A 72,089-nucleotide genomic window follows, 5' to 3' on the forward strand; every position below is an offset into this window, starting at 1 on the left:
GTCCTTTCCACATACCACTCAATCTCCTATCTCCATCGATTTTCATAGGCTAGCCCACAATCTGGGAATGAAATCCCTCCCTACCAGCCATTCCCTGATCTTGCACATTCACTCAGGCTGTTCCCCAGAGTTAGAATATAGTACTTCCTTAACTTTGACTCTTCCTTTAAGACTAGTTCAAGTACCAGCTTTTCAGTGATGATTTATTTCTTTGATGTCCAGATCTAAAAGTGGTCTCTCCTCCCAAAAATTTCCTAGGGGACTTCTTATTTCTCCTTTGTCATTGTACTACTTCACCTCATACATATTATATTTGTCTGTGCATATTATGTAGTAGGAGTTCTTTATAGGGGCTACTTTCTATCTCCATTTTCTGGTGAAGAAATAGAGGTATTGTGAACTGCAGTGACATTTACATGGCTCTATAACATTAGAACAAGGCTGGGGCTTAAGATTATAGGATCACAGATTCAAAGTTGAAAGGAAACTCAAATGTCATTTAGGTCAATCCCTCTATTTTATTGAGAGGGATTGTGAGATTCAGTGAGACTAAGGGAATTGCTCTCTATCTAGGGACCATACACATCATGTGATCCAATCCCTTTATTTTTTGGATGAAGAAAGTGAGGCCCAGGAATCCTAAGAGGCTTGTACAAAGTTGTACAGTAAGCATACAAAGGTAGCACTAAGAGAAGTCTAACTACTAGTGGAATAAGGACATGAGCAAGCACATATGTAGAGTGACTAAAAGTTTATTATTTTCCTTCTGTGTTTGTCTGATTGGAAATCATAAAAATTGATCTACAGGCACCTATACAAATGGTACCCCCTGATCAATGATCCAAGGTGCTCTGGATCATACATTGATATTTTCTTGTTTGATGGAATAACCTATCACATTACTCAGCAGACGTTATCATTTTAATAAACTGAGATTTATGATGTTCATAATCTGTTTATTGAATTCTTATAAAATTATTGGAAAGTAATATAGCATAACTCTTCCTCTTCTTAAAAATATAAATGTTCAGTGTTTATATCCTTCAATGAAGGAGAATGTCCTTGTGGTTAGCAATGAATATCATTACCTCATATCTCACATTATATAGTGAGCCAAGAAATTGAGAAACTTCTTTAATAAAGGCCATGTCACATTGCAGAGACTGAATTATGAGTTTCAATAACAACCATTTCAAATATTTGAATATTATATTCCTTGGGAAGTTGTTGATTTGTTAGCCTTTTCCACTTAGGGTCAATTGATGTGAGACCATCATAAAAGGCTGTATCCATTTCTCAAGCCCAGTCTCCTCTAGGTAAGGATTGAGGAGAAAGCATTATGGCTCAGTTTAGAGAGGTTGTTTTTAAGTCACTCCAGATTATGCTATTTTGGGGGAAGGGGTGAGGAAGTTCTATCTCACACAGGTTATGTATGGGGGGAGGAGGAAGGTCAAACAAATCAGTATCGTTAGCCTACACTACTAATACAACATTTATTTTTAGTGTGAGAGCTCATAAAACAGATTAATGTAGTGGAAAAAACTCTAAATTTGTAGTCAGAAGATTTGGGTTCAAATATTGGGTCTGCTGATTTACTAGCTAATCCATAAAATGAGGGCATTGGCATCTCCAAAGTCAATTTTAGTTCCGAATTTATGATTTTGTGATCCTTCTCATCCCTAGATCCTAGCATCCAAGTATAGATTTAAGGACAGACTTCAACATGTATTAGCCATATGATCATGGATGAGCTGCTTAATCTCTTTGAGTCTCACTTTTCCCATCTGAAATATGGAGGCAGTAATAGTACTTATACTACCCAGATCACAGGAGTGCTGTTAGGAAAGCACTGTAAACCTTAAAGTACTATTTAGCAATGTGACATGCTCTTATTATCAAAACAGTTGGGCTCAGTCTCATTGTATAAAGCAGTGATCCTGGTGTAGTAAAACAAGTCCTGCTTTTGGGAGTCAGGAGACTGGTAGTCTTGGCTTTGCCATTAACTAGCTATATGACCTTAGTAAAGTCAGTTCTTTCTCTGGGCATAGCATGGCAGCATCAACATAACTCATCAAACACTGTAACTAAACATTTATTAAGTGGTTCCTACATGCCAGGCCATGTGCCATGCTGAGGATGTTCTATTTATAATGATATTGTGAACATCTGTGTGATACGTGGAGCCTTTGGACAATGAGTCACTCTGGAGAATTAAGTTTTCCAGCATAGCAATGAGTTTATCTCTTTAAGCAATAAAACTTTTTGATCTTTATTTTATACATTTTGATTATAAGTCTTTATAAAATATATTACTTATATCCCTACCTTTCTTAAATTTTCTTAAACTTAAACAATTTTCTAGTTCATCGGGTTGGGACATCCTCTGCCAAAGAGAAAATTGGCCTGTAATGAAAGAATAGACTTTTTTTCCCTCTTCATGCCTATATTTTGAACCCCTGGGAAAAATCACTTAAAGTTTACAAATGTGACTTATTCCTAGGGTCTCCCAAAAAGGGACTTTCAGGTTTGTGTTACATGGATATTCAATCTATGACATAGGTCAGAAATAGGATAGATATTTATTTTCTCCGCAGAAGAATTGTTTAAATCACAAAAATATCATGAGCATGTGCAGGCAAAGATGTAAGGCATAAAACAATAGCCTACAACTTGAATTATATTTTTCCCCGGGCTTGATACTTAAGATATCAAAACATGAAATGTTCTATTTTATATGACTTCCAAGCAGTCATTTAACTTTCATTTTGGCTCTGTAACTGTTCTAGCGCTTCTTCAAGGTCCATATCTTTTTATAAGCCAGGGCATACTTGGGTTCAACCTTCTGGTCATCCTCTCCTCTGAGAAGAATTACAGTAGCTACAGAGAACTCCTCCTGCTGTCAGCTACTCAGACTGTTCAGTTGTTCTGGACCTCTCAAGTACACAAGGAAGCTACCAAGATGAGAAAACACTCAGTCAAAGGATTTGAACAGGCAGCTTTCAGACAAAGAAATCAAAGTTATCTGTTGTCATATAAAAAAATGTTCCAAATCACTATTTATTAGAGAAATGCAAATTAAAACAACTCTAGGATATGACCTCACACCTATCAGATTGGCAAATATGACAGAAAAGGAAAATGATAAATGTTGGAAGGGATATGAGAAAATTGGGACACTGATTCATGGAGCTGTAAAATGATCCAACCATTCTGGGAAGCAATTTAGAATTATGCCCAAAGAGTGGTAAAACTACATATCCTTTGACCCGGCAATGACACTACTAGGTCTGTATTCCAAAGAGATTAAAAATAAAAAAAGACACACACACACACACACACACACAAATAAATATTTATGGCAAGTCTTTTTGTGGTGATAAAGAATTAGAAATTGAGGGGATGCCATTAATTAGGGAATGGCTGAACAAGTTGTGGTATATGATTATAATAGGATATTATCATGCTATAAGAAGTGATGAACAGTATGCTTTCAGAAAAAACCTGGAAAAATTATATGAATGGATGCAAAGTGAAGTAAGCAGAACCAGGAGAATGTTGTACCAGTAACAGCAATGTTGTATAGTGATCAACTATGAATGGCATAGCTATTCTCAGCAATACAATGATCCAAGACAATTCCAAAGGTTTCATGATGAAAAATGCAATCCACCTCTGCAGAAAGAACTGGTAGAGTCTGAATGTAGATTGAAGCATACTATTTTTCACTTTTTTTTTAAAGTATGTGTATGTATGTGTGTTTTTGGTTTGTTTTCTTTCTCAACATGACAAATATGGATATTTATTTTGCATGATTGTACATGTATAACCTATATTAAATTGCTTACTATCTCAGGGAGGATGAGAGGGTGGGAAGCAGAGAATTTGGAGTTCAAAATTTAAAAAAAAATGTTAAAATTGGGGAATTGGGGAAAAATAAAATATTATTAAAAAAAGATGAAAATAGTCATATCAATACAATTGTTAAGTCACCTATGCTCAGAGAATGAAACATAACATATAGAAGGAATGACTAGGGTCTAAAGAATCCAGTCTCAGGCTTATCAAGATGACTACATACCCTTGCTTCTATATACCAATAGTGATGGTAGGATCTCCTGTCATATTCCTTAACAGAAGAAAAGCCTATTCAAGTCTCAAAAGCATGTCTAGCGTCAGCTACATGGTACAGTGGATAGAGCATTGGCTCTGGAGTCAGGAGGACCTGAGTTCAAATCCAGCCTCAGACACATAACACTTAACTAGCTGTGTGACCCTGGGCAAGTCACTTAACCCCATTGCCTAGCCAAAAACAAATAAAAGCATGTCTAGAAGACAAGAAAGGGTGAGAACAGAGTTTCTCTCTCCCTTTTAAGTCTTCTAAGTGGTTAATTCTCTGTGATGTATGCCATCAGTAGGGGATTGGGGGGAAGCAAATGAGGGCCATGTATAGTCTATAGTTCTGCATATATTTTATCAAAGACACCCTAGTAGAAGGCTAGAGTCAATGTGTCATCAGAAGGGGTTCAGCCTCGGGTATGTTCCCCAGAAGGGACGGCCAATGTTACACATACTGTTCAGAGGTAGCTAAGTGGCATAGAAGAAAGAGTGCTGGTCTTGGACTCAGGAAGAACTGAGTTCAAATTTTACCTGAGACACTTATTAGCTGCATGATTTGGGACAAATCACTTAACTTCTCTCCAGTCCCATTTTCTTTATTTGTAAAACTGGGATAATAGTAACTTCACAGTAGGGTTGTTGTGAGGCTCAAATGAGATAACATGTAAAATGCTCTGTAAACCTTAAAGTCCTCCACAAATATGTCATCATCAGTACTACTACACGAAGACAACATTTATTAGCATCAATTATTGTAATGGGCTGTAATTCAGAAAGTTCCTCAGGGGCTATTAATGTATGGACTTTTATTTATTTATTTTTTTTGGAATCAATGGTCTCAGAATACTGTGCCTTTTGAGGTTTTGTGTCTGCTTTTTATAGTTTTTCTGTCTCATCCTTCATCAATCTGTCAACTATCTGAGCATGGATTCTTGATGTACTTCCTCTACCTTATTCTAATACTCTGCTTCTAATTTGTTGTGAGTTGGGAAATCAGATAAAAAGGTGTTAAAATTATTTAATAAATTAGAGTAAGTAGATTGTGAGTAATTACCTAAAGGGCTGTCTTATGAGAAAAGTACATGAAGTTTACTGTAATGATTTTGTGACACCTATTTTGGCTACTCAAAGGTCTTCCTACCCTTTGTCCCACCTGCCCCTCTTCCTCCTCTTTCCCTCCCCTCTCTCATTGGTTCTCAACTACATTCCAGATAGAAGCTACATATCTGGGTTTGGATCAAGATCTTTATTGTAAATTTTAAAAAGCAGAAACCAAGTTCATTAATTTTTTTTGGACTGGCACTTTATTTTTTTTCCTGGATTATTTCATGTTTATGAGGACTATTTTACTGTTCTAACATATTAAGGGAATGCTTTTCCTAATGCCATGCCATTCAGAAAAGTTTATAGGAACCCAGGTTCTCTGACTCCAATTCTAATATTATTTCTACCCTTTGTTTTTGGACTAGACCAATGATTTTGTTCAACCTTCTGCCTCCCCACTTAAGCTAGAAAGCCCTAACTTTTGCTTATAACTTAGTTACCCAGGAGGAAAAAACATGCCATTTTCAAAGTACTCTTTGTGTCCATATTTCTAAAACTATAGCTTATGAGCCCCCAACAGTGAGGATCAAATGAGATTATATTGTAAAGCACTTGGTATAATACCTGACACATAGTAAGTGCTATATAAATGTTTGTTGTTATTATTATTAATATTAGCTGGTTTACACAGTTATATCAGAGCAAATTCATTTGATGAGATGGCAGTGTAAGAACAATAACAACCAAAAATTTCCCCTTTTAAACCAGGCATTTATACTCTGATAACTATGTATAGCACAGCGGACATAAACACAGAGTACACTAGGGTGAATATGGAGGCATAGGCAGCTCATGCTTCCAACACTGCTAGTCCCTATCTATCTTGTCTTCTAACAGTATCCTAACATTTGCTTCACACAACTTGACTCCTGATTGCCAAGGTAATTCTTTCTTGAATCCATAGCTATCTCTCTTCTTTGATTTCAGGAGTCACACACACTTATCAGAGTTCTCTTGTCTCTACTGACTCCCAAGAGAATATGTCTAAGTGCCCCAGTTCTTTACACGGTGTCTGGCACATAGGAGGTTCTTAATAAATATTGAATGATGCCTCAGTTTTTGAAAGGGACCTCTGAGTTGTCCCTTTGGGGACCAAGGGGCATTATGAATCCTTCCTGCCACCCTCTAATTCCATTACACTTTGTAAAGGTATAATACCTTCCTTCTAATCCTATTTAAGTTTTTTTCTTTTTTTTTATACTTCATTGAAAATCTTAACCCAATATTGTCTCAGCTACTTGCCCTTTGATTTTGATAATCAAGGAGGGGTGGTGGGAAATCCATTGATCAAGGGTATCCTTATCCACTTTTCACCACTGGTGTAACAAACTCCCAATAAGGAAATACTCTTTACCAATAAAAATCCACAATTCCTCTTCAAAGAGATTTTCCTTGTGGCTCTACACTTGCTAGTGTATGTCAGAGATGACCTTGAGGGAATCTCTCCATGCACATTATCATACTTCTTTTTGAGGTCCTATCTCTATAAGGGACAAATGCCTGTGACTTAAGGGAGAACTCTGGAATTTTGTGTTTAGTGGTCTCTCTATGTTCTTTCCCCATTCTACCACAATGAAAAACCAAGCATACAAGAAAATGAGAAGACAAAGAAGACTTCATATTATTAAAGGTTTACCACCTAGTTCATTTTGTAGTCAATTTTTATTTTTTATTTTTTTTTAGGGAGGGCACTTTGTCATTTATTAAAGTCATAAAAATATGAAACATTTTCCTTAGTGTATCATAACTAGTTTATTAACAGATGGACACCCTTTTAAAGCCAAGCTGCTGAGGAGTTGTTTTTTTTTTTTAAGACCAATTTTCTTTGGATGAAAACCAGCTTCTTACCTTCTGGTATTCTTTTGGGTTCCTTCAGCATGAGGGTTTTCATTGTCACAAATACCATTAAATTGTTTAACACATTTGGTTTAGATTGACAGGTGTTTTCTTTTAGCATTCTGATAAGAATATATTACTTAGTTTCAGCTCCTCATTCATCTGTTCTTTTCTCTGGCAGTTTTGGAGCAATAATTAAAGTGTCTTTTTTTTTAAATATAATACTTGTGAGGGTGGGGAACATAAGTTTTCTATGTATAGCTGGTAACATGGTAATATACCTGGAGTTGAAAGACCTCTTATCCATTCATACCAACTCTGATGTTTACCATCTGTGTAACATTTGGTGAATCACTGAACTTCTCTGAGACTCAGTTTACTCATCTGTAAAATGGGTAAATGGGTTCATAAAACATATACTACTTACTTTATAGGAGTACTGTATCAAAAGAGAGAATGTAATGCAAAGCATTTTATAAAAGTTTAATGAGATGTATTAATATCAGCTATTATCAAAAATTGAGATTAGAATTGGAAAGGACGTTAGAGATGTTCTTGTTCAAATCTCTTATTTATGGATGAGGAAACTTATGCTCAGAAAGGGCTTCCCTAAGGTCAACCCAGATAGTCAGTAGAATAGAGATTTTAACTCATATCCTTTGACTCCAAATCTAGTAGTTCTTCTATGACATCACTCCCTGGTATTGTGAGAATATTAATAATTTAATATGGTTTTGTTGGAAGTATTGAGTTAAGGTATTGCATGTGAAATTTGATTATGACAATTGTATATATGGAAGAGGGTGATAATAATAAGGCTTCGAGATTCATAAAAGCAGCTAGGTGGCAAAGTGGATAGAGCCCTGGGCCTGGAGTCAGGAAGACTTATCTTCATCTTCAAATCTGGCCTCAGATACTTACTAACTGTGTGACCCTGGGCAAGTCACTTAATCCTTTTTGCCTCCATTTCTTTATCTGTAAAATGAACTGGAGAAGGAAATGGCAAACCACTACAGTATCTCTGCCAAGAAAACCCCAAATGGGATCACAAAGGGTTGGACACACGTGAAAATGACTGAACAACAAGGATTCACAAAGCTCCATATTCCTAAATATGTGAGGTATTAAAGCATTGAAGGAAGAAGAAGGTGGCTCATTCATTCAATCAAACATTTAATTAGCATCTATTATATGCCAAGTACCATGCTAGGCACTAGAGATACAAAGACAAAAATGAAATAGTCCCAGTTTTCAAACTGTTGTATTCTAAGAGGAGAAATCATTCAGGTACTTAAGTGGTGGCCAGGGAAGGGTTTCTTATTCTGAGAAGTTGCAGAGGTGGCCAATGTAACAATAGGTCAACTGATTGGAGTGATGGTTGTTTTCATTTAATTACTGTTTCCATGGCAAGAAGTGGAAAATGGTGTGGGATGTGTGTAAGAGGATGGTGAATATGTAGCATGGTTAGGTCTGGGACAAACTAGATATAATGGGTCTTAACCAATCAGGCCAACACAGCCTTAGGGTAAGAGTTCCAAAGCTGAGTGGCTTAGCCCCTCATCTCCAGTTTTAAAGGAAACCAAAGTTCAGAAAAGTAAAGTGACTTGAAATGTAGACTCTAAGTGTTGGAAGGGAATTTAGAGGTTATCTGGTCCAATCTGTACCTGAATAGGAATTCCCTTCTACAATATTCCTGACCAATAGCCATCCAGCTTCCACTTTTAGTCTTCCAGTTAGAGAGTGCTGACTAACTAGTTAATCATATAGCTAGGAGAGCCGGAATTCATGGGACTTTGAGCTAGAAAGGACTTTAGGAATTATCTTATTCCATTCCTTATTTTAGAGCTGAAGAAATTGAGGCCTTAAGAGGTAAGTCATAGATCTAGTTAGTGGCAGAACCAGGAGAATAATTCAGGTTTCCTGATTCCTAAGCCTTGAGCACTTCCCACTGTACCACACTGAAAAAAAATGACTGTACTTTTGATCTTTTGCTGGGATTAAAAAAGAACTTCACAGGGTAAATAGATGGACCAGTCAGACAAATCAATAGCTGTTTTATTTGGTACATTTAACTCAGAATGGAAAGCTATGTGGCTTAACTAGAAGCACCTAAAGTCTTGAAGAAGATGGAGGGTTAGGAATGTATTTGATGTCTGTAGTTGGTAAAGTCCAAATGGCCCAATCCCAGAAACAAGTGGGAATGGCACACAGTCAGAGTGAAGAGGGGATGTGATGTATAAAGTCTGTTCACCATCAGTAGCAGGACAAGGATAAAACAAGTTTAGAGGATCTGTTAGATCCAGGGCAGGAAGAGGGAGTTCAGAAAAGTTCTACAGTCTGCTCCCAATATCTGGTGAATCATTATGCTAAAATCTTGCAACTTCTCCCATGAGAACGTCACACAGCAATGTCACTTAAGGATGAGGAGGAAGCTAGGTATTTTATAGAGAAGGGTAGAGTTTTGCTCGAACATTTCAGATTTCCTGTCTTTGATGTCAGAGGCAGAGAGCTGCCAATTAGTAAGACTAGATGGGAGATGAATGTTTCTAGCATGGAAATTTGATGGCACATTCCAGAAAAGAGATGTGCCTTCAAACTTTCATGCTAGAAACATTCATCTCCCATCTAGCCTTACACAGCCTGTTGGAGGAATAAGTGGATCCCAATTTCCCCCACCTTTTTTTTTTTGCTAGACCCCAAGAATACTGTAAAAAAAAAATAGCAAATGGTTTCTAAGACTACAAGGTGATGAAGACTTGAATTAAATAACCTATAATTTTGAAGCCAGAAACCACTTTTGTCAGTTTTGAGGTTCCCTTGTAAATAAAAGGAAATGTTTCTACATTTATTTCTATTGATTCATTTCTTTATTCAAATTCATTTTTTCCCCTTGAAGTATGAGTGAGATTCATCAAACATTTATAAAACCTTGTGAATGATAGATATATTTACAGTGTAAAATAAAATGTTATCTTTACATGTAGATTCCACTAGTTTACTAATTAAAAAAAATTTTTTCTGGTTTCCAGATGTTTGGAATTTATGGTTTGGTTGTCATAATAATATAGGTTTGCTTGCATTCTTATTGATAAAGTATCAGAGACTCTGAAGAGATTTTGGAACAAAAGAAATATTTCAGCTGACTCAACCGATGATGACTTTTAGATTGTGAATTTTAATGATATAAAGGCCACCATTGCCATGTGTGAAACAGAAAAAAGTATTCTTCACTTGATTCTGGTGATGACAAGTCTATCAGTGAAGTTCTTTCTATAGCTGATAATCTAAAAGTTAATGAGCAAATGAGAAGTACTGTTCTTGTCTGATGCATGTTCAGGACAAAAGAAATGAAGAGCCACCATGTCTGAAAGGTAAAGATGGTTCTTCTGGCCATGACAGCTGCATCTCAGACAGTGTGAAAATGTTGGAAACAGCAAAATATTATTACACTTCAAACTTGCTCCACTCTATACTCTCAACTCACGTCTTTGAGAAAAGTCCTGTTTTTTTCTTTCTGAATTTTATTTATTGAGCTAATGCTTAGAAACATTCAGTTGCTAATGCTGAGGGCCAATGAGGAACAGGTCCATTACACTAGACAAAAAAAGAAAAGTTCCTTAGTTTTACTGTCACTTGTGGCATTATCACTGGAAGAAACCTACCCCCCCAAAAAAAACAAAACAAAACTGTGAAATAGTTCATGAGTGTTCTTTGTTCAATAAAATTATGTCATGTAAAAGATTCTGAGATATAATGAGGTATTTTTGGTTTGATGTGAAAACTGAAAAGAGACAAAATCTGTCTCAGGACAAATATTATCTAGTATCCTCACTGTGGAATGCTCTTATTGAAAATTGTCAGAAGACATTTATTCTTAATGTCTCTATAACAGTCAGTGAGCAAATGAGGTCTTGCAAGGGCATGTTACAAATTTATTCAGTATATGGCAAACAAACCAGACAAATTTGGCCTGAAATTTTGATTGTCAGTAGGCACCAAAAACAAATACTTTTTCACTGTATTCCCTTACTTTGGGAAAGACAATACTAGAAGCAATGATACCAGTTTACCTTGAGGTACAGTGTTGACTCACATGAAAACACTATTCAACAAAGGCTACAATATAACCTGTGACACTTATTTTTACATGTCTTCATCTTTCCTTGACACTTGCAAAGCAAAGATAAAGCATAATTGGGACTATTCTTCAGAGTGCAGGTAGGTGGTGCAATGAATAGACTATCAGGCCTGGAGTCAAGATGACTTCTCTTTATGAGTTCAAATCTGACCTCAGACATTTATTAGCTGTGTGACCCTGGGCAAGTTACTTAACCCTGTTTGCCTCAGTTCCTCATCTGTAAAATGAATTAGAAAAGGGCATGGCAAACCACTCTAGTATCTTTGCCAAGAAAAGCCCAAATGGGATCATGAAGAGTTGGACATGACTGAAACAACTCAACAACAAAATTCATCAGAATTGTAGAGAACTTCCAGAAATAATGAAGACATATAGGCTACTGCATGTAATTCTGGGTTTGAAATCTACAGAGAAGCCTACAGTGACACTGACTTCATATTAAGATAGAATATCCAAGTCTGTAACTATTATGGATACCTTCTATCCAGAAGTTCAGATTCAAGCAGAAACTAACCCAAAGCAAAAGCTGATACTATCCTGTTTTTACAAGAATAAGATAGATATTATTGACCAAATGGCAGGTTGTTACTTAGGATGTGAAGACAGCAAGTAGGATATGCCCTCTAAGTGTTTTCTACAATGTTCTAGATATGGTCCTCATCAACATCTGGATAATACATAAAAGTTTGTAATTCAGACATGAGCTCTATAGAATATGTCTAAAAATGAGTGAAAAGCTTGCTAAAGGTTGTCCAAGTGGTAAATCAGAAGTTACAGCAGCCATGTTTGAAGACACGGATGCTCATACACCCAAAATGGGATGTTCTTGTGAATCCACAACGTAGGAGTACAAGACTATAGACATATGTTTTCTTTGCAAAATAACTGTTTGCAGCAAATACAAAGCAAAAATGTGTGTAAAATGTGGATTCTAAATAAATGATTACAAGGAAATATATTTGATAACTATTTTCCCTATCTGTGCCAATGTACTTTAAATAAAAATAATTATAAACATTTTATAATTTTACTTTGAAGTAAAAATTTTCATCCTACCATCCCTATTTTCATTATCTTATGGTTTAAAAAAATGCATGGTATCAATTGATGCAGCTCGGTTCTTTGAAGTATTCTTAAATTCTGGCCCTTCTTGTGCAACAAAAAGATGACCTTTGAGAAATCTTGCTCCCTTGCCTTCACATGCTAATATAAAATGGTTAGAGATTGAGTGGTTTTTCTTTGTTCTATTAGACAACTGGAGAAAATGGGATAGTGAGAAGCCCATAGTTAAAGTTATTAAGGGGCTTAGACTATGTAGCTTTCCAGAACTAAGGCTCATTCTGGCAAAAAGTTTGGTTGACTTCAGGGTATTACAATTAACTGTCATTTTCAATATCCTTGGGCTCTCTTAACAGTGGGGATTTTGCCACTTGTATTGCCACCAGCACCAGTCTGTCTGGTTTTTCCTTGGTGGTCTTTCACTCAAGTCTTACCTCAGCTCAGCCTTGCTGGATTGGATTCAGAATGACTTCCTCATTGACCTTTAGAAACCAGTTGCTAGATCTTTCCAATCCTTAATGGCTTGCTTTTTATAATCCATTTGGGTATTCCATTTTTGAAAACATATAACAAGACTAAATAGTTTTCAGTTTGCTTTCCAGAGTCTTATGTCCAATGCTAGTGTTTGCCACGTTTTCTTTGGATTCAGAATGCCCATAAACCAGATATTTTTCCTCTTGTTCATTAAAACTGCTGAAATAGTGGAAGTCAAGTTTCAAGGATTTTTTTTTTCTTTTTACAGCTGAGTTAAAAAACCAAATAAATACAACGCTAGCAAACAGAAATGCTGATGCAGGCTTACCTCCAGTGGCATGTACCTGCTGCTATAATAAATTATGGGTATTAATTCACAAAGAATTAGGAAAGTTTAGAAAATAGGAAGCATTTAATTCACTGGAGGGGGGGCAAGGGGCAGTTGGTGGTAATAATTTATTTAGTACAAAGAATGTGGTTTGGGAGAGTAGGGGATTGAGGGAGATTCCAGAGAAGCTATTTAATATAAGTTCTCTACCAGAATGCATGAATCATTTCACAAGCTAAAATGTACCTTTTAGAGCTAGTGTTTTTTAAAATTATGATTTCCCACCAATCGTGTGATTTCCTTTGGAAATTTAATCCCACAAAAAGTTTGCTGAATTGTAAATATAATTCATATGTAGTAAATAATGGGTACCCAGTACCAAGGAAAATCCAGGCAGATTAGTAAATAAACTGACTTTCACCTGATATTCCATTTCCTGTATCTGTGTCCTTGAGAGGAATCCACTTCCTCCTCATTATATCTCTGATTCTGAGGATATTTACTTTTCTTCAAAGCTCTACTTAAATACCATTTTCAGTTGGTTTTCCTGATTTTCCTAGAAACTACTGCCTCCCTATCCCTGAAATTAGTTGCATTTACTTTGTATATATTTCACATTAGCTGTATACTTCTGGAATTCCATCATGCTTTTTAGAATCTTATCACCTGTGAAACCCCATTAATTTTAAAATTCCCATCTTTTCAGTACCTCCTACCCCATGAGCTCTCAAATGGAGAGGGTGGAGAGTAGGCAGTGCAGAGTTCCTCCCTGATTCTCCATTTCTGGAGGATGCCCAAGGCAGGCATGGCATTATTTCTTTATTCTTCTGAGTTTGTCATTCCCCTAGCTGGGCAATCACTCCCCTGCCACTCTTTTTAGCTTCTTTTTATGCTTTCTCTTAGTAGTTTGTGAGCTCCTTGAGGTCAGGGACTGTCTTTTGCTTTTCTTTGTATTCCCACTTTTAGCACAGTGGCTTGCACATAGTAGGTACTTAATAAATGTTTATTGACTGATGGATTGACTCCTGTACATGTGGTTTCATCCAGTAGAAGGTAAGCTCCTTGATGGCAGGGACCATATCCTTGTGATCAAATGAGATTTTATACACACACACACACACACACACACACACACACACAAAGTGCTTAGCGCAGTACCTGACACATGGTTGGTGCTATATAAATGTTATTCCCTTCTGTCTTCCTTTAGTCTATCTTTGTATTCCCACCATCATTTCTGGTACCTAACTTCAATAAATGCTTGTTGATAGATTGCCTTGATTTGTAGGAGAATGGTCATTTCAGATGTTAATGATCACTTTTTACACACACACACACACACATACACACACACACACGTATTTTGATAATGTACATCACAATGTTTTTTTTGTTGTTGGATCATTTTAGTCATGTCTGACTCTTCACGATCTCATTTAGGGCTTTCTTGGCAAAGTGGTTGGCCATTTTCTTCTCCAGCTCATTTTACAGATGAGGAAACTGAGGCAAACAGGGTAAAGTGACTTGTCCAGGGTTACACAGCTCGTGTTTGAGACCAAATTTGAATTCATGGAGAGGAGTCTTCCTGATTCAAAGCCCCTTGCTCTAATTACTGCACCACCTAGCTGCCATCACAATGGTAGCAAACAGGCAATATATGTTTACTGGCAAATACTTCATGAAATAGCTATGAAGCTGCTTTGGTTTATAAGCTTCAACCACAAAGACCTTTACTTCCTTGTTAAAAAGTTGTCCTAATGCAGTAGTTCTCAAAGAGTGGCCTGGGAACCCTTAGAGGTCCTGAGACCCTTATGGGAGTCCTTGAGGTCCAAACTGTTTTCATAATAATACCAAGATTCTTTCATTTACAAAATGGCAAATATTGATAGATATAACCCACATGAATATAAGCTCTTGGGGGATCTTCAATAATTTTTAAGAGAGTATAAAGAAATATAGAGAACAAAAAGTTTGAGACCCATTGACCTAATGTGATCTGTAGGTCAACTCTACATTCTTTGAGTGAGAGCTTCACTGAACACATAACATTGTTCTTTGTACTCCATAAATCGATTAAAAAAATACTTCAAATCAGGCTTAATAAAACTCTAGGAGACAATACCCTAAGCAACCCATTTGACTTAAACCAGCAGGGGAGGCATTCTAGTAAGGGACCATCCAGATATAAACAGATTTCAGCTGTGTCTGTGGTCAGGAGATACAGTATGAATTCTTTTTAAAATATGTACAATATTTTATTCAGAAGTTCAAGGATCTCATCAATGGGGAAATTCTCTTCCCCAATGCAGATTGCAAGCCCTCTAGCAGATAGTATTCAAGAATTAATGTTCAGAAAAATTCATTACCTTTTGATAAGCCCATCCAAACTTATTTTGTTTAAACCTTAGACATAAAGTTCCTATCTGGGACCATCTTGGAAGCCTTTTCATCTTGGCAAGCTTGCTAGAACTTGCTTTCCATTGACATTGTCTTTGAGAACTCAAGGGTCACTTCCATGCCACAATGAGCATTGCAAGGGGACTTCAGTATAGATATTCATTAATGTATTTACAGGGTTATAAAAGTTTGACCTGAGTGGGAAGACAGAGAGCCAGGCCAGTATTTTTAAAGATATTTAAGAAAGCGGAATTTGTAGTTTGTGATATGTTCTAACATGAGCCCCACTCCTATCTGATGATGAGGTTGATTTGTGAAAGAATTCTTTGGTGGGATGCCTTTTTTAGGGCTCACTTTAAAGATTATTGATTGTTAAGGGTCCATATATTCTTCGTTTTCCTTTCATCATAAGATCTTGAGACCAGGGGACGGTGTCCTTTATCAGTCCTTAGACCCTGATTCATAAACAAAAATAATATAAAAGACACAATCCCTTGGTCTCAAAAATTTCTATTAATTTTATTTTTATTGTTAATTTAACAATTATTAACAAACACAAACATTTCAGTATACAAAGAACAAGAAAGAGAATTGTATAAGAAACTGTGAACTTCATTTTCATGACTATATTAGGACCTAAAGTAGACCATATCAGGCTCAGCTGAGGAACTAATGAATATTAGTAGTGGAATACAGAAGTCTTAAGGGAGAACATGATTGCTGTGATCAAATATTTAAAATGCTCCTAAACTCTAAAGTGTGAATGTCCCCCCAAATTTTGTAATTGCCTCTTTTTTCTTCTTTATCATCAGGCAGCCAGGGGAGCCTGGACCTGGAGTCAAAAAGACCTGAATTCAAATCTAGCCTCAGAGACTTAACTAGCTGTGTGACCTTGATCAATTCACTTGACCTCTCAGCCTCAGTTGCCTTATCTGTCAAATGGGGATAATAATAGCACCTATCTCCTAGGATTGTTGTGAGAATCAAATTAGATAATATTTGTAAAGCATTTAACATGGTGCCTGGCACATAGCAGGTGCTATATGTTAGTTGTTATCATTATTTTTATAATCATCCATGTAAATATCATTCATTCTCACAACTTTTTTAATGATCATCTCTTTGCAACTGACTCCCAAATCTACAGCCTAGGCCTATATTTCCAGTTGTTGGGTGATAATCTCCACTGGGATGTTTCACCTACCACAGACCCAAATTGTAAAAACTGTTTACCACCTTTCCTCCAAACCTTGGCTCTCTCTCAAACTTCCTAATTTCTTCCAGTCTTCGAAATTTCAACACTTGGGTGTCATTCTTGACTTTTTTTTTCTCCTTCACCTCATTACCCCCCAATCCATTTGGTTGTCAAGTCCTGTCAGTTCCACTGCCGAAACAGTTATCACTTGCCACCACTATGGTTCAATTTCTGTCATTTAGAGTTCAGAGGTGTCAGACTCAGGGCTGTGGGCTGCAAGGGCCCTTACAAAACTCCTTTGTGCATCCTGAACCTGATTAAAATGTAATTAGAAAATATTTCACAAAATAAATAAAAATACAATACAATATAGACAATGCAAATTTGTGGTTTTCTAGCTCTGTACCCGGGCTATAGGAATCCCTTTCTATTTGAGTTGGAAATCAGTGACCTAGACTGTTATAACAAGCTCCTTACTCTGACTCCAGTTTCTCTTGGCTTCTATGAATCTTTCACAAAACTAGAAAAGCCTTTTCCCCAATATGCAGATTTGATCATATCACTTCCCTACTCAAAGACCTTCAGTGGATCCCTATTTCCTTCTAGATAAAATGTAAACTCTTTGTTCTATCATTGAAGGTGCTCTGTGGTTTATTTACTTTCAGAATCCTATTTCATGATAATCTCTGTAATGTTATCTATGCATTAATGACATCGAACCATTTTTCTGTTTTGGAGCTCATCTAGATGCCTCCACCTCTATGACTTTGTGTGCACTGTCTTCAATGCTTGATATACTACTTTAACCCACCCTCAAAGTTGAAGAGTTTATAAAAAATGTTTCATTTTATTATTATGAACATGACACATCAGCAAACATTAACATTTTCATACCCACAGAACAGAAAAAGAAGATTACATATGAAACCATGAGTCTCAACTAAGTATAGCTTCTTAAAAAGTATATTTGGAATTTAATATGATAGTTACAACACCCCCCCTGCTTCTCTGTATCCCCTTTTCAACTTTTCCCTGCTCTCTTCTGTGTACTTTTAAAATATTTTATTTATTGATTCTTTTTTCTTTGTTTTTCATCCTTTTAAAATATCACTATCATTACCTTTAATCTCTCCAAACTGTACCCCTCTCCCCATAAAAGTGATCAATGTGTAATAAACAGGTATAGTTCACAAAATAAATTCAAAAATATTGGCCATGTCTGAAAATGTATATCTCATTCTGTACCGAAAAGCTATTTCCTCTCTGACAAGAGGTGGGAAATGTTCATCATCATCATCATCAGTCTTATGGAGTTTTGTTAGGTCATTCTATAGATCAGAGTTCCTAAACAGAACTAAGGTTTGGAAAGACATGGGTGCCTAAAGGACAGTGATGCAAAGGACTTCATGGTAATGGTCAATATATAATTGAATTGGCTAACTCTGGGCTCAAGACTGGAAAGAGAAGAAAGTGAGGTCAGACTATGGGTAGCAAAATGAGAGAATGGGGAGGCATGAAGAGCCTGAAAGTCATGTAAAGGAGCCAAAATAGGTTTAAAAAATGAGGCAGATTGAGAGCTGGAATGACAAGAGATTGTGATCAGAGAAAGCCAGTTCAGAGCTGAGGATCTTGGAGATGGCACAGTAATGGATGATGGTTTGGTATAATGTGTGACCACCCCTATGGTTAGCTGAAGTGGAAGGAAGACATGGATCATAAGAATTTAGGAAGCTGATGAATTGAGAAGTCAAGGTGTTTGAAAGTATATTAATATGCATATTGAAACCCCCAAGTAGGAGGGCAAGAGGTTGTGAAGGAGGAGAAACATGTGTCACTCATTGAATTTTTTGAGAAGGCAAGGAAAATGATCTGGATGTTGAAAGACCACAGTACAATGGTATAGAGCTCAAAGAAGCTGGAGGCTGATGGCAGTACAGGGAACTTTGAGGATTGAAGAAGAGAGTCAAGAAGTATGCAGATGCATCTCCCTGACCCACTATTAAGGGCATGGGACAAGGAACAACTAACAGTGGAAAGAGTAGAAAGAAATATGTTGTATTTGAGAAGGTTTCTGTGAGTGTCAGAGGATGGAAAAAGTCCAAGATAGTGTGAAAGGGAGTTTGTAATAATGGATCAGGAATTCCAAAGGACCCAATAGAAAGGGTAGAGGAGGAAAGAGAACGGGGAGGAATATGGCAGAGCTTCATGGGAAGTCATATGGGAAGAAGATAAATGTTAACTGCATCAAAGAGATTTAGAGTTCACACGTTATTCTGTGTATTCTAGCAGATAGGGTCTTGGACTTGGAGTCAAGAAGACCTTGGGTTCAAATTTGCCCTCAGAGACTTAGCTGTATGACCTGTGACAAATTCCCTGACCTCTCTGTGTCTCAGTATCCTCATTGGTAAAATGAGGAGGCTAGACTCAATGTCCTCCAAGGTCCCATGTAGTTCTAAGTCTGGGATCCTCTGTAACTCTCAATAGTACAACTGTTTTCTCTCATTTTTACTAAATAACAGGTTGATTTCCTTTTCTAGTATTACCTGGGCTTCATGTCTTTTATCCCACTTCACCAACTGAAGTCATCATTGGTAACACACAAATAGCTTGTATGTAGATATGTACATACACACATATACATATATACATGACCTCTATACATATATATGTAATATACATTTTACAAGCAGAGATTATATATGAATATGTATATGTATATTTACTGTGAACCTACTGCCCTTTGGGTCACTGGCAATCTTGATTTCCCTATGATCATGGGATTGCGATATAGAATTACTAGAGAAACATTGATGCTATAGTAATTGGGTTTTTGTAGTAAATAGCATATAAGTATCATTGAAAACCCTGCACAGTGCCTCAAATGCTATCTATCCTAATGTGCTTCTACTCCATTTTTACATGTTAATAATAGCCTCTGCTTATATAGTGATCTTTGATGCTTACATCCAGCCTGTGAGTTAAATGGTGACATTATTGTTATCCCTATTTTCTAGATTAGGAAACTAGTGCTCATAGAGATTTAATGAATTACTTATAGTCATTCAGCTTATAAAGAACAGAGCAGGGATTCAGTGTTAGGTCTCTGGACTCCACATGTAGACCCCTTTGTATTACATGATGCTGCCCATGACTGTACTCTGTGACTGTCTTGTGCTCCTCTTTCTCACTTGGTTCAGTTCCCCCATCTTAGAATAATATCACCTATTTCTATAAAGACGTAAGGTATTCCATGACATTTTTCCATTTATTTTCTTTATTGGGGCAGTAGTATACTCAAGCAACTGAATTAGAAGACAGAGTTTGAATTCTGGCTCTACCAGTTATTAGGGCCCTGAGCTTCAGTTTCTCCATCTGCAAAATGGGGGTAAGAATGCTTGCGTTACTTGGTTGTCAAAGTGTTTGTGAATATTGGATGAGATAATGTAGAGAAATTATTTTGTAACCATAAAAGTGCTATATAGACCTAAGGTATTATTATTGTTGTTATTGTTATTTATTTTCAAAAAGTCCAACAGCTTATGTAACTTGTCAAGTTGCAAAAGTTCTTTGATCTTGGTTTATGGTTTCCTTGATGATGCTGATGATGCAGGGGAAGGGTCCTAGGAGGTCAGAACAAGCATTTGGTCAAATTTGAAATCTTTTCCTTTAAGAAGCCAGATTGCCATAAACTCAATATGTGACATGGGCAAGTCCCTTAATAACCCTTTCTGGGCCTCAGTTTCTAGAATATATGAGGTGTGTGTGTGTGTGTATTGTATACCAGATGAGCTGTTCACTCAGTGAGTTACTAACCAGTTATTTCCTGGATAATCAGTTTGGCATAATTAAAGACTTTTTTTTTTAATCTTTTTCCTCCAAATCAATTGGTATCTGTAGCCCTGGTGCTTAGCATAATGATACATGGTTGGTGCTAAATAAATGCTTGTTCATTAAAAAAGAAGAAAACCCTACTTGGATTGATAGGCATGGTTTTCACCTACAAAGCAAGAATGCAGAGATAAGCGAAACACTCTGAAGTGGCTTGGGAATAACTTAACCTTGTAAATCTGATTCAACTGAATAGACTTTGAAAACATTAAACAAACAGAATACTTTCTACTGGAGCTTTGCCTGAAATAAAGAGCAGAAGTATTGACTTTAGAGAACTCAATAGAACTATTATTTGTGATTGAATACCAGATTAAATATCTGGAGAACAGCCAAATACCAGGTTGTAAATATATAAAAATCAGGAGTTATAGCAAACTCCCTTCTAATCATCCACTTTTTCATGCACTTCCAGCAGAATATCTGAATTTCTTCCTCACCACTATTTCTTATCTCTTTTCCTATGACTGGAACTGGCCTTCTCTGCCTGACAAAGAGATATTCAGTACTCAACATTCTTCATTTAATAGATGAAATCATTTACGAATCAGCTAAGACCGATCTTATAGCTTCCTCTTTATCTGATTCCCCAGTCTCATTGTGGGTCTTATAAGGAGCACATCAAACTATGATATCTCCATAGATGGGTGATCCTTCATTCTCAGAAAAATGGTTTGCAAGAGGCAGAGAGCATCCTGCTTATAACTCTGATAAGATGGGAGCATTCTAGTCATGAAACACTGGAAAAAATGCTTTGATATTTCAAGACTCTATGCTTCCATCAGGGTGGGTGTCCACTTTGTTGACTCATATCTCAACTCCTTTATGCCTTAGTTAACAGTCATCATGAATTTCTGGGGCTGAAAAAAAAATTCATACCAGGTGGCCATTGCTTTGGGGACAAGCTTCTTGTTGCTTCATCTCTATGGGCCTCATGCCTTATCTGTAAAATTGAATTAGATGACTTATAAATCTTTTTCCAGCTTCAAATCGATGCTCCTATAATTTCTATACTTACATACACTGAACCCCTCTCTGCCTTTGCAATTCTTATTACAGCGTGCTATGCTTTATTTTAATGTTTATTTATGTCCTTGTGCTAATTGAAATTGCTATGAAATTTCAGTTTCCTCATCTGTGAAATCATGAAACTGGCCCCAAGGTCCATTCCAGCTTTGTATTCTATGATCACAGTTGCCACAACCAGGGATATTAAAGATGTTACAATTCTCTAGGAAAGTTGATGGAGTAACTTTGCATATAAAACCTCATTTAGACTCACTCTCTGTCTCTGTCTCTCTGCCTCTCTGTCTCCCTGAACACATATATGTGTATGCAGATGGATAAGTGCACATGCATGCATGCGCACACACACACACAATGTATATAGTCAAGGAGTTAATCATGGGAGTTCCCTGATCAATTTGATGAGCTTATGCAAATGTAAACCCTTTGTCTGGAGCCTTTGATTGCCATTATGCATCCTATTTAAGTTTCAGTGACTGGGGATGCTCCAAGTTCGATGATTAAATTTGGAGCCATCCCCTGACACCTCCTAAAGGTTTAGATTCAGTGCCTCCAAGATTAATGGGTTAGCTTGGACTCTTAGGAGGATGGGTTCTGTTGGGAGGAGCCACTGTCTTATAGCCTTTGTAGTGAGCCAGCAGACCTGTTCAAACCTTTTCAGATTCTTCTCACCTTTTCCCTAATTTCTTTCTCCTGAGAGAGCATATCAAGGCATAGGGGGATGAGTTTCTTTCTTCTTTCCTCTCTCGATCCTATACATTAATCCTACCTTGGCTTTCCCATAATATTACTTATATATTCTTCAGGCAGGAACTTGAGATTGTGATTGGAGACAAACACCTTTCTTTTACCACATTCAAAATTGGCTCCCTCATTTAGGTGAACCAGTTTAAGGATCCCGAAGGTTTGTGGGTGTTTTGTTACCTGGTCCAAGACCTGAATTGTCTAGTCTTCAGTCTTATTGGCTTGCATTTCAAGATTAAGCCCATAATATTATTTGTATATTCTTCAGGTTGAGCAGAAATAACTCAGATCCAGCAAGGTGACAATCATATTTACAAAACAAGGGCCTCCTGACCCACATCCCTCAGGAAAGAGACATCCATTTGGACAGGCTCATCATATTGATGCCATTCTACCATGGGTCTCAACCCATGATGTCTCAACTCATCAAGATGCTTTTCGCTGTGGCAGTTGTACAAATGTTAAGCAGCCTCGGAGATGAGAAATCTTTGGGATGTTCTGAATATCAAATTCCTTGATAATGACAACCATGTTATTGATGTTTGTAAAGTGTTTTGAAGGTAGAAAGGGCTGTTAGTGTGTCAGATCTTATTATTAAATACTGTGAGGATTTTTGCCAGAATTTCTTACTATGACTAATATACTTTTAATAAAATATAGTTGTTCCTTCCCCACCTTCAAAATAAGGAAAATATTTTTATTACTTAGCAACAACATTGAAAAAATTCCTTTAAAGCTAATGTAACGAATTATTTCTCCATCTTGCACAAAGTAAAAGTTTATTTTATAGATCAATGTATAACCTTAGCTGGGCAATAATTTAATCAAGGAAAGTTGTGCTTTGCAAAATTCAAAAGTTTACTTTCAAAGTTGCCTCATGCCCCAAATTTCAATTATGAATTTTGCATTTGGTCCAGTTAGTCAATAAGCATTTAGTAAGGAATTGTGCTAAAAGAAAAGGAGGGAAGAGTCCCTGACCTCAAGGAGTGTACAGAGATAAATATTTTTACATGGAGGAACTTCACTGATTCCAGCTGTGTTGTTACTTGTCATCTATGTGATACTGGGTAAGATACTTGATCCCTCTGTGCCTCAGTTTTCTTATCTCCAGTAAGCTCTAGGTCTATGATACAAGGACTTTGTAATATTTCTATTGGTCAAGTGGACATTTTGCATTTGTCTATTTCTTTTGTAACCCTTGGCTCAAAAGGCCATTTTTATGGGACTAGCTTCACTGGTGGAAGTGCTCAGTGCTCTGAGCCTGCTTGCATAAGGGGTGAGGTTGGTGAGAAAAAAGAAAGCCTAGTTTTCTGGTTTACCACATTGAAAAGAAGACATGTGTTTAAGATTCTCTTCAGGTTCCTGAAGGAAGAGGAAAGACCCTGGGAAGAAGTCAACATATAGAAGAACTGGCATTTGAATCATATCCCTATTCCCAGCTTACTACAATAGAGACTCTGGGGAATTTCCCCTTATATGATATCTGAGACTCTGTCCCTTGTTTGAACTGAGTTATCTTGCTCCCAATGGGAAACCTCATTTACTCTGTGTATAATCTGGAATACATTATTTTTATGTTTGCTTTCTCTGATTTCTGTTTTGCTATCAATTTGGTTAAATGTATTTATTCTCTATTTACTATGTGTATTCATTGTTGGAACTGGCATTTGGTGCCAAAGGAGTCAAGCCTTGGATATATAGAATGTGGTACTCTTTCTAAATTAAGATAACAATCTGGAATAGATCTTGAACCTAAAAAATGTTTCCCTTAAATTGACAATATTTAAGAGAGCATGGATGTAATTCTGCCACATACCCTAATGCTTTAGTCTAACAATTGAAAGAGTTGACCATGACTTTGACCAAATTAGGTACACTGATAAAAGGTATATTCATACACCTTGTGTTTGATCTGTGATTTAGTCCATTATCTTTAAACAAGATGGTAGGGATGAACACTTTTAAAGTAGGCATAGTTTCTGTAAATCTTGGGCAGATTTAAATGAAAGCTAGATTGTTGGTAGAGGTTAGAGATATCATAAGCATACATAGAAAGTGTGGTAGGTATGCTGGTATATCTTGGGGTGAACATTACAAATGGAACTGAGGGGAAGGTGAAGAGCCAGTGGTAATGTTTGCCCTGGGTATGCTGGCACATTGGGGGATACCCAGAGCACATTCTCTGCACACTGATGAAGGAGATATTATAATACTGCTGCTGGTACTAGTGTATTGCTTGATGATGCTGTATTACAGATTTTAATAAGTGAATAGAGGGAGGGAAAAGAGGTAGCTTGCCTATTTGAGACTTTCCCAAATTGAATGATGTGAGTGTGGAGCCTATGCAAAAATAGTTAACCATGGCAGAAAAAAAAAAGATGAACAATTAATAACAGTGCATTAAAATATCTTAATTCAAATAATTTTGATTATTTAAATAAAATAAAAATATGTGTCATTCAGACCATTTCTGTATAGATGGAGTTTATTACTGTCACCAAAGTGATTTTCCTAAAGCATAGGCCTGACCATGTCACCCTCCCTACTCAGTATACTACAGTGATTCTCTATTGTCCCCATGATCAAATACAAAAGCTCTTCATAATCTAGGCCCTTCTACCTTTCTGGTCTTCTTATACCTTCCTGTCCTCCCCATACTCAACTGAGTGATACTGGCCTCCAGGCAGCTCCATAAACAAGCCACTCCATCTCTACCTTCAAGGCATTTTCTCTAGTTTTCCCTCATGCCTGGAATGCTTTTCCCCATCAACTCCCCCGACTGACTTCCTTTAAGTCCTAACTAAAATTCTATCTTTTACATGTAGTGTTTCCCGACCCTTTTTAATTCTAGTGCCTTCCCTCTTCCTTCTAATTTGTCCTGTATATGGCTTGTTGGACATATTTGTTGTATACATTTGTTTTCATGTTTTACCCTCTATTACAACACAAGTACTGTGATTTCCTTGAGGTCAGGAATTGTCTTTTGCCTCTCCTTGTATCCCCAACACTTAGCACAGTGCCTGGCAGATAGTAAGTGCTTATACATGTTTATTGATTCATTGATTAAATGGACACATGGACAGTGACTTAAGGTTCAAATTAAATAATAGAATGGAGCAGACTTGCCATCGGGAAATCATCCTATGCTTTTAACCACCCCAATCTTCTCAAAAAAAAAAAGATCTTTTTAGAATCTACATTGTGTTGTTGAGGCCCATCTTTTTAATACCAATATTCTACCGCTATTGTTGAATTCCTTTGAAGAATTAAAAATGAGTATAATGCAGAGGAAAATGGAAAGGCATATGTTAGGCATGAGTAGGCTGCAACACATTATAAATGTAGAAATATGAAGGAGAAACTGTATAAAGAATGACATCGAAGAAATGCGTGTTCAAAAAATTATTTGGTTGTAAAAAATCAAGGATACATAATGGATAGACCATGTGCTTCACTGATATCCTTTAGATGTCAAGAGAAAGTGAAGAAAGTTCTCAGAATTTTCATTGGATCCCTAGTGAAGCGCTGGGAAGTTTTGGCAAGACATGGTAAGAGACGCACAGAATGAGCAATGGTTGCACCTGTATCAATGCAGGAGATATCCATATATATGAGATCACATAATGATTTGAGTAATAAAAGTGCAAAAATGAAAGTGCTCACAATAACTCTGTGACACACATCACACAGGTAAAACTATTCTGATATTACAGATGAGGAATATTAGAGTCACAGAGGTTAAAAGCCTTCTCATAATCACCTAGATACCAAATCAAAACTAGGACTCAAAATGTAAGACCAGAGATGATACTTTTTATCCTACTCTCCACTTCAATGTTGGGGCTTTCTTTTGGCCGGCTCCCTTAAAGGCTAATATATTGTCACTGGGTGAACCAAAATGTGTCAATTTCTTTCCAGGAGTAGACATTGCAATAATGAGGGAAGGTAGCATAGTGCAGTGGAAAGACTATTAGATTGAGAGTCAGAGATCATGTATTCAAATCCGGGTTCTCCTACTTAGTGCCCTTGTGACTTGGGAAAAACAATGTATGGAAGTGAATGCTGAAAACTAAAGACAAATAAATCAATTTAAAAAACAAAACAAAACAAAAAGCTTAATGTCCTTGGCCTTAGTTTCTTCATATGTAAAATGAAGGCATTGAGATAGATGACTTCTATGTCCCTTCTTTAAATTTATTATTATACAAAGACCTCACTGTTTTATGGGTGAAGATACTGTGTCCCTTGGGGAAATAAGTTATCCAAACAATTTTCTTTTGCTCCAAAATATATATTTATTTAACATTTTTGCCTCTCAAATATTTTATTCATCCATTTTCAAAAGAGTCTTAGTTAAAAAAATAGAATATATAGAATGTAAGATCCTTGAAGACAAGGATTATCTAATTTTTGTCATTGCATTGGTAGCATTTAGCAAGCATTCAATAAATTTATGTTGATTGATATGCGTGCTGATTTCTGCTTTTTTTTTATGTATTGACTTTAAAGACCTATAATTTTTTACAAGGACATGAAGTTGGCTTGATATTGCTTGTCATTTGGAATTTTGTGTAATAGTGATATCAAGAGAAAGATATGTTAGAAAGCATTGCTCAAAGGTAGTGAACATCAACACCAATCTTTATCTGTGCCTACTTTTTCCACATGCTGTCAATCATTTTGTGAAAGTAGCTCATTTTTCACAGGATCTTTTCTCTCCATACTATTTCACTTTCCATTTTTGCTATAGCTGTGCTCTAAGACTGTCTTGGTAGTAATTGTAAGCCAAGAAATGACATGTAGGATCTTAGAAAATGAGTCCTGCTATGTAGGTATATTAGAAGGACTTTTTTGGGTACTCTACTTTCTTTCTAGCCTCCTTATTTCAGTAGAATAATTCTCTTGGTTGCATTTATATGCATGCATATGTATATATGTGTGTATGTATAATATACACATATATATGTGTATTTGAGTGTACGTATGTGTATACAGGTAATACAGTGAACAGAGCACTAGACCTGGAGTCAGGAAGGCCTGAGTTCAAATCCAGTCCTAGACACTTATTAGTTGTGGGACCTTGGGCAAGCAACAACTTCTGTTTGCCTTATTTTCCTCATCTGTAAAATGGGAATAATAATAGCACCTTTCTCCTGGGGTTCTTGTGAAGATCACTTGAAATGATATCTTTAAAATACTCTCCTTGGGGGCAACTAGGTGGCGCAATGGGTAGCACACCGGCCCTGAAATCTGGACGACCTGAGTTCAAATTTGACCTCAGACCAAACACTTGACACTTACTAACTGTGTGACCCTGGGCAAGTCACTTAACTCCAATTGCTTAAAAAAAAAAAAGTAGGAACTGTAAAATACTCTCCTTGTTGTTCAGTCCTGTTTGATTATTCATGACCCCATGTGGGGTTTTCTTGGTAAAGATCCTGGAGAGGTTTGCCATTTCCTTCTCCAGCTCATTTTACAGATGAGGAAAACTGAGGCAAACAGGGTTAAGTGACTTGCACAGGATCAAGCAGCTAGTAAGTGTCTAAAGTCAAATTTGAACTCAGATCTTCCTGATTCCAGGCCCAGTATTCTATCTACTGTGCCACCTAGCTGCCCTATAAAGTGCTTTATAAACCTTAAAGATCTACATAAATGTTAGCTGTTCCTATCATTAATATGAGAATGTTTTTGTTTATTTATTTATTTTTTTGGTTAAGAAATCCAATCTGGGTTATTCATAAAATGGGTACCAGGCAAATGCTATCCCTCCTTACTTCTACCTCTTGGAATCTCTGTTTTCATTCAAAGCATAGCTCAAAGTCCCTTTATTTTTGTTTTTATCTTTTTTTGTTTTTTTTTTTTAGGCAGTTGGGGTTAAGTGACTTGCCCAGGGTCACACAGCTAGTAAGTGTCAAGTGTTTGGTCTGAGGCCAGATTTGAACTCAGTTCCTCCTGACTTCAGGGCCAGTGTTCTATCCACTGCGCCAACCTAGCTGCCCCTCAAAGTCCCTTTATACATAAACTATTTCCTGATTTCCCGAGTTGTGAGGGCTTCTCCCCAGAATATAGACTTTTATATATTTCGTCTGTATTTTAGACATATATTTGTAGATGTATCTTGGGATCATAGATTTAGAGCTATAAGGCACTTTAGAGACCATTGAGTTGAACCATCTCATTTTAGATAAAATTAGAAGCTAATTGACTTGCCCAGGGTTACATAGTTAGTATGTCTCTGAAGTGATATTTGAACCCAGGTTTTCCTGACTTCAAATCTAACACTATGCCATATAATGTCTCCCTCAATTCAGTATAATTTACTTGAGCTTAGGAATGGTTTTGTTTTTCTATTTTCTCCCCAGTATCTAACTAGGACAGCACCTGGCACACAGTAAGTCTTTACTAAGTTATTTTTCATTGATTGGTCTAAACTTAATTGTAAAAGACCATGTCCTGACAGTAGTGGAAGGAATTGGAGGAGGCTTGTAGAATCCCGCCCATGGCCATGCTGGATGAGAGTGGGAAATACAAACATTTGCAATAAAAAGTCTAGAGATTTGGGAGAATCAGGTTGATGTGGAGAAATGGTAAATTCATTTGACACTTCCCACAATTTGGCTTCCAGATTTAGGGTGGACTTATCCAGCTGTGAGAGCTCTTTCAACAGCCAGTCTCTGCTCATTTCACCGTCTTGAATTTTGATACTCTACATATTCCATGATTACAACTCAGCATTGCGGATTATGTTTGCTCTTCTTTCAAATTAGGACCATAGGGCAGATTTAGAGCTAGAAGAGAGCTGAGAAGGCTCATTTTATAGCTGAAAAAAATTGAGTTAACTAGTCAAATTACTTGATCAGTGGCACACAGGTAGTAAGTGACAGATTCAGGATTTGAATACAAGTCATCTGACTCTAAACCCAGAACTCTTTCCACTATATCATGATGTCTTCCCTGGATTCCACTGTCTTGGCCTTAAGTCAGTTTCCTCCACTACGGCCTGTAATTTTACTTTATCACTGGTGTGGATTGGCCCTGCCTCACATGGGGCTCAAAAGTAGTAATCCTTACTCAGTTTTGCTTTATCTTTCTATGCTTAGCACAGTGCCTGGCATATTACTGTAGGCCTTAATAAATCCTTGTTGATTGATTGATTTTTCCCACAGCTCCCTTCCAATATTTTTGGTGTCTGGTCAATGAGATGGGAAGGGATTTTTTATTTTAAAAAGAATTGTACTTGAGCAAGATAAGCCAAGTTTCATTTTGAATTTTAAAATTCATATTGATATTCAACAAGTACCCACTATATGCAAGCTTCTGGCTCCATAGAAAATCTCTTTTCAAGCAAAAAACCCCATTCACTGTAGCATAAGGGCAGAACCCAAGCATTATTCAAACCCCCTAAGGAATTCTATTTGACTTTCAGCTGTTCAACAAGACCCCACACAGGATAAAGTACTTACAGGATGAGCAGTAGATGGTGATTATTCCTCAGTAAAATGGACTGTTTACAGCTGAGCTTACCCTAGCACAGCCAGAAAATCCTCAGAACACTTGAGTTGTGCCATGATGAGGTGTTCTGTGCAGGCTGCAAAGCTAGCTGTGATCAGTACATTTTGTAAAATGAGGTTTTCATTTTTCGGCCACATTAATGCAATAATATCTTCACAAAGGAGTTACACTTAGGAGTGATAGCATTCTACGTTGTTAAAAGGGAACATATTCTGTCACTTAGGCACTATGTTATCCTAGGCTGGAAAAAAAAATCAATACGTTTTGTGCTTAGGCTAGAGGATCTCTCCATGTTGTCATGGCTACACTTTAAGGTATTGATTCATCCATAGGGATTCCAGGCTTGGAAGGGGCCCAGAGAGAGGCAGAAATACTTTGTTCAGCAGAAACTAAGCAAAGCCCAGGCAGGACCTGTGCCAGTCTTAGAATGTAGCAAATTCCTCTGTATGTACAGGGTCCCACAGGGAATCGCATTAGGACGCTTCCTCAGGAGCTGACTCTAGAACAGCCTGGCTCATAAACCACTTCTGTTGTCAAAGATTTGGGGAGAGATGTGTGATGAATGCTACTGTACTGAGCTGGGCAGGGACTGAGATGAAATGCTTCTGAACATTTGTAAAAATGAATTAGCAATTAAAAAATATCACAGGAATGTAATGTAAGCCCATCATGAGTCATAAAGTTCATGGACATGCATAACATCCTCTTAGTCAAGGAAATATAGCCATTATCTTAAAAATAGTTTCATTGCTGGAGGATTTTTTAGGTTTGTGCATTTCTTTATTCATTTCTTTTTATGATTTATACTCTTTTTGGTTAAGAATAGTTTTTTTTTTCTTTTTTTCTTTTTGGACTCAAATGTGCTCTTGGAGATACTTCTGATAAATACTTCATTTTCTGAGATAGAGCTAAAGACACCAACATGCCTAGTTCATTCCATCAGATAGCTTCTATGGATTAAGAAAAGTATGGTATAATAGATTTAGATATGAAAGGGACTTTTATAGTTACTAAGTTTAAACCCTTCACTTTATAGATGAGGAAATGGAGCTTTAGAGAGTAAGTGCCTTCACCTAGATCACATGAGTAGTGAGTAACTGAGGCAGGATTTGAACTTAAGTCTTTGACCCCTAATCTATTGTTCGTTCCAGTAGATTACAGTATTATTTCTTTTGTAGCAAAATCCTGTCTTGGTTCTGACCTATTCCCAAAAGAAATATCTTGGAAGCAACAGATTTTCAAGAAACAGAATAATTGCCTGCTAGGAATCAAGCTAGGTCCTAGCAAGCAAATGAATCATAATAATTCATGTTTATGCTACATATAAATAATTCATGTTTATGCCACATATAAATGTTTTCAAAACAGTGTTTTCAAGTTACAATAAGCATATAAGGTAGAATTTGTTTCTTGGTGAGGGTCTATCTGTGATTTTATTGGTGTAGGGAACTCTCTAGTAAGGAAAGTTTTTACCAGTGAAGATTGGTGTTGGATTGATCACTTCCATACTGTCAGAGAGTTTCTTGGGAATCTGAGAGATTAAGTGATTTGCCCATGTACCTAATAAGGGTTAAAACTGGTATTTGAACCCTGGGCTACCTGATTCCAAGTTCAGTGTCCTATCCGTTAGAGAGTTCAAGAAAAAGAGAAAAGAGTCCACATTATAGTGGAGCTTAGAGCAGGTGGGACCAGGCAGAGACACAAGAAGCAGCTTTGGAGAGATACTTGTCTGCCCCCTTCACCCCTCTCCTCCAGTTGTTTTCTTGCTAGGTGCTACCACAATGCAAATAACGGACAATTTTAAATTATCGTACCTGGCAGTCTTTAGAACTTGTATGTCAGTATTTTTATCTGAGACAAACAATACAGACAGACTGGACCCAGATTTGAACAATAGGAGAGTGGGCTGGATTACTTTCAGGAAATTGCAAAGCTCCTTTAATGACCCCAAACTTTTCATGAAAGCAAAAGCCCATCTTTTTAATATCAGCATTCTATTGGTATTGTTGTATAGCAGTGAGATACTACTGCCTCTAAAGAATTAAAATTGATTATCAGTATGAGGCCATTGAAGAGGTTCGTGATGGGTCTGAGCATGCTGTAGCAAATAACCAATGAGGAACTCTAGAGTAGAACAGAAGCAAAAGATATTATCACAAAGATAGGAAGATGGGTGGTCATGTGGCAAGGAAGATGGATGACAAATAGCAACCAGAGTGCTTTTCTGATAAGCTTGTAATATTGGGACAAAGCAAGGGACGCCTCTAGCATGAGGGCTGAATTTATGGGAAGACATGTATGAGTCTTTCAGGATAGGTAAGCCTACATGACTTTCAGGACAGTAAAATTTTTGGCCCCAGTAACTCTCAGAGGCCATGTATACATATCTTCCCCCCCCATCATGTAAGTACCATAGATTCCATCCCCTTCCTTCTTCTCCAGTAGAATCACTTTCTCTAATTTTCAATCTCTCCTTATGTAATTGTTTCTTCTCTGTTGCCTATAAACAGGCCAATTTTCCCCCCATCTTTAAAATATCATTATATCCTATCATCTCTAATAGCTGTTGTCCTATATTACTTCTCCTTGTCAGCTGAACTCCTTGAAAAAGACATTAGGCACATCATGTACCTCTACTTGGCATGATGGTTATTCCATAGGCGTATAAAAATGAATCTGTCCAAAATAGAACTCATTATCTTTACCCTACTCCCACCTTTTTTATACCTTTATATTTTTTATATATTATTTTTTGTACCTTTTTTATTTCCCTATTATTGTCAGCAACCTTTGTATCATCCTTGACTCTTTACTCTCTCTGACCCAATACACTGTCAATTTTTGTCATTTCTACTTCCACAACATGTGTCAGATAGGCACCATTCTTTCTACTCACTCATATGCTTCCTGAATTTAGCACCTCATCACTTTTTGCTTGGGATTGTTGCAATAGCATTCTAATTGGTCTTCATGACTTGAATCTCTCCTTACTCTAATTTTTCCTTCAATCAGCTGGTCAAACCATGTCACTCCCCTCCCCACTCCAGTGGCTCTCAGTTCCTTCTAAGACTGTATTGTATGTAACTTTGTGTGTTATGGTCCAGGGGGTCATGAAGAGTCAGACATGACTATCCTCATGGACAGATGCAGCTGGTGGCACAGTGGATAGAGTATGAATCCTGGAGTCAGAGAAGTCTGAGTTAAAATCCTGCCTCAGACACTATCTGTGTGATCCTGGGCAAGTCGCTTAATCTCTATTTGTCTCAGTTTCCTCAACTGTAAAGTAGGAATAATCATATCCTCTACCTCCCAGAACTGAATATGATAATATTTATAAAGTACTTAGCATAGTGCCTGGCACATAGTAGATGCTATGTAAATATTGTTATTATTATTATTATTATTATTTCTGTCTTTGAAGAAAGATAAAGATCTACATGAAATAACTATAATACAAAATAGAATATGTGTACAAGGGAGGTAGGGACTATTAATCATTCAACCAGTATTTATTAAGAAGCTCTTAAGTACCAGGTTCTGAACTGACTTATGGCAACAGAAAGACAAAATGAAACAGTCTCTTCCCTCAGAGAACTTGCATTCTATTGGGAGAGACAACATATGCTTATATAAATACATAAAAAACCAATACCAAATAAGTACTAGATAGCAAGATGCTCTATCCTTTATAAAGCCTTGACAGCTGACAACTCAGCCATTGATTATTCTGTTATTAATAGCCAGTCTTTTAGGAGCAATGTTAACATCTCTATTGAAATCCAACACTAGAAAGAAGCACTGGAGTTTCTACCCATACTTAGTAGTCATTTGCAATGAGAGCTGGAAGGAGTTCCAAGAGGATAGTGTGAAAAATGAACTGGACATCCATATAATAATAGTAATAATGATAACTAGCACTTATGTAGTACTTTAAGGTTTGCAAAGTGCTTTATAAAAATTACCTAATTTTATTCTCATGATAAATCTGGGAGGTAGGCCCTAATATTATCCCCATATTACAGATGAGAAAAATTGGGGCAGAAAGCATTTTTAGTGACTTGCCCAGGGTCACTGAGCTGGGTTTAAATTCCAAACTTTCTGACTCTCATTGTCATTCCTGACTCTCTACATTGGTTTCACACTAGTGTATTCTAGTCAAATCAGCCCCATTCTTTATAAGAATCACAGTATTATGGTTTGTAAGTAGAGAAATTGACAGAAGGGAAGGCACTGCAAAATTTATAATGACTTTTTTATGGTAGACCTGGGCTAATCCTTCCATTTCCCTCCATGTTGCTATATGTGGCCATGTGTTCCTATAGGGACTGCTGCCATTCAGCAGCTTATAGATCAGGAATGTATTTCTCGAGCATTTTATGATTAGACTATATATGGCCTGGGAGCCTGGACAGAGATTGCATCAGAGAGGGACCTGAAGGAAGATGATCAAATTAGACTTTATATATACATGCATACATACATACATACATATATATATATATATACATATATAATACGTGCATACATATCTCCTTGCAAACTGGCAAATGCTATAGAAATAGCTACAATAGTGATGATGACACTAAAGGCATTGCCATTAGATTTGGTTGAGAACTCATATCTGATCCTTTATGATTGATCACAGTAATGTATTATGGGGAAGATTATCCAGTGGTGGCTATATCTAGTTGTCAGCCCAGGTTGCCCCAAAATTTCAGTAGCATATCGGTTCCACCCTCTAATCTATGGAATTGCTTGGGAATAGGTAAGATCACACAAAGCAGGGAAAATTACCTTTGGCTACAGATCAACATCCAGGCTAAATGCAATTATTATTATTAATCATCATCAACATTATCTATATAAATAATGCCTAGATGATTGTTAGAGTATTGAAAGAGGGTAGTAACAGGGCTAATTGTTAGTATTAGCAGCTCACATTTATATAGCATTTTCTGTCTTACAAAATGCAATTTATTTTTCCCTCCCCAGGGAACCTGCAGTCTGTTATTCATAATTCTTGTTCCATTTTCCTTTCATCTGTCTATGTTCAGGACAATTGCATAAATCCATTGCAAGACTGAGGAAATATCACAACTTGTAATTGTACTGCAAATATCTTTTTTTTCCTCTCTTCAAATCAACAAGGTAGATAAACAAATAGGAGTAGATAGAAGTTTACATTTATTTCTCTGTGTTTTAAGAGAGCAGGGAGGCATCATAAATCTCTACAAATTGCCCCTGTGGCTGAGTAGTCTGTGCTACTTGAATGATACTAGCAATTGGAATTCTCCCAATCACTGAGATTCCCAGAGAAATATATCACTTTGGTATCACTGAGGCCATATGTACCCTGGCCATGAAAGCAGTACCCCAGGACATGCTGCATTCTGGAGAAATCTAAATGGATCCTAGAATATTACTGTGACTGTTATGACCAAAGAACTGTTTGTTGATGGACGAGTTATAGACAGCTATTATTTGTTTTTGTCCATGCATAGAAATACAAATCACTTTAGGGAAACAAATGGCAAAGGCAGTCTGCCTTCTCAAAACAGGCTGTTTTCTTTTGTGATTCCAACAACCTACTTCTAGCATGTAAATATTTTATATTTAGTTTTAGATTTTTTTAAATGCCATTGGTACACTTACTGGGACATGCAACTTTAACATTCAAATTGTAGACAATACTTGAACCAGAATGCCTTTTGTGTGTTTCGGAACAGTATGGACAGACCCCTCTGAGAGCTGAACCTGAAGATCAGAATGTGTGGCATAAATCCTTACTACCTGAAGAGATTTCATTTCACCTTGTTTTCTTTTCTCTTCCCCTTGCATCTTATTGTTTTCATCTCTCTGAGCCTCCTACAGGGATATTGAGCATCTTCTTGTCACAGCGACACACTGGGACGCTATTTCAGACTCTCTCAGGCAAGGTAATCATTGTGGTACATTTGTAGGACATTTTGCAGTTTTCAAGGTACTTTCAAAATCCATTATCTCATTTGATCCTCACAGCAGCCCTAGGAGGGAGGCAGGATGTGGAGTATTATTCCCATTTTATCAATAGGAGACCTGAGCACAAAGGGGCGGGGAATGGGGGAGGGGGAGTACAGTAAGTGACTTTGTCCAAGACCATGCAACTAATTAGTGGTAGAACCAGGACTTTATATCAGGTCTTCTGACTTCCTGTCTCCACGCTAATAGGGATATTTGGAGTTCTAACTCTTCCTCCATTAAACTAGGGATAATTTGTACAAAGCCTGTCTATTATACTGGATTATAAAGGCATGGTTCTTGAGGGAGGGAGTAGGATTAAGAGCCTAGCTAAAATGAAGGGAGGCTACTAGGTTCTGGAAATCAGGACAATCAAGGGTCAAATTCAGAGCCGGATGAGGGACAATAGACATATAATGATCTCTACTGTAACTCATATGTACTGAATGAAATATGTTCTTTTATCTGAGTTCCAATCATCAAGCTATACAGTGACATCTCTATGCTGTGGCCCCCTACCCTAGAGTCTTTTGCTCATTTGCAACCCATGTACATATGGAGGGCACATTTTAGATTCAAACATCTCTTTTCCATGTAAATTGTGGGATAATATTTTATAGCCTCAGGAATTTGATGAATTAAGTTGTCCATATGTCAGGTGAAGGGAATACAGCTAAACTGTACTGGATTCAGGGACATTTCTTAACAAGTACTAAAGAAAAGTGAACAATTTCCCATATTATGTTAAATAATAAAATCTACTGGTCGGATTCCCATTGGGAAACTTTGAAGGTCTCTGTTGCAAATGTCATCCTAATTAAACTTTTCTCCTGAAGTTGGGTGTTTTTCCCCCCAATAATATCAGAATGAATGGATAAAATATAGAGATTCTAATTAGCACTTCTTGCATATATTAAAGAAACCATTTCCCCAGTTATTAAAAAAAAATAGATCTGAGAAGTAAGAGTTCTTTGAAATCATTTTTCTTTGCAAATAATGGTGATAATTCTTAGCTATTGTCAAAAAAGACATATTCTGATGTAGTTTGAATTATGAAGGAAATACTTAAAGGATACCATAGTCTAAAAGAAGAAGAAGAAAAAAATATTTCTCTTGCCATAAACTTTATACTATACAAAGAGTGCAGCTGTTAAATCATGTTAAATAAGAAGATACTTAGAAAAATAAGATTTGAAGTAAAGCAAGTTTCATTTTAGGACCTAGTATTATCTCTACATCTGCTGTATGATTTAGTCCTATGACACTAACAAAGTCTTATAAGAAAAAAAAAAACAGTTTGACCTCAGGCAAGCTGGTGTGAGACATAAGCTTGTTCCAGGTTGAATTTTCCTTCTTAAATTTTTCATGAAATTCTCTCAGCAGGGTCACAGTTTGGCTCTGAAAAGATTTTGAACCTAAGAATTGCAACTACCAAGACATCAAAAAAAAAAAAAAGCATTTATTTCACTGCGAATCCCCTCCCCCCTTTCATCTTAATGCTCCATAGTAACATGGAATAAGTTTAAGGCACATCAATTGTAAAATTATCATTTTTCACCAAAGCAACATTATATTAAATGCTTAATTATTCATTACTAATGCTTGTCATGGTGAAATATTGGTCCGACTAATTTTGAAAGCACCAAGCCTAGCTTTTCTTCCTTGAAGGTTAATGGCTGAGCCCTCGGTTTCATTAGCCTTCCTAAATGTAGCACACCTCATATGTCATTGCTTGCCTTCCTTTTGGCCCCCACACCTTTTAGCAAGTAAAATCCACACTGTGCATAATGGCCTTTCAGGTCTGTTGCCTACAGACTGAAATCCATGAGGATGTGCACCACTTTTTAATGGGGATGGTAGCAAGATAGGTTTGGGGGTCAAGTAGTTTCCTGAATTGTTGATACATTTTGGACAAAGAGAACAGTTTCTTAAGGGATCCCTTTTAAAAATAGTGATAGCTTTTTGAATTAAATGAAGCATACAATTTATTTTTTAAAAAAGCATTTACTGATTTACAATCATAGCAATGACATATTGATTCTGCATTAGTTATGCCACGGGATTTGCTTGACTATAATCAACTCAAGACTCTTTGTAAGATTCTACCCTGTTTTATAGCTTAGCTCTCCAATTCTGGAAGCCCTGTGTTGTTTAGCCTTATTGATGGTGGGGATAATGACACCAATAATTATTACTATTACTATTCACTTTCACAGAAAAAAAAATTCTCGTAATTTCTCTTTTGGTACTGTGACCTTGGATACAGTTCCTCACATCATTAAGTCTGATGAAAAACAATTCATTTGATTTCTTTTGGCCTTACTTTGACTAAAGAACTATAATCCTCTAATAGGAAAGGTTGTCTCCCTTGAGTAAGACAGTATTGGAAGAATATATATAGCATGGTAAAGGAGGGCAAAGATTGAAGCAATTGTGGTTTGGTCAAAAAAGCATTGGATGTGCAATCATAAGGCTTAGATTAACTCACTGGTTCTTATGCTTTAAGTTTTGTTAATCTCTGATTTTTCAGGATTTCTATCTTAGTTTTTCATTGAGTTTTTAAAATGTGTTTGTTTTCTAGGGTTTTTTTTTATCTTATAATCAATTTGTTGATATGTTCTTTCAGTAATTTTTTGATGAAGTTCTTCCACCCCTCCCTATGACTTTAGGCAAGTCACTACCTCTGGAACCCCAATTTTCCTCACTTTCTATTTCTCATATGAGTGGCAGGACTAGATAATCTATCTGCAGGCTCTAAATCCTATCACATCATGAAGTTCAACTTCAATAAATGGGATAATAGGATTATAGATCTGGAACTCGTGAGATAGAGAAGTAGTTGAAAAGTCTTAGGCTGAGTTAGGTTTGAAGTGAACATGGTTAGCATGGGTGCTTCCTCTAATGGAAGTTTTTAGAGGCAACTCATCAAATGGAGGAGGTGGAGACGGCCATGGGGTGGGGAGGGGGGTGGGACCGGACAGAGGTTGGGGTGGGAGGGGTGGAGGAGTAGCCACTGTGAGAAGGCTACTGAGGCAGGAGTGAAGAAGTCCAACAGGGAAGAGGGCTGGCATGGGCTAGGTTTGAAAGGATGATATTTATATAATACTTTAAGATATTGCAAGGGTGCCAGGGTCAAGCATTCTGGTTGTCCATCTGCCATCCTTTATTCTTTCCCTCCATTCTTCTGCTCTCCAGCAAAGATCTTTTGCAGCACAGAAAGTTGCTGTCACCCTGACTGTTTTGGCCCCAGAAAAATACCACTGCCTGGAGACTGGATCTCCATAGCTTTGGAAACAGCAAGGGAAGACTAGAGTATAGAGTTGGGTTTTGTTGCAAACCCATGAGTTGAGTCTTTGGGTCAGTGAGTGTAGCCTCATTGCTGGTAGAGTTGGTGAGTAGTGACAGGGTGTTGAGTGAGTTCAAGGCAGGTTTCACTTCATGTTTTATTTTTCAGTCTTTTTGGGGGATACTGGGTATTTTATACCATGGAGACAGCTGAAATTGCTGTATAGTTGCTACATAATTTATGTTTTGGAGAGATTGGAGAAGTAATGGGGACTAGAAAAAAACATCTAGTCCTACATCTTGTTGGTATTGTGACTCTCCTCATTTTTAATTCTTCAGAAGCAGTTGTTTTTCCTGTTTCACTCTATCACAATATCTAAATTAGGAGCTTGGGGTTAATGACAAAGCTTTGTAATTTCCTGAAAACTGTCTACATTCTTCTTTCCTCCTCCTGCTCAATTCTGTGTCTGATTCATTGTTCATCTCTATTGTCTGTCCAAACAATATGCATGAATAGGATGCTCTATAGGGCATTTAACCAAAAACATATTGAAATCTAGGTAACAGACATTCTTCATCCACTTGATCTTTCCTGAATAGGTGAGCAGGTCAAACTCCTTTGAATGATTATAGCTTTCTACTAGGAGGCTTTTGCAGTGTTCTGTGGTGTGATGTAATCTCAATAATGCCACCCACAAACAGGACCATCTGGAGGCCTTTATCATCCACAAGGAATACTCTCAACTTGGAATCTGGAATGAATCTTTTCCTTCACAGTGAAGAATATTTTCAGCAAGCGTCTTCCTGTCGTGTGCCTTGCTTGATTTTTGTTGTCAGAGAATTATTTCTATTGTTACATTATCCAATGAAACTTGAATGATTTTGCTATATGGAGACTTTATGTTGTAAAAGAACTTGTTAAATGGTTATTGTTCTACCAAATCAAATTTTTAATGATAATTAATAAGCATGATATGGTGTTATAATCTCTCTTTCACTTAATTGTGAAATATTACCAATGGTCCACTTTTAAATATTATTTGTGAACACCTACTTGTTCCTAACTAATGCCTTCAATTAATGTAGAGATGACAAAATTTTTGTGTATATGGGACAGTAGGCAAAGAGTTCAGTAGTTATAGTTCTCTGTTGTCTTTTTTTTTTCATATTAATAAGGTCCGACATTTTCCCACATCTTTATTTTTTTGTCCTTTTAATATCTTGTATGATGATCCTTCATGGCCATCAAAATTGTGTTGCCAGCACAAATATTCTCTGAATTCACTTGGTCCAATCTGAATGCTTCTCCCATTTTTGTTCTTTTTTGTACCATTTCTGCCCCCTAAATGAACACATTTGGGAATGTGATGTTATCATTTTAAAAATGAAATCCATCTCCTACTTATAAACATATGTGTTCTCCAAGTCTCTGCTCTTTTTCTTCTCTTCTCTGTATTATTCTGGGGATTAAAATTGTCCAACCTATAATAAAAGAGACTGAGGCAGAGCTCTGAGGCAACAGCACTTTATTAAAGGGTCTGTGGTACCCTCTAATGAAGTGGACCTCAGATCTTTCTCATGATCTTAGATGCCTCTGTCTTCCAGCGCTTTATTTTTATAAGACTTGTTACCATATTTGATACATGAACACTCTAAAGGGGCTACACAAAATATGGAATTCTGTGGGTTGACTGGCCTTGCTCCATGGGCTAAAAATGATGCATTGGCTAGAAATGGTATGTCAACAAGTGGATCTTGGGTTGTGTGAAGCATGGGGCGTCTCCGCTGACTAAGTGGTCATAAGATGGTCACCTGTTCATGTTGAACAAGAGAAAGTGGTCTGGAGGTACAAAAATAAGTTGAGGACTTTCCATGTAATTGAATCACCTCCACCTTGCTGGGCTTGGTCACCATAACAAAGTAAAACAAAGGTGAAGGACCTCTATTTAGCTTCCTATGATTAAGCAAGTGAACTTCCAATTTGCAGTTCATAGCTCTGGGGCCTAATGTAATCACTGTCCCTATGGAATCATAACAAACTGATTAATGCTGATTGGAAGAGAGTTGGGGTCCAAATGAATTATTTCTCACACTCTCTCTTAATGTCCTTATCTCTTATGGTTTCAGATCTTTAGATGGATGGTATTCAATCCTATATATTTAGTTCTAATTTTTGTATTTCACTAGACTTTCACATCACCAGCCACCTGCTTGATATATCCACATATAGCATTTATTAGTATCTCAAACTCAGTACATATGAACTGGAATTCATCTTCATTTCCCTAAAACCTTATTTTTGATAGAGGAGTATGTTCTGTATCCCTCTATTACTGCTGAAGGCATGTCTAATCTCCTAGTCATGTTGGTTCATAACTTCAGAATCATCAGTGATTTACATAATCAAAGATTTTGTAGACTCTGGTCTTCTCTTTGTTTTTTTAAATCAAGACATTTCTGCTTCTCCAATGTTGTAATACCTTTCCTGTTTTCCCCCATTTTCCAGATATTATCAACAATGGCTCAGTAATCCCATTTTCCTCTTCTTTTGGCACCTGAGGCTATGGCTCATCTGGATCTGGTGACTAGAATTCTTCAAGGGTAACTAGGTCCTCCCTTACTTATCTTGGGTATCAATTCCCTGTTAGTAATTTTTCTTCTGTAATTTCTAGTGCAAAGGTCACTTTCCTTGACAGAGAAAACAGAATAAAAATATGAATTGAGCATCTCTATATTCTCTCTCTTCTGTTAGCTATTATCCCATGTGCCCAAAGTAGTAGTCTTTAATTGTACTTTCTTTCCCGAAAAAACTAAACTCCCTTTTTGTTTTATTTACTATTCTTCTCCCTCATAGTCATAGTCAATTGACAAATCAAAACTTACATTTGTCTCCTTCATCAACTTGCCTGGACTATTTCAATAACTTTCTAATTGATTTCCCTGCTTCCATTCTATTGGCTTTCAAATCCATTTTCCACCAAAGAGTCAAAATAGCATTCTTAGGCATGTTAGGTACTAGGAATAAGGAAGTGAACCTGTCGCATTCTAGTGCAATAATTTTCAGTGACTCCCTATTGCTTTTAGGATAAAATACAAACTTCGGCCTGGTGTTTATTGCGTTTCATAATCTAGCCCCGATAAGCCTTTGTAGACTTGTATTATTTCCCTTTACATATTCTGTTTTAGTCAGACTGGTATACTAAATGTGCCCTGAACTTGTTATTCTATCTATTAGCTATATACTATTGCACCCTCCTGCCCATACTCTTTTTCAATTTTTGTGTTTGTTGTCCTTTGTCCCCTTTCACTTATAAAATTTCAAGGCACTATCTGCCTTAGTTCAGATGCCAAACTTTATTTAGACTATTTTTTACTTCAACTGTTTTTTGCTATTATATCTTCTATTTGCTTCCTACAACCCCATACTTAATGGATTTATTATGGAACTGACATGGATACTCCTTCCAATGATAGAAATCACATGCCATTTATGCCTCTCATCATGTGGACTCTTTTCATGCCTTTGAACATGTCTTCTTCAAAAAGTCTACCCAGTGCCCTGAGTGCCTTATTCTGATTCTCTTGACTTTATATATGAGATAACCTATGGTTATCCCTCACACTCAATGTATCATCAGTCACATTTCCGCAGTTATACATCACTTCTTCGCATAATCCTTGTTTGGTAATGTGTTGAGGTCTTCTCATGCCCACCATGTACCTTACATAATGCATCCTCCTCCCTAATTTATTTCAGATGAATCAGTGTTCTAAACTGATATTGGTCTTGGAGGCCATATCTCTTTGAGTATTAAGGAATGTTTACTGCAGATAGTTAAGAGGTTCTTGTGATTTTCTTGATGTGGCAATTTTGATGTTAAACTTCAATAAGAAAGGGTGACCATTCCAATTTTCCTCCCCCCCCGTCTATTTCCAAATTCAGGCAACAAAAGTTTGTTTTAGTTTTTCAAGTTGGGTAAGATGCAATTACATGAAGGGTCATTATTTCATCTTAACCCTTTATTCTAGTTGTGTGTTCATTTTGACCTTTTTTTTTAAAATAGACTGGCTATACTCAGGGAGATGATTCTGAAATAATTCCAAAATCAGGTCAATACTTTTTGGTTAAGATAAAGTTGTTTTAATTTTTTTTTTAACAATGCTATTTATATTAACCACGTCCATTGTTTTGCACCTCTTTTCTTGAAATTGTGAAAATATTCATGATATTTTCTGTGGATAATTTTAATCAATTCATCAATTTCTTTAGCAAATATTTATCCAATACGTACTATGTGCTTAGCCTGGTTATAGGTCCTATAGAGACTAAAAAGAAATATAATAATCCTTTTTAGAGTATACAAAGAAATGTAAAAATCAATTCCTGCCCTTGAGGGGCTCATGATATAGTTGAAGAGAGAAGACTAAAACCCATAAAACTTAAATAATGATATAAGACAAAATATAAACCATTCCAAAAGATGTCACATTATCAAGTGGCCTTAGGTAAGTCATTTAATGTCTCTAGGCCTCAGTTACCTCATCTATAAAATAAGGGGATTGGAGTAGATAATCTCTCTAGTCCTTTACCGATTTACAGGCTTCTGAGTAGTTTACAAACCTTTGTCATCTTTTATTTTTTAATCATGAACAACTAGTATTAACTAATGAGCTAATAATAAGCACCTGCAGCTAGGTGACCCAGTAGATAGAGTGCAGGGCCTGGAGTTAGGAAGACTCACCTTCCTGAGTTCAAATTTGACCTCATATACTTAGTAGCTGTGTGACCATGGACAAGTCACTTGACCCTGTTTGCCTCAGTTTCCTCATCTGTAAAATGAGAAGGAAATGGGAAACCACTCCAGTATTTTTGCTAAGAAAACCCCAAATGGGGTCAGAAAGATTAGGACATGACTAAAAACAACTGAACTACCTTCTTTAATACTAAGTCATATTATCTAACATTTTTGCTGCCTTTCTGCATACCTATCTTCTCATAAGTTATCTCAAATCAAGGTATATGTTGACTTGTTTTGGAGAATGATACTGAGTTCTGTGTTGAATTTCTCTACTTCTTAATCATCAGCAACTTATTTCATTTCTACATTTTCAATGCTTTTCATGAAGTTCTTTTGCTTATTCTGTTACTGAGCTCTGAAAAGTAAAATGACTGAATGTTCCATGAGATGATGTTTCTTGTTGCCTTTGGATGCATAATAAAATCATCTCTTTCAATCCCCTCATTTTTTTTTCTCCAAGGAAAACCTACATGCCACCCCTTTTCTGAACTACAATGTCATTATACCTTCTAGCTTATTTAGTAGTGAGGATGAAGAGTTAAATTAATTTTTATAGATAGTCTAAAATCTGTACTGTTCTTTGTGTCCTCTGTCAACCTCTTTTCCTCTTTCACTGCAGAAACAGAGGGTCACCCTGGACTGAAGGTCATTTTGTATTCTTGTTTCGAGGTTGCCATGACCAAACATTTCACCAAATGTTGCCAATTTAGTATTGATAATCTTTTCTTTTCTTAACAACAGTGGTCTTAGTCAAAAATTTATTAATGGATGCACTATAAAAACTTTGTCAAGAGATTGGAACTATACAAGTTTTTGGCTTCTGTTGTCACTTGTCAATTTCAGGTATTCACACTTTACCTCTTTTCCAGTGCCATCAGTAAATTAAATTTGAATCAACACATGGGTAGATTTGTTCGCAATGTATTATAAAAGGCTGCTTTTCAGAATGTCTTTGTTGGCATATTGTTGCTGAATAAATTATTTTTGTAATTCTCCAAGTCACATGTTGAGAAGAGTTTCCTCTTTTACTCAGGAAAGCAAAACTAAGTGAGAAATATTAACTGTACATTAATAAGAAAAAAAAAGAAATGACTATCCATTAAAGTCAACAATTCATAAATTAATGGAAGAAATCAATTAACAGGAAAGGAAAGGGGAGGAAATCATTATCTCTACATATCCTAGAGAGTGCTGTTTAATTAACCACAATTAATGAGAGTACAGTCATGTGCCACTCCACATTTATAAGTTCTTGGGTATTTTCATTGCAAAGACTCAGGGGGTATGCGTGTGTGTGTGTGTGCGTGTGTGTGTGTGTATGTGATAATGCAGTTGTGTGGGGGATGGTAGACCAGCATGAACACACACAAACCAACCTCATGGCTGTAATAACTTTGTTCTACCTAGCTGTTTCTTGATTAAATTCAAGGTGTGTGCGTAAGGCCTGGTGCTAGGCAGGCATGAAGAATAGAAAGGTGAAAAATGACTCAATCTCTGCCCTATCAAGGGGATATAATATGCACATAAGTGTAATAAAGGGTGGATTGTGATAGGGACAAAAGGGAAATCCAGTTAATACTATTAGAAATATGAGGAGGGACAGAAAGAATTAATTTGAAGAAATCAAGGTAGGCTTATGGGGTATCTGTGAACTTTTCCTTGGAGGAAATCACATCTGAGCTATGTTTTGAAGAGCTTGAAGGAGGGATTATTTCAATCAATTCATTACTTTGTTCAGAAAATATTTATTACTATGTTCTATGAAGAAATATAATAAACAGTTCCTGCCCTTTAAGGGTTTACAATCTTGTCAGAGAGAGAACACTAATGTTTATTAAGATTAGGAGAGAGAACACTAACCCATGAATACTTAAAAAATGATACAAGGCAAAAATATGAATTGAACCCAAAAGATGCCACTTATGATCCAATGAACTTGGACAAATCACTTCATGACCTATAAAGTGTGTTTGGTGGTAGTGGGATTGTAATTGAAGTACCTTTCAAAACTCTAAATTGATTACTATGTGACTACTGTGTGATTAATCAATCGATAACTTATAGATTTGTGAAGCATCTATTATGTACTAGGCACTGATTGACACTTGAATAAAAATCAAAACATGAAACAATTTCCACCACACCTCCCCCCCTTCACCCCAAGGAGTTGACATTCTATTAAAGGAGGCAATATGTGCTTATATAAATACATGCAGAATAAATATAAAATAAATACAAAGTAGTTAGGGAATAAGGTCATTAGAAGTTGGGATCAAGAAAGTTTTTGTGTAATATAGAAAATGGTATTTAAGCTATATCTTGGAGGAAGAGAGGGATCTAGGAAGTATAAAAGAGGTGGTAGTGTACTCTAAGGAGTGTCAAGATATATATAGAGAGACTTGTTTGTGAGGAATAATGAAGCCAATTAAACTTATAAACTAATTAATTCACATTGAGTAGTAAATAATTGATAGATGCAGGTAGCTGGCACAATAGATAGAATGCTGAGCCTAAAGTCAGGAAGAGCTGAGTTCAAATCTGGCCTCACACACTTACTAGTTATGCAACCCTATCTTAACTTGTTTGCCTTTGTTTCTTCAGCTATAAAATGGGGAAAATCATAGCAACTACATCTTGGAGTTGTTGTATACCTTCACTGAGCTAATCATTGTAAAGTGTTTCACACAGTGACTGACACATAGTAAGTGCTATACAAATTTTAACTATTATTATTATTCAGTTATCAGTGGTTATTTTTAATTTTAGCAGGGGACAGTTTTTGCTCAAAATCATTTTAGATATGTTGGAGCAATCAGCCTCTGAAATCTGCAGGCCTATTCTGCCTATTAGTGTAAGGATGGACCTATCTAGGTCTGCACATAGAGAATAGGGTCCCTAATTTGGGGTTATTTCACTTTAGCTTTGGACCTCTAGAAGCCTTGCCATGGAATGGATTCTGAGACATCAGGAAGGGGAAAAAAAGAGGAATTTACCACCAGTAGGTGTTTATCTTCTTACTGTTGCCAAGACACAATATGTGATGCTGCCCACCCCAGCTCCCTTCCCCCACTCCCATTTCTTTGTGTCCTTTTGTTATCTTCTTTCATATCCAAGCCTACTTTTGATGTGTACCCAACCTGATTTTATTTTATTTTTTGCACTTTCAGTTTTATTGATGTGTTTCATTTTTGCCTTACAAATATTTATAGATTATGTGTCATGAAAGTTCTACCAGGTGGCATGGTGAATAGAGTGCCAAGCCTGGAGTTAGGAAAACTCGTATTACTGAGTTCAAATCTGGCCTCAGACATTTACTAACTGGGTGACCCTGGGCAAGTAATTTAACCTTGTTTGCCTCATTTTCCTCATCTATAAAATGAGCTAGAGAAGGAAATGGAAAACCACTCCAGTATTTCTACCAAGAAAACCCCGAATGGGGTCATGAAGAGTTGAACACAACTAAAACAACTCAACAACAGCCACAACCACAACAACAAAAACTAGTGATAGTTACCTCATCTGAAAGCTCATGCAACAATTTATATCTGCAAAAATCCCTGCCCCCCCATACCTCTATTAAAAAAAATGTCTATATTCTCCATTTCCCTTCCTCTATGTTGGGCATGAAAGGAAGAAGCACAGTGTGATTTTCCTTAGGCTAGCATTCTTTCTAGAGATATCCTTCCATATGGAAAAATAAAAAAAAGTCTCCTATTAGTAATAATATATCAGATTTCAATGTACTTTAAGATTTACAAAGTAATTCCCTCACATCAGGTCTCTGACATAAGTAGTGCAGGTATTATTAACCTAATTTTATAAATGAGGAAGTTAAAGTTCAGATAGGTAAAACAACTTAACTACTATCAATTAAAGCTAAGGGTCCAATTAAGAAGCAATTGTATAGGCATACAATACACACTAATAAATGACTATAGTGTAGTAAACTTGTGTTTGATAAATGCAAAGATATAAGCTTTTGGGAAAAGCTCTATTTGCTAAAAATTTCTGGGAAAACTGGAAAGCACTTTGGCAGAAATGAGGTATAGACCAATATCTTACACTGTTTACCAAGATAAGGTCAAAATAGTTACATGACCTTGACATAAAGGGAATTATCACAAGCAAATTAGAGGAGCATGGAACACTTTACCTATCAGATTTATGGATAAGAGAAGAACCTGTGAATAAATAAGAGATAGAGAGCATAGTGGGATGTAAAATGGATAATTTTGATGATATTAAATTCAAAAGTTTTTGTACAAATAAAACCAATGTAGCCATGATTAAGGAAAGCAGAAAGTTGTGGGACATTTTTTATAGCCAGTTTTTCAGATAAAGGCCTCGTATCTCAAGTACAGAGAACTGAGTCAAATTTATAAGAGTATGTTATTCCTCAATTGATAAATGGTCAAAGGATTTGAACAGGAAGTTTTTCAATGAAGTTATAAAAGCTATCTATATTCATATAAAAATGCTTTATTGATTAATAAAAATGCTTATTATTGATTAGAGAAATGCAAATTAAAACAACTCTGAGGTACTGTTTCACACCTGTCAGATTGGCTAACAAAATAGAAGGGGAAAAAATGCTGGAGGGGATGTGGAAAAATTCAAACACTAATACATTGTTGGTGGAATTGTGAACTCATCCAACCATTTTGGAGATCAATTTGGAATTCTGCCTAAGGAGTTATAAAACTGTGTATAACCTCTGACTGAGCAATACCACTAGTAGATGTTTCCCAAGGAGATCAGGGAAAAAGGAAAAGAACATATACATTCCAAAATATTTATAGTAGATCTCTTTGTGGTGCTGAAGAGTTTGAAATCAAGAGGATACCCATTAGTTGGGGAGTGGCTGAGTAAGATGTGGTGTATGATTGTGATGGAATGGTGCCGTGTTGTGAGAAATGACAAGCAGATTGGCTTTAAACAAACGTGGAAAGATTTGCATGAAATAAAGCCCAATGAAATGAGCAGAACCAAGAGAACATTATGCATGGTAACAGCAATATTGTTTGAAGAATAACTGCATAACTAAGCTATTCTGAGTAATATGATCATTCAAATCAACTATGAAGGACTTAGGAAGGAAAATGTTATCTACTTCTAGAGAAAGAACTGATATGGGGAAGTATGTCTAGTATTGTTCCACATATATATCTGTGTCATATGCTGGCCTTCTCTAATGAGGAACTGGGAGAAAGAGTGGAATTCAAACTATAACAAGAAATAGATAAAAAAAGAAGCAAGTATATATACTTATATATACTATTTCACATTAGGATTTATGCTGCCAATAGATAGCTCTTAAAATATTTTATTAATTTTTTAATACTGCCTCAATTTTCCCCTGTGTTGCTACCCCAAAGTCTCCCAGAGAGACATTCCTTATAAAAAGAATTTTCTTTTCAGAATCAATAATCACACTGAAAAAAAAATCTATTCAATGCTTTGCACCTCTGTATCTTCTCATAACTCTTCTTCAGAGCTGAGCTTTGTAATTTTGTAAAAATCAGTTTTGGGCATTTGTGATGCTCTTCAGATTTACATTGTTTTCACATTACTTTCTTTTCCAGGCTCTGCTTATTTCACTTTGTATCAGATCATGTAAGTTCTTTCTTTGGATGTGGATAGCATTTTCCATCCCAAGGCCTTTGGAAATGTCTTAGATCATTGTATTGCTGGGAAGGGTTAAGTTTATCAATATTAGTCATCACACAACATGGCTGTTACTGTGTACAATGTTCTCTTGGTTCTGCTTATTTCACTCAGCATCAGACCATACAAGTCTTTCCAGGTTTTTCTGAAGTCAGCCTGTTCATCATTTCTTATAGCACAATAGTATTCCATTATATTCATATACCACAACTTGTTCAGCCATTCCCCAATTGATGGGCATCCTCTCAATTTCCAATTCTTTGCCACCACAAAAAGAGCTGCTATAAATATTTTTGTACATGTGGGTCCTTTTCCCATTTGTATGATCTCTTTGGGATACAGCCCTAGAAGTGTTATTGCTGGGTCAAAGGGTATGCACATTTTTATAGCCCTTTGGGCACAGTTCCAAATTGCTCTCCAAAATGGTTGGATCATTTATAACTCCACCAACAATGCATTAGTGTTCCAATTTTCCCATATCTTCTCCAACATTTATCACTTTCTTGTTTTGTCATCTTGGCCAATCTGATAGGTGTGATGTGGTACCTCAGAGTTGTTTTGATTTGCATTTCTCTAATCAATAGTGATTTAGAGCATTTTTTCATATGACTATAGATGGCCTTAATTTCTTCATTTGAGAACTGCCTGTTCATATCCTTTGACCATTTATCAATTGGGGAATGACAATCTCTTACTTTTAAGGAATCCCCTCTTCAACATTCCTGACAAGTTTTGAGGTCTCTGCTTAAAACTTTCTAGCAATGGGAAACTTACTATGAGACAGCCCATTGCATTTTTGGTCATTGTTGTTGTTCAGTCATTTCAGTCACGTCTGACTCTTCACAAGCCCATTTGAGGTTTTCTTGGCAGAAATACTGGAGTGGTTTGCCATTTCTTTCTCCAGCTCATTTTACAGATGAGGAAGCTAAAGCAAACAGGGTCGAGTGACTTGCCCAGGGTCACTCAGGTAGTGTCTGAGGCTGGATGTGAACTCAGCTCCTCCTAACTCCAAGGCTGGTGCTCTATCCACTGCACAGCCTAGCTAACCAATTTTAGTCACTTTTGATTTATAGGAAGTTCCCCCACCTCACTCTCAGCCAAGTCAAAAATCTGTCTTTCTGTAACTTTCATGCATTGCTTCTTTTTTTTTTCCCTTTGAGACAAAACTGATTAAGTGACCTTGGCTAAGTCACTTTCCCTTTGAGGCTTCAGGTTCCTCATTTGTAAAATGAGGAGGTTGTACTAGTTGAACTCTATAATCCCTTCTAACTCTAAATCCTGTATTCCTATGATCCTAAATCTAACCTCCACTTTCCTGGGATAGCCATTCTCTCCTCTGCTTCTACATTTTTATAACAAATTGTGTATCAAACCGAGTCACTTTTGGATTTTATGTTCTGAATTATTAATTCTTCTGCAAGTGTCATAATAAGGCATTTGCTATGTAGATTGTTTTTATTGGTGCTTTGAAATGAGTATCCCTGACATAATAGTTAATAATGATAGCTAATATTTATATAGTGCTTATTAAGTGTTAATCACTGTACTTCATAATTATCATCTCACTTTATCCTCACAATAACCCTGGGGGGTAGGTGTTATGATTGTCTTCATTTTAAAGATGAGGAACTGAGGCAAACAGAGGTTAAGTGACTTGTCCAAGGTCACATAGCTAGTGAATGTCTGAGATTGGATTTGTGCTTGTCTTCCTGACTCCAAGCCTAGCACTCTACCCACTGAACCACACATGTAATAAACATAGAAAATTGAGTTTTAGGACAAAAATATATCAGAATAGGAAACTGATTTCCTTCTACCAGCTCTACCTCTGAGGCTTTGTAGGCTGTGATGAATTCAGCTGACATTTCCAAGCACCTTGTTGGTAATAAAGCTATTGGGAGGTAGTTCACTCCACCTCAGCAGAGGTCTCCAAGAAAGGGCTGGATGACCACTTGTCAGCGACGTTGTGGTGGGAATTCTTATTTAGATATGGGTTAAACATGATAGCCATTGCCATCTCTTTCAACTATAACCCTGAGGATATTGGGGGTGGGAATGGGGAACAGGGTGTGACATTATGTGTCCTTCAAGAATAAAGAAGGGATAAGATCCAGAACACAGAAAATAGAGTTGTGATCAGTGGACAGGCCATTGTACTCCAATGGTCTCAGTTAACATCAAAAGGTCTTTCTAGAGGAAAGTTTAAAGGCACCTAGATGGTGCATTGCACACAGCATTGTATTTACAATAAAAAAGACCTGAGTTTGAATCTTGCCTCATATACTAGCTGTGTGACCCCAGAAAATTATTTAACTGCTGCCTGCCTCAGTTTCCACATATGTAAAATGAGGATAATAATAGCACCCGCCTCTTAGGGTTGTTGTGAGAATTAAATGAAATAACACATACAAAGTTCTTTGTAAACCTTAAATATCCATAGAAGTGTTGTTGTTAATAATAGCACATATTAGTAATAACAATTGTCATTGTTGTTATTAAAGCCATAGCATGCTAAGCGGATCCATTATGGGAGATTTATGAGAAGAAATTGAAGAGTGACAAAGAATGAAAATGTGTGGTTGGTTGGGTTGTATTTTTTGTCATTGGAGGATAGACCTTTGATTGACCAGACATAAAATCACTTTAAATAAAATGGGAAAGAAATATGGCATTCAGTTTAAACAATTTAGCCCTGAACTATTTAAACAATAATTGAAAATCAAAACTGGGCAGGGACAATAGAAATGACCTCAATACTGTCTATAATAATTTGATTCAGAAGTTTAACTTAGGTAAATTAATTGCCAGAAAAGGAGTGCAAAAAACCCGGTAAAGTGCCTTAGTCAGCAAGCGTCTCATTTGCTTGATAAATAGAAAAAAGATAGCTGCCAAAGGCAGCACTGATTAGAATATAGACTTGTTCATAAAAGCTTACAAAGAGCAGTGTAGCTTACCAAAGAGAATGCACACTCAACCAAGATATTTGCCCTTTTTAGCACCTAAGTGCTCACATAAGGGACATTATCCTACTCAATATACAGCCTTTACCATTCAGACACAGAAATATTGGAAAGGTCTGGGGATCCAGTTTTGTACCTCCACATAAATGTGCATTAGATGAAACTCCAACAGACCAATAGTATTTCCCAAATAATCCTCATTTTGTCACTTAATAGGTTTTCAGGGAAGCATGATGCCATTGAAATACCTATGAGCCCAGCCAATAATCCAAGTCACTGGATTTGGAGTCAGAGGGACTGACCTGGAATCTCAGCTCTGCCACTTACCAGCTGTGTTCTTAAGCAAGGCTTCTTCATCTTTCTATGCCTGTTTCCTCAGCTATAAAATGTAGGTGTTATATATATTGACCTCTGAGGTCCCTTCTAGTTCGAGATCTATGATCCTTTGATCTGTCCTATTGCTAACTGACCACTCAGGCCCCTTCAGCTCTAAATCTATGATTTTAAGAATCTAAAATAGCCTTTCATATATTATCAGGGTTTTTATTATCCTCATGTAAAGTGAGGGGGTCAGCATAGTCAGGGGTGGAGAACTTGCAGCCTTGAGGCCACATGTGGTCCTCTAGGTCCTCAAGTGCGGCCCTTCTGTGAAGTTTGAATTCAGTCAAAGAGCTGCACTTGAGGACCTAGAGGGCCACATGTGGTCTTGAGGCTACAGCTTCCCCACCAATCCTTTCTGACTCTGTTTAAAATCCTATGATCCAGTTGTGTGTGTATACATACATGTATATCTGTGTATAAATGTATATGTATATATGTATGTGTGTATATATATATGTGTATCTATGTATATATATGTATATATCTATCTCTGTTATCTTTCTCTTTCTACTTCTCTTCTCCCCTCTCCTCCCCTCCCCCTCCCCTCCTCCCCTCTCCTCCCCTTCCCTCCTCCATTCCTTCCCTCTTCTCCTTTCTTTCCTCTTCTCCTTTCCCTTCCTCTCTCTTTCTCTCTCTTATCTTCTCTCTTCCAAAGAGCAGACCAGGTAAATTCAAATGACATTAAGATGCTGTGCTAAGTATCTAGATGGGATATGTAAAATGAATAAATCATTTGATAAGGATTTATCAAGTGCTCACTATAAGCTAAGCAGTACACATTTGAGAGGCAGCATGGTAAAGTGGCAAGAGAATTTAATTTACAGTGAGAGTAACTGAGTTCAGATTCCAGCTCTGCTACTCACTCTTTGTGTGGCCACTGTATCTCTTGTCTTCAGTTTCATTACGTATAAATTAAGAAGACTGAACTGCAAAAGGGATTTCAAAATGTAAGAAATCATAAATAACCTGGGTCAGGTCTTTTCTTTTACACATGACAACAGTTAGGCCTCTAGAGGTAAAGTGAGATGACTACAGGGTCCCTTATTATGGAAGCTGCATGGCACCGGGAGAAGAGATTCCCTTTGGAATCAGAGTCCTAGGATTTAACTCCGAGCTTGTCCCTTAAATAATTGTATGACTTTGGGGAAATTATGCAGTTTTTCTGGACTTAACTTTGCTGATCAAGATGGGCAAGATGTTCTCTTTAACCCTTCTAGACAAAAATCTTGTGATTCTATTATTTCCTTGCTTTGTGCATTTTTATAATTCCTATATTAAGGTTGCTTGATGGCCACTTGAGAAATGTCAAACCACTTCTTTGGAGGGAGTCCCATTGTAATTTAGGTAAATAAGAAAAATAAATTGTGGGAATATCATATAAATAGATGATGATGATTTGAAACAGGACATTCTACATTAGCTTTCTATTAGTTCTTGATGCAAATAATTTAATATATTCATACTAGCTTCCATGTATGTAGTTTAAAATTCCAGGACTAGCTCCAACTTGGTTTCTATTAAATTTGAAACGGAAATACAAATAAATACTAAAAAGCATATGAAAGAAATTATGAATGAAAACAGAACAATTCCAAATGTCAACAGGACTCTGAGCTATCCATTGTATGCTTTGAAATCTTTTTGTCTGAAGAACTGATGACTTTATAATTATTTATAATATGTCATTTATCAAAATTTTATTTGAAGTTAGAAAACTTAGATGTTGTTCTCTTTCTGCCCTAGGACATCCTGGAAAATGAGCTGCACTCTCCCAATGCATTTTCCCTGCTGAAATATTTTGAAATAAATACTCATCCAAACAGTTTTATATCATGCCATCTGTGCAAGATGGAGCTTTATACAAGAATTGGTCCCCACTCAGCACAATAGCTTTCAAAGTCTTTATTGTGGACTGCAATAATTTGAATGCTGCTTCACAGAATTAAACAATCTAACACATTTTAATTTTCCTTAAATAACCAAAGTGATTTGTTTACATGATGATCTAACTGCTTGTTAATTAGAGGTACATTCCAAAGCTTTGAAAACACTACAGTCAATGACTCTGCCCCCATTGTTCTTTTATTTTCATCATAATTCAATTTTTTAGAATCTTAGAGCTGGAAGAGATCACAGTCCAATCCCTTCATTTACTAAAAAGAGTATCTAAGGTTCAGAGTGAGGAAGTGACTTGCCCAAGGTCACACACCTCTTAGCAACATTGCTAATTAACCCATGCCTTTTGACTAAGAATCCAGTGATCTCTCCATAAATCACCAATCTGCCTCTTATCACCTGTGATGTTTAATGCAGGGAAGTATGCTGAAAATCAGAGAGGATAGGTTCATTTACATTCACATAGGAGGTAAGGAATATCCTAACTGTTCATTTCTTTTGAATTACATAAATAATAGTTTTGGGCTCAAAGAGGAATTGCTGAGACATTGGGGAAACCACTTAAACTCTCTCTTTCCATTTTACACTTCCCTACAATGAGATCAATAATACTTTTGCTACTTATAATTGTTACAATTTGCTACCATAATTGTTGCTATTGAGGGGTGTGACTTATTGATGATGTTGTTGGGGTTGGGATCTGGGCCCCAGAAAGGAAAAAGCCTGGACTTTCCCACATGGCCAAATGTTCCCCTGAGACTATAATCCCATCAACTGGCCTTTCATTGTGGACCTCCCTATGGCCCCAGGCCACTTCTCCATTCTCTCTTGGCCACACCTCCAGGTCCCTGGAATTCTATTACCTCATAGACTACTTGACTGCTCCTAGATCCCTCCCATAGTCTTTCTGTATATAAGGTCCATCTTGTCTCCATTAAGATGCTGAGATTCTTAAAATCTAGCCACTGCTTGGATTCTTAAAATCTAGCCACTGCTTGGATTCTTAAAATCTAGCCACAGCTGAGATTCTTAAAATCTAGCCACTGCTTGGATTCTTAAAATCCAGCCGCAGCTGGGATTCTTATAATCTAGCCACTGCTTACCCATGGTGAGATTTCTTAAGAGTCTGCCCAATATGATGGATGTTCTAATAAACCTTGTCTTTCGTTGAAAGAAGGCTTGGGTTGAATTCTTTCGGGTAGGACCCGTGTGTTGTGATTTTGGGGTCCCAGCACCCCTGACTCCCTAAACCGCATCAATGTGACATCAATCCTTTATCTACCTAATGTCATACTATGTTTAATGAAAATTTTGTTTTCTATCTTCCTTATTTAGAGTTTCATGCAGATAAGAGCTAGGAAGGACCTGGAAGGTCATCTAGAGGTAGCTTGAGAGCATAATGAATACCACTGGGCCTGGACCAGTTCAAATCCATCCTAAGACACTTAATTACTGAGTGACCCTGGGCAAGTCACTTAACATCTATCTGTTTCAGTTTCCTCAAGTGGGAAATGGAAATAATAATAGAACTTACCTTTCAGGATTGTAAAGATCAAACAAGATGATATTTGTAAAGTGCTTGGCACAGTGCCTAGCATATAGTAAACACTTGATAAATGTTTGTTCCCTTCCCCTTGTCTAATAATCCCACCTTGATGAGGTTCAGGGGCACCCCAAAATATGGAGTACAAGGTTGTCTCAAAACTATTTGCTCAGGCTGTCTCCAAATCAAGTAAAGGTGTTTACTGAGGGGAATACAACACAATTCACCAAGCAGGCTCCTTTGCCCATGGGGAGACACAGTTTAGGGGAGACCCCAGTTTAAGGGGAGATGGTATCCTGCTAAGGGAGACAATGCCCCCACTTAAGGGGAACACGTTCCGCTTAAGGAGCTGGGAGAGGCTAGGGATTTTTATAGAGTAAAACCTGCAAAGGGGACAGGGAGATCAGGGACAGTAGTTTCAGTTTCCAGAATTATCTATTCCATTGTTCACCCCAGGGCAGAGGGGCGGAGCATTCCTTTGACCAGCCTACTTGAATCTCATTGTCTTCTAAAGTGACTTCAAGTGGTACTTGAGATAATGGGAATCTCATCACCCTCATCTTATAAATAAGCAAATTGAAGGCCAAAAAAAGACTGGACTTGGAGTCCAGTCATGCAGATAGTAGATAATACTATGGGGATTTAAGACCTGGTCTTTTGACTCCAAATCCAGTGTTCTTTCTATTATATACATACCTTTTTTGTATGGTTTAACCTTCCTTCTCGAAGAAGACCATGACATCAGGATGATGATGCCATGACTTGCAAGTAAATTGGATTTAAGTGAGGGAGGGGTGTGCAAAGTCACCAACCTCGCTTTCTCCTTTGGAGTCATCTGGGTCCAGTGGCCAGACTGGAGATGGCCCAGGATGCAGTGGTAGACCTAGGCCTTTTTATGCTAATGTCCTTCTGAGTTCTTACTTTGACTGAGGCAACACCCATGCAGTGATTAGGACTGTTTAAGAAAGGAGCCAAGAGATGGCCCCATTGATTAAAAAAAAAAATCCAACTGATCTGGGAAGATCCTTCTGGTGAAAAGAGAAATAATTACTATTTACATTCACTCTGAGCCATCAGGGCCCAAACTTTAACCATGATTTAGTGCTTGGGTAGGGACTTATTGTTGGCCAATCTGTGGGAGCCTGAGTGAATTGGGTTTAAGCAATGGTGTTTAAGAAAGAGATCTATCCAGTAAACTCCAAGACATCCCTTTTAACTAACAGAGGAGAGAACTGAGAACTAGAGATTGTTAAATGGCTTTTTCACAGTCATATGAGGAGTGAGTGACAAATCTTTGACTCATACTCAGGACTTCTGGCTGCAAATTAAGTGATTATTCTACTCCACAAACTGTCTTTTTAAGGTGAGAAAACCATGCATGAGAAGATCTCAGTCTTAACACTCAAGAAAATGAAACCCTGTGAATACTAATTCAAGAGACATGGATTCAATTCCTGACTCTGACACCTAATAATTGTGCTACTCTGGGCAAATCATTATATGGAAAGATAATTATCCAGAATGAGAAAGGTGATATTTTCACTGTGTATTACCTTAGAGAAAATCTGGACTACTGTATTTAATTATGATTGAACTTTTGGGAAAGACATGTACAAACTGGACTGTGTACAGAGGAGGGCTCCTTAGATCTTGAGATGATTGACAATATTATATGAAGACAAGTCAAAAGAATTGGGGATTTTTATTTAGCCAGGAGAGGAGATGATTTAGAGAAGATATAGATAAGACTTGTTCTATTTGGTGGAAGAGAGCAGAACCAATAACAACGGACAGAAAATACAGAGGCAAAAATTTAAGCTTGAATTCAGGAAAAACAAAACCAAACTCTGCTAACGATGAGAACTATCCAGCATTGGAGTGGGTTACCTAGGTAGTAGATTTCCTGTCACTGAAGTTTTTCAAGCATAGGCTGGAAGAATGACAGGGTATGAATTCTGGACCCCTCATTCTTTGAACTTTCCTATGAATTCCTGGACCCCAAAGCCCCCAAACCAAGCCTCTGGCATTTTCCTGGAGCACCTGACCCATCCCAGTATTATCCTTTCAACTATCCTTTCATTGTGGCTCTGACCTTCAATTCTCTGTTACCTCTAACCTAGACCAGCCCTTCATTGTCTGTTACCTCTGGACTGCCCTAGGCTATTTCCCCAACCTCCAATTCTCTGTTACCTTTGACCTAGTCCAGTCCTTGAAAATGGAGGTTTGTTACCTCCAGATCACCCCAGGCTGCTTCCCACTCTTTTTCCATCTAGACCCCTTCTCTCTTGTCTCCGGGTCACCCCAGCCTATTGGCAACTTCTAGATCCCTTTAAAATCTTTCCACAAAATCTTTTTTTCCTTATAAAAGAGGTCAGTCTCATCTACCAAACATGTGGGTTCTTAAAAAGCGTGCCTGCTTCTGTTGGTGAAACAATAAACCCTATCTCGACTAAAAGAAGGCTTGAGTTCAGTTCTTTCGAGGCAGGACCCACACCTTTTGCCCTTGAATTTCAGGGTTCCTAGCACCCCCAGACAGCAACAAGACCATCTGTTCAATATGTTATGCTAGATATTCTTCAGGGGACATTGGTGGAATTGGATGGCCTCTTAGGTCTTCTTTAACCACAAATTCTGTGATTCTGCCATGGCAGCCCTCATGTATTTGAAAAGACATTATGTGGAAAATAAATTGTTCTGCTTTGTCCCAGTGTAAGAAATGGCTAGAACTTTTCAAAGAAGTAGATTAAGGCTCCATAAAAGGAAAGACTTAGAATTAGAATTCTGAGAATTAGAGTTCTTGTAGTTAAGGAGGTCTCATAATTCTAGGTCTTCAAAAAGAGAAAGGTAAGTACTTGTTGGAGATACTGCAGAGGAAATTCCATTTTAGATGTTGTTTGGATAAGATGAGGTCCTTGCAGCTCTGAGATTCTGTGCCTTTTTCTCCCTGAAACTCAATTTCTTCATTTATCAAATGGCATAAGACCCTCAGGACTTTGGGTGGACCTCTGTAGTGAGTTAATAAGAAGACATGGATTAGAGTCACAAGATGGGCAAGTACAGTTCAACTGTAATATACATCATTAGTAGGAATACTCACTTTGATAAGGTCACATGTCTACTGGCTTATTGAAGTTTACTTTGGGGATAATGATTTCTGCCTTATTTACTTCAGACTTGCTGTGATCATTGAATAATGGATGATAAATGCTTTGCAAATGTTAAAGTGATATATAAATAGCATGCCCAGAATAAGGCCTGGCCATTAATAGGTATTCTATAGCATAATGGGGGATGGGAAACAATCCCATGGAGCGTGAATGGGAATGGAGTTGAAATCACCTTTCCCTGCATAGCCACATAATATTTTCATAGAATCTTAGATTGTTATATGCAGTCCTATTGAGTGAAGAGCTTGCTGGTTTTCTTTCCATTGCCCAAAGTGCTAATCTGATGAGTTTTGCTGTTTTCTTATTAAGGCGAATACTTGTCACCATAATAGTGAAACACTTTTCCATTTTTAAGTGAGATTGTGAATTAAAAGAGCTTGTTACTGCTTTGAAGAGAAGGATTTCTCTACTCCCAAGCCTCCCTGCTAGGCTTCTGTAAGTGCATAGGGATTCTCCCTCATGGACACTATGTGTATTTGTGGGAGAATTTGGCACAGATTTGCGTGTGGACTACATTTGCTTTATATCAAGTAATTGTGATGTTATGATTATTCTTAATTTGTCTTTTTGTTAAATAAATGTTTTTGTTTTAGAGTTAATGATTCCATGGTGATAATGTTGTATACATGTGAAGAACAAAATTAGGGTCTCGTGCTACAAAGATGAGTAGAAGGAATATATTCCTTCCACAACAAGGTCACCCCTAGTAGCCAAAGAGAACTTGTGTTGCAGCCACCTGGTGGGTACCCTGTTCTGGGAACACTAGACCGGCTGGTGTGAGTAGAGGTTGGGGTGAGTGAACCAGCCAGAGTAAGGTTATATATGTTGAGTAATACCCCATGTGAAGTGCAATATACATATGAGGAAACTAAGGCTCAGACAAGTTTTTTATCTGAAGTCACACAGCTAATTAATGGCAAATTTGATCTAGGACTACAAACCAAGTCACTTGACAACCACTGGATATTATTAAGGTGTTAAATATATATGAACTTTTATATAAATTGTAGCCTTCCCTTGATGTAATCAGAATTAAGAAAGGCAGAAGGTAGAAAGAAATGTTAGAAGCAATAATATTTGTTGCTTTTGTGGGATCTCTCAGATATAACTTTCTTGACAATACTTCTCAAACTATTATGGATAAGGCCCTGAGGGATGTAGAGAGATTGCCATGGCAAAATATGTTGAAATGAATTTCATTACAGATCTTAGAAGATATGACATGATGGAGCAATGAAATGTACAATGTAATTCAATCCAATGGTATTTAGGATGCAGAACACCCTGCTAGGAACCCGGTATACAAGATGAAAAGAGGTGGCTAGATGGGGCAGTGGAGAAAGTCCTGTATTTGAAATCAATAAGACCCACATTCAAATTCGAAATAAGACATTTATTAGCTGTGGGACACTGGACGATACACTTAACTTCTGCCTGCCTCAGTTTCCTCATCTGTAAAATGGGGATAATAATAGCACCCACTTCACAAGGTTATTGTGAGGATCGAGTGAGATAATATTTGTATGGGACTTAGCATAGACTCTTAATAAATACTTGTTTAAAAAAGTTCTTTTTCTCACTAAGGGAGATTGCATTCTATTAGTAAGCAAGGTTATATAACATATAGACAGAGAAGTATGTTGTGATCATTTATAAAGAGAGAGAGTGATAACATCAAGGACCATCAGGAAAGGTTTCCTATGGAAAGGGGAGATTAAGTGTAATCTTGAAGGAAAACAGGGCTTATAAAGGGCAGAGGTGAGAAAGGAGTGAATTTGATGTGTGTGGAACAGTCTCCACAGAGATAGGAAATGGAATGCCAAATTCTGAAAAGCTCAAGTAAGACAGTTTAGCTGCAATGTAGAATGTGTAAAGGGGAGTAAAATGTAATAAACCTGAAAAAAATGCTGGTAAGTAAGATTGTAAAGATCTTTAAATGTCAAACTGAGAAATCCATATTTGATACTAGAGGCAATAGAGAACCACAGAAGGTTCCAGAAGAGGGGAGTAACATTGTAAGATTTATGTTTTAGACAGATTATTATGACTTTTTTGGAATATAAATTGGAGAATAGAGATACTGAGATCTGGGAATTGAATTGATAGGCTATCTTGAAGGTGAAAAGAAAAGCTAGTAATAGTTTGACAGAGAAGTGACAGGCATATGAACTAGGGAAGTAGCCATGTGAGTGGATAAAAAGGGACAAATTGAAAGAAATGTAGTGACAGGAGAATAGAAGGGATTTGATAACTGATTTGATCAATTAAGTACTTCCTACGTGTCAGGTAGCTAGGTGGCACCATAGCTAGAGTGCCAGGCCTGATGTCAGGAAAACTCATGTTCATGAGTTCAAATCCTGCCTCAGATACTTACTTACTCAATGTGTGATCCAGGGCAAGTCACTGAACCCTGTTTGCCTCAGTTTCTTCATCTGTAAAATGATCTGGAGAAGGAAATGGCAAACCACTCTAGTACCCACCAAAAAAAACACCAAATGGGGTCACAAAGAGTTAGACATGACTGAACAAAAACTGCAATGTGTGAACATACAAAGAAAGGCCATGTTTTCACATGGTCCTTGCCCTGGAGTACTTACATTCTAAAAAAAAATAGATAAGACACATGTGCTTACAAAATATATACAGGACAAATGGGAAGTAATCTCACAGGGAAGGTACTAGCAATGGCATGGGATTGTATTTTACAAAAGATCAGCATTTGTTAATAGACTTCTATGTACCAGGTATTGGAATAGCAGGGAATGCAGATAGGAAAGATAGACAGTTCCTGTTGCCAAAGAGATTACATTCTACTGAATGGTTAAAAGGAGCTAGAAGGGGAGATGGAAACCAAGACAAGGTGACTGGAAGGACAGTCATATTGATGGTCATCAATAGAAACAGTTTGGATGGATATGTTTCGGGGAGAAGATAATGTGTTCAAACCATTTTTTGGAGCTTGAAATGTCCATGGAACACACAACTGGTTGTATGCAAGAAGAACTTAACAATGTGGGACTGAGATTCAGGAGACTAGATATATAGATATTGAATTCATCTGCAAAGAGATTACATTTGAACCCAGAGGAGTTGATGAGATTGCTGATAGGAAAAAGAAAAGGGCCTAGAAGAAAATCTTCACAGTTCACTCATAATGAGGAGAGGAATATATGGATGACAGTCTATCAAAGGAGACTGAGAAGGAACTGTCAGATAAGCAGATAGAAAAAGTAGTGCCAGAAAAATCCAGAGAGGAGACAGCATACAAGGGGAGATATTTGTCAACAATGTTAAATGCTTCAGAGAGGTCAAGAAGTGTAGTAAATGAAAAGGTTGACAGTTTTAGCAATAAAGGAATCATTAGTTCTGCCACTTACGGTCTGTGACCTTGGACAAATCACTTAAGTTCCTTGGGCCTAAGTTACTCATTTGTAAAATTGGAGTAGGGGAGAAGGCCTCTGAAGGCCTTTCTAGTTCTAAATTTAATCTCATCCTATCTGGTTTCAGTTGAAGTTTAAAAGCCAGATTGCAAAAGTCTGAGAAATTAATGGGAGGAGAGGATTGTGTGGGGTTTTCTTGGCAAAGATATTGGAATGGTTTGCCATTTCCTTCTGCAGCTCATTTTACAGAGGAGGAACTGAGGTAAATAGGGTTAAGTGACTTGCCCAGGGTCACACAACTAGTAGGTATTTGAGGCTAGGTTTGAACTCATTGGGATGCATCTTCTTGGTTCCAAGTCTAGTGCTTTATCCATTGTGCTACCTATCTGCCCCATAATGGGAAGAGAAGAGGTGGAGTCTAAGTCTTAGCACTAAATGCCAGTAAATTAGCACTCTGTCAATATTTTAGAATAACTCACATCCCTATTACATTTTCAGTTCATGAAGCCTACTTCTATAGCCACACAAGCATAATTTCCCTCAATTTTGTGCATGAGTTAGCTGAGGCACAGAAAGGACTTAAATGGCTTTCCCAGATTCACATGGCCGGTAATATGAGATCCAAGATTTAAACCCATGTGTTCTGAGTTCAAGCCTAGTACTCTTTCCATATACCACACTGTAGAGCAGAAGGATTTAGACTTGCTTGCATACCCTCACCAACCCAATTCTATTATGAACAATATTTATTAATTTTCTCTGTCTCTAGCAAAATTCTGGTTAAAATGTTTTCAGTTGTCTTTGATAATATAATGTAAAACATATGCTCTCTTATTTTGTCTAGATTTGTGATTTCATTGGTGGTGGTGGTGATAGTAATTTTAATTATCTTATATTTTCAAAATATTTTTACATTTAATTATTTGTTTGGAATTTAAGGAACATATGCCCACACACGCACACACACACACACACACACACAAAACCCAACTCCCAGACCCAGAGCATTTCCCCATGCAAAGTGGAACTGAAAAAAAAAGGTTTGCATATGAAACAATGAATCCCTTAAATGTGGCTTGTTTTATAAATATATAATAATTTCAATCTGTACCTTTCTCTTTTTGAATATTTTATTATTTTTCCCAATTACATGTAAAAACAATTTTTAACATTCATCTTTTAAAATTTTTGAGTTCCAAATTCTCTCCTTCCCTTCTTCCCCACCCCCCAGATAATAAGAAATTTGTTATAGGTTATACATGTGCAATAATGTAAAACATATTTATATATTAATCACATTTAACTTTCAAAACAGTCTTGCTTGTCTCTTCTGTGAAATTTTTAAGATTTTTCAGTGAATGAGTTTTGTTTATTCTCTTTTTTTATGTTGGCAATATTATTGCTAGGTACTTTTCTCTCCAATCCCCACCCCTCTAGTAAAAAGGAAAAACATAATCCTTGTAATAAATAAGTATAGTGACATCCCAAAACAAATCATCACATTTGCCATGTCATTTAAGGTATGTTTCATTCAATGTCTTGGGTCTATCACTTAAAGTATAATGGCGCAGTAGACAAAGCACTGGCCCTGGAGTCAGGAGGAGCTGAGTTCAAATATGGCCTCATAAACTTAGTAGCTGTGTGAGCCTTGACTGGGAGACTCATAAAGCCATTCTTCCAAAAGAGTTTGAACAACTAGCTTTAATTTTCAAATTTGGTTATATTTGTTTGTTTTTTGTTCTCATTAATCTATCTTATCCGGACATTCAACACTGGATAAATCATCAAAGGAAGTAAATAGGCAACTGTCAAAGGAAGAAATCCTCGAGATTAACAGCTGTAAGAAGAAAAATGCCCCCCAAAACAACTTTGAAGTTCTACATTACATCAGTCAGATTGGCAAAAATGACAAAAGTGGAAAATTATAATTGTTGGAATAGAGATGAGAAGACAGGAATTGTATTACACTCTTGGTAGAACTGGGAATTGGTCCAGCTGTTCTAGAAAGCACTCTACTAAAAAAGTCACTAAACTGTGTGTATCATTTACACAGTGATGTAACTACTCAGCCTATACCCAAAAGACATCAAAGAAAGAGGAAAAAGTCCCATATGCATGTTGTTGTTCAGTTGTTTCATTCATTTCCGACTCTTTGTGACCCTATTTGAGGGTTTTTTGGCGAAGATACTGGGGTGGTTTGTCATTTTCTTCTCCAGTTCACTTTACAGATGAGGAAATTGAGTTGAACAGGGTTAAGTGACTTGCCCAGGGTCACATACCTGGTGAGTGTCTGAGACCAGATTTGAACAAAATATTTGCAGCAGTTTTTGATGTTGTTATAGCAAAGAACTGAAAACAAAGGGGAGTGCCTATCAATTAGGGAATGGTTAAACAAGTAAAGCATACAAATATAATGGACTATTATTATGTCATAAGAAATGATTTGAGGGATGATTTCAGATAAACTTGAGAAGACTTATAAATTAATACAGAGTAAAGTGAGCAGAGCAGGGAGAATAGTTTATGCAGTAATGACAATATTATGAAGGAAAACAACTTGGAAATATCTAAGAACTCTGATAAATGTGTTGAACAATCATGACTCCAAAGAACTGATGATGAAACATGTCCACCACCTGACACAAGGATGATGGATCCAAGTAGGAACAGCAGAAATAAAAATGCAAACTGGGGGTAATGAGAATAATGGGGTCCTGCCACCCTCTTTTCTCTCTTCTCTCACACACAACCTCCCATTAAAATATAAGAGCTCTTTATTCCTATCTCTTCAGAAAGAAAAAGGGGAAGGTCAAGAATTACCCAAAAAAGCAAAGGCAGTATTATGAGAAAGAAAATGGAGACATAGTTTGGACATGGAAAATATGTAGATTTCTTTTACTTGCCTTTGTTTATTTGCTAGGGCAGATAGGTGGCATAGTGGATAGAGCTAGATTCATCTTCCTGATTTCATATCCAACCTTGGACACTTATTAGCTATGTGACCCTGGGCAAGTCACTTAACCCTGTTTGCCTCAGTTTCCTCTTCTGTAAAATGACCTGGAGAAGGAAATGGCAAACTACTCCAGTATCTTTGCCATGAAAACTTCCAAAGGGGTCACAGAGTCAGAAATGACTGAAAAATGACTGAACAAGTTTATTTGCTAGAAAGGATAATGTTTTTCTTTTTTTTTGTGGAGGGGGGAAGAGGCACTAGCAGTAGTGTTGCCAAAATAAAAAGAAGACAATAAACAAAATAGGTTCATTGAAACATCTTCAAAAATGCACAGAAATCAAGTGTGATGGTATTTGAGTGTAGATCCAGCTACTGAGAAGGTTGAAACTGGTGGAATGATTTAGCTTGGATGGTCTTACAGCAGGGTTAAGCTGACAGGTCTCACGTTTAGCACTAATATGGCAACCCTCAGGCTAAGGAGGGAAGAACTGATCCAAGTTTTAGAGCAGGCAAAAACTTCTGTGCTCATTTGTAATGAATGAAATTGGGCCCTTGAGTGGGGGGGTTAGTTCATTAGGAAATCTTTCTAACACCTAACGTAAGCTTCTTGACTTCATTATGAGGTCTTAAAAATCACCTCTGTTTCCCATATCCTCAAGTTCTTTTCCAATTGAAAATGCTTTCATTGTAATTCTATTTCTTATTTAAAAAAAAATCCTCCCTCTTATCTTTTACTTACGTATTTTCCTTTGTTTTTGAATCTTTCTCTTGTCTTGTAGTCACTAAAAGGTACTAGGTCAAGTGCTATTTGGAAACACATAAGCAATTCTTTTATTCTTCCTGGCAATAATAACTTCAAAGGCCTTCTCTAGGTTATCTCAGTGTTCACCTCTCCTGCCTGGTTTCCTTAATCAGACCCTGCTCTACCAAGTGTTCACTTACCACATCCTTTCAGAGAGTTTCCCCAGATTCTACACAACTATTGTGAGACTTAGTGGCCTGAAGTCTTTGCCCTTTTTAAAAATAATGGAGTTGTGTTTCCCTCTCTTCAGTCTCTCCTGAATCGGCTAAACTTTTCAAAATGTCAGGGGAAGGTTCACCAACTTTCTTGTTCACTTCATCTAACATTTGTTGATATATATTATCTGGCCCTAGAAATTTGTCTTCTTTGGCTCAAATTTACTTTTAAACCATTTTCTTTCTCATAATACTGCCTTTGCTTTCTTGGGTAATTCTTGACCTTCCCCTTTTTCTTTCTGAAGAGATAGGAATAAAGAGCTCTTATATTTTAATGGGAGGTTGTGTGTGAGAGAAGAGAGAAAAGAGGGTGGCAGGACCCCATTATTCTCATTACCCCCAGTTTGCATTTTTATTTCTGCTGTTCCTACTCATGCACGTGATTTAAAGTTGGGAATTAATTTGTGAGAACTTATCACATTATTGAAATAAAGTGTCTAAGTTTTGATTCATAGCACGAGAAAACAAGGCAAAAGTTCTCAGTGTTCTTGGATTATGTCTGAACCTGTAATTCCATTAGTGTTGGGAAGCAATGGTGAGGAAACCCCCTTTACAAATGATGTTTGACAACTATTAGGTGATTTATAGTTACACAGAGTTGCCTGAGGAAGGGGGATGAAGAATAGCATTGAGTAATCCTTAAATGATGCTCTTTTGCTGCATTGGCCTTATTATCACTATCACCTTTTGCCCCTTTTTTCTCCCAAGTCATGTGTGGTGGATTTCCCTTGCTTTACAAGTGACAACTATTGTATAGTATTGTTGTACATTTTCTTATCAATGATTCTTTGGGATATTTTTGTAGTGTAATCACTAACTAATAAATGCTCCTTCCCTATTATAGCCTCCTTAAAACAAACAAGCAAACAAAAAATAATCCAGTGACTGATAGAGCAGGTAATAGTCCATAACCAAGGTTGACTACCTGTCTACAAAATCAATAAAGGAATGAATAAATGAATGAAAAAGCATGTATTAAGATGTGAATCTGTGCTCTCTCTCTCTCTCTCTATGTATATACATATATACATATATATATACATATATACATATATATATACATATATACATACATACATATATATATATATATCTCCCCAAGGGATATAGATAGATACATACATACATATGGATATATATATGAGGATATATATAGGTATATGTATGTATACCTATATAGATAAATGGGGTTACATAGATATATATGTATATACATATGTATGTATTTGTATGTGTTTACATGTATGTGTATATACACACATACATGTATATATGAAGAGAGAGAGAGAAAGTCCTCTAATTGTCAAGGACAATGTAGGTAGGAGAATTCAGCAACAAAGAAAATGGAAGCATTCACTTTGTATGTCTCATCATGGAGTGACAGTTACTCTGAGAGCTGAAGTAGCAGAGCTTATGGTAGCACAGCACAAATTATGGCAGAGCTTAGAAGTCGGATGAGCTATGAGTCCAGAAAAGGACTAGGTCTCTCTCATCTGAAGACCAACCTAGAGTCTTATTTTATTGTTTCAACAGTGACAAATATTTATTTTATTTTATTTTATCTTAGCAATGACAAAGTTTAAATAGTCATAGGATATACCAAGAAAGCATTTTATAATACAATTGTTATATTTAGATACATATATATGTCATGTACATGAATTATGTTATATGTAATACATATAATAATATATTATAGATATACATATTATTGATGCTATATAATACATGGATATACATATATAATACATATGTATTATATATTATAATAGATATGTACTTACTTTAGTACTATTAAGAATTAAGTAATGGGTATACCCATAACTGATAAAGTCACAAATTCTCTTCACCTTAGTAAATAACCTTTAGAAATTGTTGAGATTAAAAAAAAAATCCTTCTGTGGTTGCTGATCCCCTGATCATGAGTCTTTCTGAACTTCTTCAGCTATTTGTTTCTCTGTACTGTTTTTCATTTTTTTCTTTTTTTAGAGAGGAGGCAGTACTGCTCTTAGTATTCTCTGTTCATCTTTTTTGCAAATGAGTTTAGGTTCTTAAATAGCACTGTTCCAGTATTTTGTGGCTTTCTTTCTAAGAGATCAAGTGTTTGCTGGCTTTGGGAGTTCTTTTCATCTCTTCATTTTCCTACATTGGCTGTACTTCCCTAAGAAATGGTGATAATGAGAGTCAATGCCTTTTGCTCTTATCCACAGATCATTTAAATAGATTGGATGTAAGTTTTTATAATTGCTGCTGTATCTTCTCATCTTGAATCCTTTCTTTTAATCTCATAATGATTTTGACCTTTGGTCTAACCAGCAGATGATATGAATACACAGATAGTTGAATGAATGAATGAATGAATGAATGAATGAACAAATGAACAAAGACTCGTTTTACACCTTATTATGTGCCAAACAATATGTTAAGCACTGGGAATACAAATATGAAAGTCAAGATAGTCTCTCTCCTTAAGGAGCTCACATTCTAATGAGGAAGACAACACATATAAGCAAGTGGTGTCCAAGAAGGGGTATTTTGGTTTGAAAAGTTATATAGATTACATAAATGATTTATGGGTCTTGCAGAATACTGACATGCCCTTTCCAGAGGCATTGGCAATATAAATTTGATTATGATTACAAAACTGGAAAGTGAGGGTAGGGCAGGGGAAGAGGCAATATGTACACATATGGCAAGACAGATGGCAAAAAGATGGCTGGGGAATAGTAAAATGAAGCATGGCTAGTTAGGGCCCATTTGATTTAATGGACCACATGAAACACCCACCAATCAGGACAGGAGGGGATCTAGAGTGGGAATTCTTGAGCTGAGAGTGTTTAGACCTTCATTGGATTCTGATGGGACTACTATCTGTTAAGATGTCATCAATTTCATATTTTGGGGATTTTCAGTGCTTCCCATGGAGTACTGGAGGTCTTCAAGTAGAGGCAAGGTGACCATCTACATCAGATGGTTAAAGGTTTGACTAGATAGCTTCTTTTAAAAATATTTTTAATTTATGGAATAAAACAAGCATTTTCATAACATAATACAATAAAAAGATGGTTGAACATGAAATTGCAAATCTACTATGCACGTAATATAGCTTTTTAATTAAGTCACTTCCAGTTGTAAGATTCTGTGATTTGGTACCCTCAAACTATCTTCTTGAAAAAAGTATTGTGGATACACAGATGCAAGGCTACTGAATAATCTGTCCCTTATGTATCTTTAATTTCTTTTTTTTCTCTCTCTCTCTGTTTCTCTGTTTCTCTCTCTCTTTAGGCAATTGGGGTTCAGTGACTTGCCCAGGGTCACAGAGCTAGTAAATGTCAAGTGTTTGGTCTGAGGCCAGGATTTGAACTCAGGTCCTCCTGACTTCAAGGCCAGTGCTCTATCCACTGCACCACCTAGGTGCCCCGGATCTTTAATTTCTTAATCTCATTATATGTCTCAATTTATTTCTCCCCTCTTTCCCTATGTCTACTTTTGATAATGACAAAATATCATAGCTTGGTTTGGAACATTATTTTAAATTCACCATAGACTTTACATATTTCATTCTTTACGGCTGATATTTGTGTATACACTGGGATTATCTTCAGTGTGGTCTTTTTGTTTATATTTATCTGCTTTTCAATGGTCTGAGAACCCAGGGTCACCATTATACCACAATTAGGCACCAAAATAAGGTTTATGGGAGGCATTTATTTTTATACATCTTTTCCTCCTCTACATATATTAGTTTATTTCCATTTGCCTTTAAAAAATTTTACATTTTTACTAGCTCAATCTGATGAGGATGGGAGCTAGACCCCAAAAAGGAAAAGCCCTGGACTTTCCCACATGGTCTAATCTCCGGCATTCCCCTGAGGCTATAATCCCATCAACTGGCTTTTCATTGTGGTTATACCCAATCTCCCAATTCTGTTACCCTTAACCTAGCCTAGACCTCCCTATGTTCCCTGGTCACTTCCCACCCTTAATCCTATCTAGTCTTCATTCTCTCTTGGCTACCCCTGGAGTTCTATTACTTCATAGACTACTTGGCCACTCCTAGATCCCTCCCATAGTCTTTCCATATATAAGGTCCATCTTGTGTCCATTAAGATGCTCTGATTCTTATAATTTAGCCACTGCTCAGATTTTCACAATCTAGCCAATACCCCACAGATGATCAGATTCTTTAAGAGTCTGGCTAATATGGTGAATCTTCAATAAACCTTATTTTTGGCTGGAAGAAGGTTTGGGTTGAATTCTTTCAGGCAGAATTTGAGTGTCGTGATTTTGGGATTCCAGGATCCCTAACTTCTAAACCTCATCAAATCTATAATGATGACCATCTTTTACATATATATATATATATATGTGTGTGTGTGTGTGTGTGTGTGTGTATGCATATATATGTGTATACATATATATGTGTGTGTGTGTATATATATATATATGTATATGACAGTGATCTCTCTACTACCCAAGTATTTTGGCTAATTTAATGTTTTTATTTTGAAGAGGAACAACTGAGATAAATAGCATTTATATAATACTTTGTAAGGTTTGCAAAGCACTTAACATATGATTACCCTTTTGATCCTCACAACAATCTGATGAGATAGATGCTATCACTAGTCCCATTTTACAGATGAGGAAACAGACACACAGAGAAGATGAGTAACTAGTCCAGGATCACACAACTAGCGGGTGTCTGAGGCAGAATTTAAATTCAGGCCTTTCTGACTCCAAGTCCTAGACTTCATCCACTGTGGCACCTAGCTATAGAGAGATAATCAACGCTTTCAGAATCTCATGGCAGATGTGGACAGCTCACTTCTCTTTTATCACTATGTTCATATGTGGAAATGTAGTTCTGATTTTCTCAATTCTTTGAGTCATCATGTGATGACTCATACATGTGAATGTAACCCTAAAATTTTGAGGAGAAAAATGATGGATTTTGAGCCTGTGAGGAGCTATACACAGGGCAGTAGAAGAGTTTGAGAAGGAAGTGAGGAAGGAGGGGAGGAAAGGAAGAAGGAAGAAAGAGAGAAAAAGGAGGGAGGAAAGAAGAAAGGAAGAAATAGAGGGAAGAAAGGAAGGAAGGAAGGAAAGAAAGGAGGGAGGTAAAAAATAAGAGTGGAGAAGGTAGGAAAGAAGAAAGGAAGGGAGAGGAAAGAGAAGGGAGGGAGGAAAGAAAGGAGAGAAAGAAGGAAGAAAGAGAAAGGAAGCTATC

This window comes from Vombatus ursinus, unplaced genomic scaffold, assembly GCF_900497805.2.
Source record: "Vombatus ursinus unplaced genomic scaffold, bare-nosed wombat genome assembly UNPS02014841.1, whole genome shotgun sequence".
Classification (NCBI taxonomy): Eukaryota; Metazoa; Chordata; class Mammalia; order Diprotodontia; family Vombatidae; genus Vombatus; species Vombatus ursinus.